This window comes from Nicotiana attenuata, chromosome 1, assembly GCF_001879085.1.
Source record: "Nicotiana attenuata strain UT chromosome 1, NIATTr2, whole genome shotgun sequence".
Taxonomy (NCBI): Eukaryota; Viridiplantae; Streptophyta; class Magnoliopsida; order Solanales; family Solanaceae; genus Nicotiana; species Nicotiana attenuata.
The window spans coordinates 26466804-26520844 of record NC_031989.1 but is presented as its reverse complement, the minus strand read 5'-3'; the positions used below and the strand labels follow the sequence as shown (position 1 = coordinate 26520844).

The 54041-nt window shown below is 40.1% G+C and overlaps 2 protein-coding genes across 5 annotated transcripts; both read right to left on the bottom strand.

Annotated features, from left to right (window-relative positions):
* LOC109223047 (bZIP transcription factor 53-like) lies at positions 30709–32085 on the bottom strand. Its single transcript, XM_019387314.1, has one exon. It carries the CDS (start codon positions 31384–31386, stop codon positions 30970–30972), a length of 417 nt encoding a protein of 138 aa, XP_019242859.1. The 5' UTR covers positions 31387–32085; the 3' UTR covers positions 30709–30969.
* On the bottom strand, positions 40211–44078 carry LOC109223020 (pentatricopeptide repeat-containing protein At1g09820). Of its 4 annotated transcripts, none has more exons than XM_019387298.1 (3): positions 42006–44078; positions 41782–41894; positions 40211–40977 (listed from the first exon to the last, which is right to left on the bottom strand). In XM_019387298.1, the coding sequence occupies exon 1, from the start codon at positions 44001–44003 to the stop codon at positions 42171–42173; it is 1833 nt and encodes a 610-aa protein (XP_019242843.1). In that variant the 5' UTR covers positions 44004–44078; the 3' UTR covers positions 40211–40977; positions 41782–41894; positions 42006–42170. The 4 variants fall into 4 exon arrangements, with proteins under 4 accessions (XP_019242843.1, XP_019242849.1, XP_019242835.1 ...); XM_019387304.1 differs by having other exon boundaries at positions 40211–40706; XM_019387290.1 differs by having other exon boundaries at positions 40211–40563.

Here is a 54041-nt window from a genome sequence, read left to right as displayed (position 1 = left end):
TTCAAATTTGACCATTGATGCAAAGTAGACGGTACTGCCTTTGCAGCATGAATCCAGGGCCGTCCCAATAAAAGAATGTAGGAAACACTAACATCGAGCACTTGAAATTCCATAGTGAATTCCACAGGTCCTATTGTTAGCTCCAGCACAATATCTCCCACTGTGTCTTTCCCTCCGCCATCAAATCCCCGTACACAGATGCTATTTTTATGAATTCTTTCACTGTCAACTTTCAACTTTTCTAGAGTGGAGAGGGGGCAAATGTTTGCACTAGACCCATTATCAATTAACACCCGACTCACCACGGAATCTTCACATTTTACTGTGATGTAAAGGGCTCTATTATGTTCGGTTCCTTCCAATGGCAACTCATCATTAGAAAATGTTACCCTGTTAACCTCGAAAATTTTGTTTGCAATCTTCTCAAGATGATTCACAGTGATTTTATCTGGCACATGGGCTTCGTTTAGAATCTTCATCAACGCCCGGCGGTGTTCATCCGAATGGATCAATAAAGACAATAATGAGATCTGCGCCGGGGTTTTCCTCAATTGTTCCACGATCGAATAGTCTTCTGCCTTCATCTTTTTCAAAAACTCTTCAGCTTCTTCTTCAGTAATAGCCCTCTTTACCGGTGCCGGATTGTCTTTAGCTTCTTTAACCTTTCTCAATTGTTCAGGGGCAAAGCACCTCCCTGATCTAGTCAACCCTTGAGTTTCACACACTTCTTCTTTAACTTCCTTTCCTTGGTACATCACAGTCACCCTGTCATAATTCCACGGGACAGCTTTTTCACTAACCACAGGCAATTGGGTCACTGGTTTAATGATAACTGGTTCTGTTCGAGCGCCTTTTACAACCAACACAGGCTTAACAACTGCTCCTGGTATTGTCACCTTAACAGGTTCTGGTTTTACTATCGTCACTGGTTCACTGACTGTCCGTTCCACTGCGGCCAATGCTTTCCCGCCAATCAATTTCTCATTTGCTTTATTTTCACTTGCCCTAATCATCATCACAGTTTGCGACGGCTTCTTGTACTCTCCCTTCTGCACTAACTCGATCATGTGAGTCTCATGATGAATTGGTAATGGATTCTGCGTGATATTAGGAGTCTCCAGAGCCTGCACTTCAATTCTCCGTGTATCAATAAGTTCCTGAATGGCAGTCTTCAGATGCCAACATTTCTCTGTGTCATGTCCTGGCGCTCCTGAGCAATACTCACAGTTTACCGAAAAGTCCAGGTTCCTTAGGGGAGGGTTTGGCAGTTTGGGTTCGATCGGGTTCAACATGCCCAACTGTCTTAGTCTGTGGTACAAGCTAGTGTAAGATTCACCCAAGGGAGTAAAACTCTTCTTCTTTTGCAACCTATCATTCTTAAATGCGGAACTGGGTCGGAAACCGTTTCCAGCAGAATTTTTGTTGGTTCTTGGGGGTGGGTAGGCGTTTTGAGATGAGTAAGTATTTTGGGGAGTGGGTGCGCGCCATTGTGCATGGGTAGGAGGTTGGGGGTATGTCTGGGCATGGTGGACAGAGAAATGGGGAGCGGGAGGTGGGTAGTAATGCTGCGGTGGGCCATATGGGGTATGTGGGTAAGTTTGGGGGTGAGGGCGAGGTTGGTGATAATATGGTGACGGACCCCTGGATCAAGCTCTTGATTCCACTACTGCCACCTCTTCTTTCTTCTTCTTTCCCAATACACCTCTGGTGCCGCTTTGAATAGCCTGAGTAGTTGCTTTGAGTGCTGAATAGCTCCTAATCTTGTTAGACTTGAGACCCTCTTCCACCATACTTCCCATTTTCACGACCTCATTGAAAGTTTTCCCCACTGCGGACACCAAATGACCATAATAGGTTGGCTCCAAAGCCTGAAGGAAATAATCAACCATCTCATTCTCTTTCATTGGAGGATCGACTCTTGCTGCCTGTTCTCTCTACCGGAAACCATACTCTCTAAAGCTTTCTCCGGGCTTCTTCTCGATTTTAGTCAGTGACAGACGGTCTGGGACAATTTCGAGATTGTACTGAAAATGACATGCAAATGCTTGAGCCAGGTCGTCCCAGGTGTACCATCGGGCATGGTCCTGTCGTGTGTACCACTCCAACGCTGCTCCACTTAGACTTTGACTAAAGTAAGCCATTAATAACTCATCTTTTCCCCCAGCTCCTCTCATCTTGCTGTAGAATCCCCTTAAGTGGGCCACCGGATCACCATGGCCATCATATAAGTCAAACTTGGATAACTTGAATCCTGCTGGCAACTGGACGTCAGGAAACAGGCACAGGTCCTTGTAGGCTACACTCACTTGTCCTCCGAGTCCCTGCATATTTCGGAATGACTGTTCTAGGCTCTTGACCTTCCGGATCATTTCATCTTGCTCAGGGTTTTTGGGAGGCTTTTCTTCTTCAGCTGAGAGATCAAGGCGGGGAGTGTAAGGGTATGGTTCTGGGGGTTTGAAAGTGGCTTCGGGTGGGTAGTACTGGTTATCATGAGTTTGGAACACAGGTTCGCTAGATGACCTGTGTAGCGTGGCAGGTGGGGGAGCCACGAACACTGGAGCGATTGGTGGTGGAGGACATGGAATTTGTTTGGGTGGTGGGGGGGTGGTGTTTGAGAGGTGGTTCCGTAGTACTGCTGGTAAGTAGGGAAGGCAGGAGATGAGTTTACTGTGGGAGGATCTTGAGGCTGAGCCAGTGGTGGGAGGTAAGTGGGGTTAGATGGATAGGCTGGTGGTGGATGTCCCTTCGACCAGGCCTGGTACATCTCGGCCATTTGTTGCTTCAGTTTATACATCTCCTCCCTCATTGCATTAACGTCCACTACTTCCTCCTCCCTAGATGGGTCGACAATGCTTGCTTCCAAATCCTGATTGACCATGTTTGACTTGTCCTTAGAGCGGGTGTTGTAAGGATGGGTTGCCAGAATGCCAGTCAACTTAACCACTTGCCTGAACTCATCAACAACAACTTTGTTAGCGGTTAGGGCATTAACAGATAGATAACCGCACATTGATGGGTGAATGCACCTAAGCAGTTAACCATTTCTATTATGCCTTTGCTCAGTCACATGCGTCATCCCGGCTTTCCATTTCCTTTTCTTGCTAATGGCAAACTTTTCTTTTCCTTTTTTCCAAAATTAATTTTCCACTCTTTTCTTCCCTTTTCACTTTGTTTTGCTTTCCCTCTTTTGGTTTTCTTTCCTTTCTTGTTTTTCCCCTTTTTGTATCATTCTTTTCTGGTTTTTCCTTTTTTTTTTAATTTAGAAACGGTCGAATCCTATGGAGATTGCCTACGTATCACGACCCCGCGTGAATCAGACCAAGCGTAGTTCGTGAGAATAAATGTAACATAAGAAGCAAAAGTTGTTTTGAGATTTTCAATTTTATTGATAGCAAATACGTCTATTACAACGACGCAAAACAACTAACAGACTCTAATGCAGAAAAGAACTACAGACTCCACCATCCCTATTCCAGTTTAAACGAAAATACAGACTCAATGAACTGACTGACTTTTAATGAAAAAGAAATACAAACTCTAGTAGAAAAGAAATACAGACCCAAATGACCTAACTCTATTAGAAAAGGAAATACAGACTCAGAAGACAAACTCTAGTAGAAAAAGAAATGCAGACTCAAAAGACAATCATGAATACATTAAAGCTCCTGGTGCCCGCGCGACATCGTTCGGTCTCGCCGCGGGACTATATGCAAGTTCCCCTTGAAGTTTGTCCAAGTCAGTCATTATCTGCTTCACAAATATCATTACTGATGCAAAGAAGGTGGTACGGGTCATGTTCTCGCACATCTGGCATTTCCTGGTAATAGAATGAGCAACGATTAAGATTCTCTCTCTGATTCTGCCTTTTTCTTGAAGCAACCGCCCTATCTGTCGGGTCCTAGCTTCCAAAGTTTGCTCGGCTGCTTGGCTTTGTTCCCAGAGTTGTTGCAAGTCCATCTCTAACTATGCCAATGCCATGTAGCAATGTTCTCTTTCGACTTTGAATTCCTTTGCCTGTTTGATCATTTGGTTCTCTGTGGCAATGACCTTTTTCTTTAATCCTTTGACCTCATTGTCGTATTCTTCTTTCAACTGTTTAACCATGCGGGCCTGTTCTTCCGCATTTTTAGCCAATTGTTTCCAAACCCCAGCTAATTCCTTTTCCGCTTTGTCGAGGTCAAAACTGTAGTCATTTACTTTTTGCCTTAGATTTTCTATAATCTTTGTATCTTTGGCACTTCTGACAGGGTTGTCGGCCTCTAACTTCATCTTTTGGATTTGGGCTCATAAGGCTTCATTCTCTTTGGCCAATTGTTTTCTCTCACCTTCATCAGCCGCGGCTTGTAAGCTATTTTCAAATTGGAGGTCTTGGACCTGTTTTTCTTGCGATGATTCAGCAAATTCCTGGAGGTGAGGTATTTTGGCCGGTCTTCCGAATGCAACGTCCCTTCTATACCAAGCCTGATAATCAGGTGACACTTCTCCTTTGGCTCGATCCCGGACACAAGTATTTGCCGCCAAATATTGACATTCGCTCCAGACTTGGCGGACCATTGCTTCAGGAAACTGGCCATCGGGGCCAATCTCGACCACTTGCAAACTAAGATCATCATCCTTGGGTACTATCTGGCATCTCCCCAGCTGTCTCAACACTCGATACAGGGCGTAAGGCTGAATGCTTCTAAGCCCCATCAGAAGGAAATGTGGTCGGGCTCCCGGCATATATACGATTTCATCAACGGGTAACCATCCAAGTGTCCACTCTATTTGGCTAGCAGTGAGGGACCGATAATATGTTGTCCAACCCGTGAATCCTTCTGGCAATTTGACCCCTTTAATCCTTGTGTAAAACTCTTCTATGCATGTTTTCTCTGGAGACCCGTAGCTCAAGAACTGAGGACGATGACACAGATGCTCGATCATCCACATTTGTAACAATAGACTGCAACCCTCAAAGAAAGCTTCCCCGGCCTTGCAGGCTGTAAGAGCATGGAAGATGTCGGCCAATATCATAGGTGCAAGAGTACTTTTGGCTTGAGTAATTAACGTGCTGACGACCCCAGCTATTTTTATGTTAATGTTCCCATCCTTCCTTGGAAATACTAAAATCCCCAGGAAAACCACCATAAAAGCGAAACGTTGATGCTCCTCCCACTTCTGGCGATTTCCTTTGCTACATATCTTGCTTTCTGGGTTGTTGAACCCCCCGATATGGCCATATCGATGATATATGAAGTTTAGAGTACAAAAGCCATTTGTCAGATCTGTGTTATGGACGGTTCTGACTATCTTCAAAGAGTCTAGAAATCTGTGCACGGCTACAACTCTGGGGGCAACCAAGTATTTGTGCCTCAACGGAACCTCATCTTTCCCAATGTAGCCAGCTATTTCCTCTAATGTCGGGGTAAGCTCAAAGTCCGAAAAATGGAACACATTATGTGCTGGGTCCCAACATGTAACCAATGCTCTGATAATATCTCCCCGAGGCACAATATCTAGCAAACCGGTAAGCCCTTTCAAATGTTTCTTGACTGCATCTTGCCCTTCTCCGCCTAAATCGTTCCACCACAGACGTAACTCCAAAGGGATTTTATGCATGATTGAAAATAGTTCATTTTGAGTCGTGCTCATCCTGCACATTTATTAAGGTGATTTAATCACTTATTTTGACCTAAAAGGGAAAAAATGACACAATTTCTGTTCAAACTTCCAATTTTAAAACAAATGGCCGGTTTTGCAGTTACGGCCTTTCAGCACTTCGGGGAGAAGATTTTAAGGTTGTGCCTGCTAACCGCTGAAATTGACTCAGGGTGGCTATTCTTGCAAAAACAGCCTTCCGGCGCCCTTTTTGGGGACATTCGGCTTATTTTAAACAAGAATGGCGGCACCCGACTTATTTTGACAAAAAGTTAAAGTCTTGGTATTTTTGGCTATTTTTTAAAAGGGGAGGTTGGACCCGATGAGGTTTGCCTACGTATCTCACATCCGGTGAGAATCAAAACTGCGTAGTTCGGGCAAATAAATCTACCTATTTTGAAACCAAGACTTTTTTTGTTATATGTTGGCAGATACACTATTCTTGAAAGCTGGATTCTTTTTTCTATTTTCTTTTTCAGTGGCAAATAAAAAAAACTAAATTGAAAATAAAACTCTTTTTTTTGTTTTTCTTTTCCATTGGTAAACAAAACAAACTAAAAAAACTACTTTTCTTCTTTTACTTTCATTTTCTCAAAAATCCGGCAGCATCTCGGCACTACTTGGGCATTGGCTTTTCTAGTATAGGTACTTATCTCTCTCCAAAAAAAAAGCGTCCCGAATACTCGGAGACTGGCGCCAAAAAACTCAGAAAACGCACGACCTCAAGGTCGGAATCTCTAAAGTCGTAAGTCGTTAATGAGGCAATCCCAAGCTCACGAGTAACCGCTCTCGAGACAAAACAAACTCGATGACTCAGAGACTGTCGCCAATCGCCATTCAGCGAAAAACCCAAGGCCGTAAGACCCCGAGCGGGCAGTCGGTCTCGTAAGACTTACATAAGGCAACAACAAAAACTATAAGACCTCAAGTAAGGCATGAATCATACTTGTACCAAGTATCAACAAAAACTGTACGACCTCAAGCAAGGAAAGAATCATACTTATACCAAGTATCAACAAACTATAAGACCTCAAAGGCATGAAAATTTTGTAAGACCTTACTATAGGCATAAAATCCCAAAGTTTAGGCTATATGTCGCATTTGTACGATTCCTAAAAAGGCATACCCTCGATATAGACACCTAAACTACTACACTCAGGACAAAAAATGGCTCTGGCCAGACACAAATGACTACGCTCATACGGCTGTACCAGCCAAACTAACGTGACTCGGGGACGTCCGATTGTCGCTACAAAATCATAGGCCATTACTTTGAATCTACTTGAAAAAGAACCGGTTAAACAGGCTACCCTCAACAGGAAATAAAGCTTCGACCATGTCAGCTCCAAATCACGAGGCTTCGAGCTACTCAGCCTACAAGCCAAACCTTACGAGATGCTCGAACATCACCGCAAACGACTTGAAATCGAGGTTCTCCCGAACCGACGGCAGGTTAGGAAAAATCATTACAAAAGTCCTTAACGAGAGAAAAATAAAGCCTAACGAGACTCAGGGCCACACACATGCCTAAGGGCAAAGCGTAAGAGCCATTTTCGCCAGCCTAACGAGCCTCAGGTCCACACACATGCCTAAGGGCAAAGCGTAAGAGCATGNTTTTATTGATAGGAACTATTTGATTACAAAGACTCAAAACTTACGAATTAAACAACATAGCAGACTCTGATAAAAGAAAAAACTACAGACTCCAACGTCCACTATTCTATTTCAAAGAAAATACAGACTCCACAACTGACTGACTCTTAGCGAAAAGAAAATACAGACTCAGACACTGACAGACTCTTAGCGAAAAGAATATACCGACTCAAACACTGATATACTATATAAGGAAATATGACAATCATGAATACATTAAAGCTCCTGGTGCCCGCGGGACATCGTTCGGTCTCGCCACGGGCCTATATGCAAGTTCCCCTTGAAGTCTGTCCAGGTCACTCATTATCTGCTTCACAAATATCATCACTGATGCGAAGAAGGTGGTACGGGTCATGTTCTCGCACATTTGGCATTTCCTGGTAATAGAATGAGCAACGGTTAAGATTCTCTCTCTGATTCTGCCTTTTTCTTGAAGCAACCGCCCTATCTGTTGGGTCCTAGCCTCCAAAGTTTGCTCAGCCGCCTGGCTTTGTTCCCGGAGTTGTTGCAAGTCCATTTCTAATTGTGCCAATGCCATGTAACAATGCTCCCTTTCAACTTTGAATTCTTTTGCCTGTTTGATCATTCGGTTCTCTGTGGCAATGACCTTTTTCTTTAATCCTGTGACCTCATTGTCGTATTCTTCTTTCAACTGTTTAACCATGCGGGCCCGTTCTTCCGTGTTTTTAGCCAATTGTTTCCGAACCCCAGCTAATTCCTTTTCCGCTTTGTTGAGGTCGAAACTGTAGTCATTCACTTTTCGCCTTAGATTTTCTATAAGCTTTGTATCTTTGGCGCTTCTGACAGGGTTGTCGGCCTCTAACTTCATCTTTTGGATTTGGGCTCGTAAGGCTTCATTCTCTTTGGCCAATTGTTTTCTCTCACCTTCGTCAGCCGCGGCTTGCAAGCTATTTTCAAATCGGAGGTCTTGGACCTGTTTTTCCAATGCTCCTATGCGGTCCCTGTACTCATTTTCTTTATCTAACCAGGCCCACTGTTCTTGCGACAATTCAGCAAATTCCTGGAGGTGAGGTCTTTTGGCCGGTCTTCCGAATGCAACGTCCCTTCTATACCAAGCCTGATAATCAGGTGACACTTCTCCTTTGGCTCGATCCCGGACACAAGTATTTGCCGCCAAATATTGACATTCGCTCCAGACTTGGCGGACCATCGCTTCAGGAAACTGGCCATCGGGGCCAATCTCAACCACTTGCGAACTAAGATCATCATCCTTGGGTACTATCTGGCATCTCCCCAGCTGTCTCAACACTCGATACGGGGCATAAGGCTGAATGCTTCTAAGCCCCATCAGAAGGAAATATGGTCGGGCTGCCGGCATATATACGATTTCATCAACGGGTAACCATCCAAGTGTCCACTCTATTTGGCTAGCAGTGAGGGACCGAAAATATGTTGTCCAACCCGTGAATCCTTCTGGCAATTTGACCCCTTTAATCCTTGTGTAAAACTCTTCTATGCATGTTTTCTCTGGAGACCCGTAGCTCAAGAACTGAGGACGATGACACAGATGCTCGATCATCCACATTTGTAACAATAGACTGCACCCCTCGAAGAAAGCTTCCCCGGCCTTGCAGGCTGTAAGGGCACGAAAGATGTCGGCCAATATCATAGGTGCAAGAGTACTTTTGGCTTGAGTAATTAACGTGCTGACGACCCCAGCTATTTTTATGTCAATGTTCCCGTCCTTCCTTGGAAATACTAAAAGCCCCAGGAAAACCACCATAAAAGCGAAACGTCGATGCTCCTCCCACTTCTGGCGATTTCCATTGCTACATATCTTGCTTTCTGGTTTGTTGAACCCCCCGATGTGGCCATATCGATGATACATGAAGTTTAGAGTACAAAAGCCATTTGTCAGATCTGTGTTATGGACGGTTCTGACTATCTTCAAAGAGTCTAGAAATCTGTGCACGGCTACAACTCTGGGGGCAACCAAGTATTTGTGCCTCAAAGGAACCTCATCTTTCCCAATGTAGCCAGCTATTTCCTCTAATGTCGGGGTAAGCTCAAAGTCCGAAAATGGAACACGTTATGTGCTGGGTCCCAACATGTAACCAATGCTCTGATAATATCTCCCCGAGGCACAATATCTAGCAAAGCGGTAAGCCCTTTCAAATGTTTCTTGACTGCATCTTGCCCTTCTCCGCCTAAATCGTTCCACCACAGACGTAACTCCAAAGGAATTTTATGCATGATTGAAAATAGTTCATTTTGAGTCGTGCTCATCCTGCACATTAAGGTGAATTAATCACTTATTTATGACCTAAAGGAAAAGACACTATTTTCTATTCTAATTTCCAAAAATAAAGCCCAGCTCTGCCAATACGGCCTTTCAACACTTCAAGGAGAAGACTTTAAGACCCGCTAACCGTTGGGAAATGACTCAAGATGGCCGTTTTTGCACAAACAGCCTTCCGGCGCCCTTTTGGGGACATTCGGCTATTTTGACAAAACGGCATCACCTGATTTATTTATGACAAAAAAAAATAAAAATTGATATTTTTTGGCTATTTTTGCAAAAGGGGTGGTTGGACCCGTCGAGGGTTGCCTACGTATCTCACATCCGGTGAGAATCAAACCAGCGTAGTTCGGGCAGATTAGGAAATAATCAAATGTAATTTTTGAACAGCAATTTTTCATTTTCAAATATTTTCTTTTTCCATTTTTTCTCAAAAATCCGGCAGCATTTTGGTACTATTTGGGCATTGGTTTTTCTCAAATGGTCACCCTCACTTAGTCCTAATACTGCTATTTTTCTCAATTTTCTCTCATTATATACAAGCCGGTCAACATGCAAAGCCGAGCAAATAAATGCGCAAGTAGCACATAAGATGCATCAGGATGGTCAATTCATTTCAGGTCACCTGTCCTAGACGGACCCAACCCCTATGTTGAGTCCCCTAAGTACAATGCACATGATGCAAACAAACGTCCTACTAGGGATCAGGCATGAGGTCGAGTTATTCTAGGTTCAAAACCTGAGTATATGTTCTAGGCTGTGTACCCGAGCGGACAACTCGAGTCGAGGAGGGGGCTACGTACCGGGAACCAAAAGGCCATCCGGCTTAGTAACTTGTCCGGCCCCTTTCTTATTTTAAGGTATTGACACTAACAGAATAGAGAGTCTCAACCAGTGAGCACATCCCCGGAGATGAGAAGAGAATGGTTTCGTAACAATTTTATATATAATTCAGATAATATCAAAGCGGTAAAGCACTTAGCACATTCAGCATGAAACATGTAGGAAAAATCAGATAAAGCCAAATATAACAATTATACTAAGCTCGAATTCTTGAACCCTGAATCGAAATTCTGGGTTCGTGTCCCCAGCAGAGTCGCCAGAGCTGTCACACCTCCTTTTACACACCTACCCCGAAGGATAAGGTATAAGGGAGTTTTTCCATTTGAAGTGACATTATCCGAAATGGGATTATTTATTTGTTTTTAGAGTCGCCACTTGGGAAAGGATTGGCTTTTGGTGTCCCAAGTCACCAATTTAATTTAAATCCCAAATCGAGGAAAAATTCGACTTCCTAATTGGAGTCTGCGAATCAGAAATTCTGAATAAGGAATTCTGTTGACCCGAGGGAAGGTGTTAGGCACCCCCGGATCTCGTGGTTCTAGCACGGTAGCTTAAATTTTTATAATTAGCTAAAAATCTGATTTTAATACATGTTTTAATTTATGTGCTTTTTTTTTTTTAAATTTAAACCGCTTTTGTTATTATTTTTTAAAGAGAATTGTAACGTCGTGAAAACGCGTCTCGAACCACGTCACATAAATGCACCCGCGGTTTTTGACACATTTCGACTTCGTTGAGATTTGGATTTGGGTCACATAAATGTGCACCCGTATTTGAGAAGGTAATATTATTAAATGTCGGGCCTAAAGCAGCTAACGTATTATTAACTTTGCGGGAGGCCATGAGATTCGCTAAATGGCACGTCCCGAATTCTAAGGATTTTAATAAAGCATTTAATGAGGGCCCCGCAATGTTATGGGTTTTGTTTGGCGAGGCTCGTCTCATTTTTCATTAGAGGTCAACCTAAAACAACTATGATTTTATTATTATTTGTCTCTAAAAGGCCGATTAATTCACATTTATAAATTCGGGCCTCGAATTCAAGTCCGAATTCAAACAAAAGGGAAGACCCTTTTAGCTTGAGCCCGCTACCTAATTCGAAACCCAATTTTATATTTATGAATTAATTTCCTCTATTCTAAGGTAAATTTTGTGAACTTACTTGAGCCTAATTGGCCAAATATTTCATCAAGAGGCAAATAGGCAATTATTGAGCAGATTGTTATATAACTGGGCCCAAGTAACATTTGTTTGATTATTTGGGCCTGGTCGTTGAGCCCAGTAGCTCAAGCCTTTATTAAATTAATAGTAGATGGACCTGGCATGGGCCCAAACTGAACAAATGACGCCTGGGGATGGTCAGGGGGTCGAATCCCCATGGCTGGCGTGCCATGCTCATATTTGCCAAAAGTAACAGATTTAAACCACAGATTTCACTACGGTCAGTGTGTTCAATATTTGACAGCAAGCTAAACATTGTATTTCTTATTCTAGTTGACACAATTTGAATCACAAATTTAAATTCATAGTTTGTATCTAATTATCCAATGACTAACTAAATCAGATCAGACAATTACTGAGATTACATGCTAAATTCAGATGACTCATAAATACCAAATACTAAAGGCTAACGCCTGTTCTGAAGTAATGAACTTAAGGAAATACTAATTTTGACATGGAAACTTACTATACTGATATTAGCTATTGCATCTACTTAGGAAAACATGAACTCACCAATTTCAATCTAATAGTAAGTCAAACTGACCCAAATTTTAAATTCTTAACCATAGATGTGCTAACATGAAATGAGTACTAACTAAGCTGATAATCAGATAACAGTAAAATGGACTTGATTGAACCTTAATTTGAATCCAAGCACACACAATCAACGCAATCTCACAACTTCAACTACCAAATGCTGAATTTAGAGAGATCAAATTGACGACTAGTTTCCAATTAGATTAACAGTGCCAATGGGACAACAATTTTTGGTTTTTTATAGATTTTCTACTGTTTTTGGTTTTTTGAATGTTTGAAAAAATCAGATTTGGAGAATGTAGCAGGAGTCTTGGAGGGATTTTTTAGACGCTGAAACTTCTGGGAATTTTTCAAGGGCTCCAAAACTTCTTATGCAAGGCAAATGAATGCCAATTTATAGGCAAACTTAGGGTATAATTTCAGGTTTTCATTTTACTCTTTAGTCCCTATTTTATTTCTATTTTTACCCCTTATTTTCTGACTTGTTACACAAGTAACTACACCTATTTTGTGAATTTTCAGTTCAAAACCCCTTCTAGAAAGTCCTAGGGGGTTCTATTCTGATTTTTCATGATTGAAATTCCTAAACTACCCCTACCTCATTTCAATATTTACTAAATCTGATTAAACTACCATTTCCCATGCCTATACTACCCCTGAAACCCTCTGAAATTACTACCCACAATTAACTGACCCAAACCCCTTTAACCATGGTTAGCAACCATAATTAATCAACCAAATTTAACTAGTATACTAACAATCAGATTACTTGATTAAGCTAAACTTCAGTTATTCCAAACATTGATCACACTGACAATCCTAACGACTCTGTTATTCAAAATACTGATTAAACAAGGCTACTTAAAAACAAAAATTAAATCTATACTAGCAGGAACAAAGCTGAATTGAACAAAACACATATTACAACCAGACGAATATCCTATTACTATCAGAAGAGAACAAACACAGAGAAACCAATTATTAACAATTAATCACTTGAATTAATTTACTGTCATTTAAAAGTAAAGCAAAAATCATGTCAGGATTGAACTAAACTAAAGATTAAAACAGGAATTGATGCGAGACTAATTGTCACCAAGAACAGAGTCGAATCGAACACTCATGAGATGAAGAAATAACAAAATTACGAGTAGAACTTACTGATTAGAATAGCCTGAATGCCTACTCGAATTAGGGTTTGTAGGATTCTGCTGGCTTATTACTTCAAACAAATAAACAACCTCGGCGAGATTTGAGCACCATCAACACTGGATTCACCATAGGAGGGAGGAGGAGACCACGTGGTATGAATTTGAAGCCGATTGGGTGAACTAGGATTTTGAGGGGAATCTTTCATTTGAAATTCGAAGACTCCGACGAGGATTTTAAAAAAAGGTCTAAGGATTTAAGTAGAGGAGGGTGAGGAGGTTATACGGTGTCAACTTGGGCCGGTTCGGACAAGGTTGTGTTTTGGCCGGAAATTTCGATCTAATATTCGAAACGATTGGTTACGATTCGAGGGGGATGGTTATGGGGGTTGGAAAGAGGAGAGGAGGATGAGTTTGTGGTGAAATTTTGGGGCCATTTGGAGCTTCGCCGCCGCCGGCCGCGATTTCCGGCCGGCGGCGGAGTTAGGGGTTTTCCGGTAAGGTCTGAGAGAGATGAAGGGTAGGGGGTCCTGAGGGGGGTAGGGGTTGTTTGGACATATTTATATTAGGTGATGTAGGCTTCAGGACCGTTGGATTAGATTAACCTCGACGGTCCTGATTGATTTGGCCTAAAACGCCGCCGTTTGATTTATTTAGGGGCTGGACCAGGTTGGGGGTTTGGGTTTGGACCAGGTTGAATGGTATCAGGGTTTGGGCTGGTATGGGGCCTGTTTGGACGGGTTCAGGGGTGTTCATTGTTTGGGCATGGGTGATTTGGCCCAATTCTTGGCAGCCATTTCTTTTCTTTATTCTTTTAATTAAACTATTTAACTCCTAAAATTACTTAAAACTCTATTTAAAGATAAAATGCAACGATTAACAATTAAAAGGGCAAAGAAACTATTTTTGCAATTTTCTTTAAATTTTGTTCTAAAACTAATCAATAACTAATTAATCCTAAAATTGTGAAATTAAATCCCTAAATGCAAATGCATATTTTTGTATTTTTATATGAATAAAATGCAACCAATTAACACAGAGATTTAACAAAAAATTCACAAAAGTTGTAAAATAATAAAGAAATCAATTATTTGAAACTTTTGGAATAATTTACTTAGGGCAAAAATCACGTGCTCACAAATGTAGATGCTGAGATCCCCGACGACGGGAGGGGTGGTAGCACCCAGACATGAGGGTTGGAGATAACAAGGATCCCAGTGGTGTGGCAACAACGATGAAAAAGCCTACCACAAGTTTCGGGAATGGTGGCCTCAGAGGTCACTCACACATGAGAGGGTCTTCATTGAGCGGGATCTGCTACCGCACAATCCAAATATCAAGAGGCAATTCAATGAGAGAGTGAGGTGGCAGTTCTTCACCAGCAACCTACCTGATGCCAATGAACACTTGGTCAAGGCGTTTTACGCTAATATCGCCCATATTTAAAAGGGCACATTTTTTACCAAAGTCCGGAACAAGAAAATCAAGTTTGATGGCAAAACCTTGAACGATTATGCTGGGTTCAATGACGAGGATGAGTCCTTGTATCTGGAGAAGGTGGCTATAGATGAGTTAGCCCGCCCCTGGCTGGCATCAGTGATTGCTCTCCCGGGGACTACTCCAGCTTGGCTGACACCTGGGGTCCCAATCTACAGGAACACTTTGAGCTTCAAGGCTAAGGGTTGGGAGACTTTTGTTTGCAGCCGGTTAGACCCCACTACTCATGACAGTGATATGCCGGTCTCCCGAGCTATTAATGTGGGGGCCATCATGGCGGGGTACCCGATCAACATCGGAAATATTATGTCCAGGGTGATCACCAGAGTGGTTAACAAGAATGAGAGCTCCTACCCTTTCCCGAACTTCCTCACCATGTACCTGGAGGATCAGGAAGTCGAAGGAAGGGACTTTGATACCAAGGTGAAACCGAAGAGACCATTCTCCTGGTACAGCCTTTAGGCTTCAGACAACCCTAAGTCCAAGGGCAAAGCCTCCACTTCCACTGGCCAGTCTGAAGAGCCAGGGGTGGTGGCCACTAGTTCAAAGCCTCCCATTGCCATACCACACCCTCCCTTCGGACCATCTACTTCAATGCCCTCTTTGGTGCCTTCGTCATCAGCATACCCTCTGACTGCACTGAAGGTTAACCAGACTTTGTCCAGCATCAACAATGGGATGTAGGCAACTACATCAAAGCTGTCTGTCCTATCCAGCATGGTGGCAGCTCAGTCAGCTCCGACATAGCCTTAGGTGCCTGCTTCAGTAGAGGAATCACTCAAGGAGCCTCCTGGACAACCAGAAGAAGCTCATAGACAACCAGAAGCTGATTATGGCCACTTTGGAGGCACAGGGAAAGGCAATCACGGACCTGAGCAAACAAATAAAGAAAATGAAGAAGACTCGGGCTTCCAAGGAGTCGGTAAAGCTGCTGAGGAAGGAGGTGGAAAAGATTAGATCAGCCGGCGACATCCCATTGGACCTACTATTGGAGGATCCAACTCCAGCAGCTCAGGCAGCACAGGCACCAGAGCAGGAACCTGACAGAGAGCCCATGAGGAGAGGGGTGATTCCCCATACCGATGACTTGGAGATTGAGCTGGAGTACCCCGAGGGAGGTGACTCAGTCCAGCCACAGGACCCAGCCAGTGACCCCATGCAAACAGAGGAACCATAGGGAGTTTTCTTTACTCTCTAACCTCTCTTTGATCTTATTTTTGCTTTTATCATTGAGGGCAATGCTAGTTTTTATTTGGGGGGGTGGTCCTATTTTGATTTGATGACTGGAATGTAATTATGATACTTATTTTTCGTTATTATTATTTTCCACTTTTGGTATATATATAACTTTACCATTTATTCTTCACTTTTCGTTATTTTTCAATTCGGTATGTATATAAAGTTACCTTTCCATGTATATATTCATTCCCCTTTTATGTATATTCGTCTCAATCCCCTATTGTACATATTCAGTTTACTTTCCGTATTTTACTTTATAACTCCTTTTGAAATTTTCCTTAATAGCATAGCTTCTTATTTCATTCAGCAGCTTCTTTTTCAATTTGTAGCTTCTTACTTTTACATGTGTTCGTGATCAATAATCCTTTGGTTTTCCTAATGCCACGGTTCTTTCCAAAGGTAGAATTTGTGTGAAACGGGTGGCTCTTCCCGATGATGGATGGCATGACAACCTTCTTAAGGCTTTGAGTCCGTTTTTCTATATGTTTTTATGTAAATAGTATAAATGAATAAAAGTGACTCAGGCAAAGCTTCACTTGGGCCTAGCACATTTACCTTTGACCTTATGGTTAGAAACAAATTGATTTGCAAGGAATGGTGCTAGTTGCGACCTTTAGACTCTTGTGTTGACTAAACAATCATTGAGTGGCTTCTTGGAGCCATTTGTGTTTCTCAATCTTAGCTAGGGTTGTTGTGAGCCCTTGACTCTATCTCTTTAACAATCCAACAGCTTGTGGGGTGAGGTATTGATTTGCAAAGTCCAAGTCTCGTGCCAATAAGTCTAGAACTTACCCTCAATGTGTGTCTAGGCAAAATTCTAAGTGTAGCTCGACTTGAGAGATGATTATAGGCTCTCCTTGATCCAAATTGAAACTTGAAAGCATCCATGGCCCACCAAATATGATATCCCTAGTCAACCCCGTTGAGCCGAAGCACTTGTTCTTTCAATCACCACGGTACAAGCCTTTATCCGTTCTAAAATGACCCTCTCTTGGCACCCAATCTTTCCTTAGCACAATTGCCAAAAGCATAAGTTTGGGGGGAGAGACGGGGAATGCAAAAGTGATAAAAGGCAAAAAATGAAGAAAAGGGAAGGCAAAAAGAAAAAGAAAGAAAAGCCAAAAAGTCAAAAAGAAAGTGAATAACATAGAAAAAATGAAGGGATTCAATAAAAAGCAATGATGAAAGGCCCGGAATGATTAGAAAGGAGAAAAAGGATTGACATGAATAAGAAAGAGTAACAGTGTGTCTCTCTAGTCCCCTAAGGAAGAAGAAAATGACTCAAAGAGTCAAGAATGTGTGAGCCGAAATGAGAAAATGAAGTGCTTAAGGTAAGATGAAACCTTCATAGACTAATATATCCTACCTTGAAACAAAAGCCTTCATTACATTCCCACAAAAGTCCTATATGATGTCGAGTTGAGTGAGCTTATATTAGTGGTGATTCACATAAGGGGCAAGCTTATGGTACTTAGAGCCGGACTTGTGACCTTTCTTTGAGAGAGAGGAGAGTTCTTTTCCACAATCCTTGTTCCGAGTGCTACAATCTAAAGTGAGGTTTGCCTATGGAGAGTAGAGGAGCATGAGTTTGGGTTCCACAATGACCTATGTAGTAGAAAGAGTTTCCTTGATGAGTTAAGTCAACTCTTGATGCTTTTGTGTCGCACTAGGGCTATCGTACTAAAAAGGTTGCGTGTCTGTTAATAATGCATTTGAGTTAAAGGTAATTGTTAGTCCCAATTGATGTTTGATGAAGTCACCTTAGGACAACTGAAATTTTCCTTTCTTTTACCTTGTGGAGGTGGGAATTACTTTGTTTGCTTGAGGACAAGCAAAAGCTTAAGTTTGGGGGAGTTGATAACTACGGATTCTAGCCTATCTTATGCTCTCTTTTGCTTAGGTTTTGGATCAAAAATGTGTAAAAGTATTCCCGAAAACTAACTTATTGTACTTGTATGCAGGGTTTGGTCAAAATGAAGCAAGAGAGTCATGACCAACTCATAAAGGAGTTAAACCTGCACAAGTTCAAAGCTGAGATAAAAGCGCTGATAGCGAAGGAAAAGAGCGGCCGCGGAAGGTCCACCGCTGAGGCGGTCATAATTACACTAATAGCGGAATTGAGGTTTAGAGAAGGTGTTTTGGATGCAGACAGGGACCGCTGACCGCGATGAAATAGTGCGGCCGCAGTGCAAATTCTGCTGAGGGCGAAATAGAGATTCAGAGGCCTGGAAATTTGAGCTCAAATAAAAAGCGGGGTCCGCGAACATATTACGCGGCCGCAGTTGAAGACAACGCTGAGGCGGTCTCTTTTACACTCCTAGAGAAATCAAGCCCAGTCCCAGTCTAAAATGGAAGAAACGCGGTCCGCACTTGCTTTTGCGTGGCCGCGAAAGCTCAAGCGCTGAGGCGCTCAGTATTGCGCTGACGGCGGAACCTCCGTAGGGGTATTTTTGTCTAGTAATTTCAGCTGTGTATAAATAGATCTTTTTCATATTTTTAGGTCATCTTTTGTATTAAGGAGCTCGTGCACAGCCGTACTTTACCACTTTGAGTAATTTTAGAGTAGCTTTAGCTTATATTCTTAGATTTTATTCTTGTAATCAACTTTTATGGCTTATATTTCATCTCCATCTTTGATTTCTACCTTGATTATAAGTAGTTAAACCCATTAACTAGGGTTGTGACCCAACCCTAGTGTGGGTATTTAATGGGTCTTCAATTTTAGGGCTTAATTGTTAATGGGTTAATGATATTTAGCTTGAATCATGCTTTAATTGTTGAATTGGTGGTTGCAAGCACTGATTCGTGCCTATATGACTTAGACTCTTCTTGAGAAAGAGAGATTCAGTCTAGGAAATTCAGATTAATAAGGAATTGGGGTGCATTCAAGAGATTGATAGACCCAATTAAAGGGTTAAACCTAGAGATAGTAATACTCGACTTGAGCTAATTTTGCTTGCTTTGTTTGAACACCCATTGGGCTTGAGAAAGTCAGTTAGGGCAAAGTCACTCAAATTACCGAGAGGTATAGAGTGAGTAATTATGTGCAAAGGTTATATCATGATCCCAAATATAACACTCATGTCCTAACTTTTAGACCCCATTAGATACTCGCCTAGGTGTAAGTCACTTCCCTAGTGCTTTTTATCAATTGAGAAAAACCCTTCAAAAATATTATACTTAGATTATTTCCAGCAATTAGTAGCATTAATAGTAGAATAGAGCAAATCCAAACATGTTTAGAAGTGCAATTAAGAGCAACACACATAGCTAGATTGGATAGAAACCCAACTCCCAACCAATATTAGCTCCTTGTGGATATCGATCCCGACCTTTCGGGCAAAAGCTGCATCGACCACTCTTGCCATTTTATAGTGGTATAGGGTTGGAGCCGATCAGCAAGTTGTGATACCAAATCATAGATCCTTTTGACAATGTTTCTCCAAACTTTTTTAATAATACTGATTCGATCTCATTGCCGTTCAAGTCATTTCCTTTGATCCGGAAGTGTATGAAGTAATATGCTCGTTAGGGTCGGTTGTCCCGTTATACTTGGGTATATCGGGCATGCAAAACTTTTTTGGGATGGGCATCGGAGCCGCGCACTAAGGGAATGGTTTTTGTATGAACTTTCTTGCATCTAAACCTTTCAAAAATGGAGGTGCCCCCGATTTTTGGTCAACACGGGAGTTATAAGTCTCCACCTTCTTATCAATGTCCTCAATATTCTCGAACTTGATCCTCTTGGTGAGCTCTTCGATCATCCTCATAATGGTGGGGTCGGTCCCCGGGTTATTTCTGTTCGACCTCTCTGGCGCTGGTTCAGCACGTCGAGTGTTTTCTGGTTTAGCTATACTCGGAGTTTTATTCTGACTTTGCAGTTGAGCGATGGTGATGTGCTGAGCTTGTAGCATCTCGAATAACACTTGGAGGCTGACCTCCCCATCTCCTATACCTGGTGTTCATTGGCCCCCAGATGGGGCTTCTCTGCGTACACTCCCTCCGGGGTCTGCGCCTAAATCAGCATCCAAAGCGTAAAAGTAACGTGTGTAATGAGAATTAGTAAAGAATAATCACTATTATCTTTAGCCCCACGGTGCGCGCCAAAATGTTTACCTCGAAAATACGAGTAACAATTAAATTTGATTTGTGGTTTTAAAGATATGTGATTTAGTTCAATACCAATTAATAATCATGAAATGTGAGGTATAAATGAAAGAAAGAAGTGAAAAAAACCAGTGTTACTCAAGCAGTTTTGATCTCGAGCTTAGTGACCTCGAGATGAACCAAGAATAATAAAGTAAGAACAGTAGAGAGAAAGACAAGTCTGATTTGCCACTAATTAGATGATGTTACAAATGATTAGGGTGCCCTTTATATAATAGGGAAACCCTAAATAAGGTACATTTTTATTTACAGTAAGGAATATTATTGGTATAGCTGTCTAACCGCCTAGTACAAAATCGTACAATTCTATTCCGGAATTTCCGCCATGAGTTTGGGGACGTGGCAGGAATCTCCCTCATTCTGTTAGAAATTCATAACGGCACTATTTCGGGGTCAAGTGCACTCGGCTTCGGTGTTCATCATACTTCAATCTTCGGGACTTGCACTCTGTCTTCGAGCTCGAGTCTGATCCTTCGGGATCGAACACGATCTTACCTGAACTCGGGCTTAAGGCGATCCCTCAAGCCTGGGGAAATTGGGCATCCCCGATTTCGACCGTATACAATCTTGAATGGAGGAATTTCGGTAAAATTGCATTAGGGTTTGAACTCATATGGAGAGAATATTTTCTTCTCTGTGTATATTGAAAAAGAGGCAAAAACATCTGATGGATCTTTCTAGATCCATTAATGTATATTTATACAATAGGCCACAACAAATCCGGGTGCCCAATACCAAATGGACTAACTAACAGACTAACTAAAGAGGCTAAGTATTATTACAAAAATAGCCAGAAAAAAATAAATACAATAAGCTATTACACGGCTAGCCACTAGTGTCACTACTTTTACGTTTGGGACTAAAAGCTAAATACTCCATCATGCCAACCCCCCCCCCCCTCAAGTTGGAGTGGGAGACCACCTGCAACTTGGAAAGGAAATGATGATGTAGAGTGCCTGTCAGTGGCTTAGTGAGCAAATCAGCCAACTGGTTGGAAGTAGTTACATGAGACAATTATATCAAACCATCACTCAGCTTGGTTCGTCTGAAGTGGCAGTCAACTTCAATGTGCTTCATTCGTTCCTCGAAGACTGGATTCTTAGCTATACGGAGGGCTGCCTGATTGCCACAAAAAATAGAAAATGGAAGTATAACAGGCACAACAAAATCAGCCAGCAACCTAGAAAACCAAGTTAATTCAGCAACCACTTTGCTCAATGGGTTGCTTCTTGGACTTCCAACTAACTAGACTGTCCCCCAGAAAAATACGGAAACCAGTGACAGACCTCCTGGTGTCAGGGCAAGCTGCCCAGTCGCTGTTTGAGAATGCAGTAATAGAGAAATCATAGGAATCTGAATAAAACAAACCCAGATCCATAGTGCCTTTGAGATATCTCAATACATGTAAGGCAGCAGTCATGTAAGGGACCCTTAGGGACTTCAAAAACTGACTTAAATACTGAACAGCAAAGCAAACATCAGGTCTGGTATGAGTGAGGAAGAGCAATTTGCCTACCAGGCTTCTATAAGACTCAGGAGCAAGTAGTAAATCACCAGAATCAGCATGCAATTTGTGTTCAAATCCAAGGGACAGACCACATGAGTGACTGCAGTGCAGGCAAACTGCTGAAGAAGATTTGAAGTAAATTTCTTTTGATTGAGAATAACCCCACCAGAAACAGAACACACCTCAATACCCAAGAAGTAATGCAACGACCCCAGATCTTTGATCTTGAATTGTGAATCCAAGAACTGCTTCAAAGAAGTGATTTCAACACTATCATCCCTAGTTATAATAATGTCATCAACATAAACTACCAAAAGAACCATATGTCCAGGACTGCCTTTGACAAACAAAGAATACTCATTAGGGGAATGAGAGTAACCCCTAGAATATAACGCCTGAGAAAGTTTGGCATATCACTGCCTAGAAGCCTGTCTAAGACCATAAAGAGGTTTCTTCAACTTACAAACAAGAGGGACAGAAATAGAAGAAGAAGAAGAAGAAGAAATGGACAGCCCCTAGAGTAATTTCATATAAACCTCCTCATCAAGATCCCTATGAAGGAAACCATTGTTGACATCAAGTTGAAAAAGAGGCCAACGTTTCTTAACAACTACAGCCACTCGACATTTGACAGTAGACATTTTAACTACAGTAGAAAAGGTTTCTGTAAAGTCAACCCCTTCAAATTGAGTATCACCCCTTATGATAAGTCTAGCTTTGTATCTCTCAACACTACCATCAGCCATATACTTGATTTTCTACACCCATTTGCAACCTATAGGCTTCTTGCCAACAGGGAGAGGGATAACATCCCAAGTCTGATTGGAATCCAAGGCTTCAAACTCCTTCCCCATGGCATCCTGTCAAGCTGGGATTAAGGCAGCATGAGAGTAACTAGGTTCATACTCTAAGGGTTGGAAGAAGAATGAGATGCAGAGAAAGAAGGCAATTTAGAGACATAATCCTAGAGGTAGGAGGGAGCATTACGTTGCCTAGAAGATTTCCTAATCGAAGGAGAAGGAGAAGAGGTGGGAGGAGAAGGAATATCAGGATTAAAAGGTACAGGAGAAGCATGATGAGCAGAAGGAGAAGGACTGGAAGAAGAAGTAGAGAGAGGTGAGGCAGATGGAGGATCAGGAGAGGTAGGAGCAGCAACAGAAGTGGAAGGAGGAGAAAAAGTTAATGGAATATCATTGGGAGGAGGAATTATGACAGTAGAAGGTGGAATGTCAAAACAATAAGGAGAAGTTGCAAAAGGAAAACAATGTTCATGGAAAATAACATCCCTTGATATAAAACATTTCTTGGTATGTAGATTGTAAAGTTTATATCCCTTGGCAAAAGGATAGCCTAAGTAAAAACAAGGAATAGCCCTGGGTTGTAGCTTGTCCTTGTGAGGAATTGGAATAGTTGAATAAGCTAAACAACCAAACCCCTCAAATGTGAATAGGTAGGTGGCTTCCCATACAGAATTTCATATGGAGATCTATTTTGAAGTACTCTAGATGGAATTCTGTTGATCAAACAAGTAGTAGTTAACAGACAGTCCCCCCAAAAACTGATAGGAAGTTTGGACTGAAATAATAAAGCCCTACATGTTTCTAGGAGGGTTCTATGTTTTCTTTCAACCACACAATTTTGTTGAGGTGTGTGAGAACAAGTTATTTGGTGAATTATTCCAAGTTCAGCAAAGTAAGAAGAGTTAGCTTGACTGGACCCCAAATCCAAAGCATTATCACTCCTAATGGTTTGTACTGACACCTCAAATTGGGTGTGAACCATGGCTAAGAAGGCTTTGATTAAGGAGAAAGCATTACTCTTGGATACTAATAGGTGAGTCCAAGTAGCTCTAGAGAAATCATCAACAATTGTGAGAAAGTACTTGGATCCAGAAGATGTGGGTGTGTGATAAGGCCCCCATGTATCAATATGTATCAATTGGTTGGGTCTAGTGGTACTAATAGAACTGTCACGAAAGGGAAGTCTAGTTTGTCTAGCCATAGGGAAAATAGAACAAGGAAAAGATTGCCTAGGTGGCAAAGAAGTTGATAAGACAGATATATTTTTCATACAGTAAAAGGAATATGCACTAATCTTTGATGCCAAATGTAATCCAAATCATTCAGAACAATATCAGTACATGGCAATGTTTTATTAGTGGAAACAGTACTGCCAGAATTACATGGAGAGACACTACTAGAATCAATGCTAGAATTACAGGAAGAGATATTATTGCATGAGATAGAAACAGAATTAGAAGAAAATGGCACTGAGTCTGCTGGTCTTTTCTAAGCAAGCTTGTATAAGCTAGCTTCCTCTTTACCAAGTTCCAGAGGCATCTTCAGAGAAGTGGCCTGTAGCATATACAACAGACAAGAAGTAGAAGTAAACAAAACTATACAGTGCGGATGTAATATCACTTATGAACAGAAATTAAGTTGTGTTGAAAGGAAGGAATGAATAAAACATTGTGTAGCGTGATAAAAGGAGTCAAAGCAAAGGATCCTGTTGAAGTTACTTTTACTTTGTATCATTAGGAAGAGTGATAAGATATGCTATTATCAGGGGGACAATACTAGTAAACAAATCTTTGTTAGAAGTCAGATGATTAGTTGCCCCTGAATCTATTATCCAGGAGACAGAATTAATGTGAGTGAGCATGCAAAGTGTAGAATTAGAAACAGGACTCTTAGTCAACATAGTACCAGCAAAATTTGCAGAACACATAAGGTTAGATGAAGAGCGGGTGAATTCTCCCAAGTTGGAATGTTGTAGCTTATCAACTGTGCATATTGTTGCTTGGTCAACCCTAGAATGACTGAATTTTGAGTTTCAATAACTGAGGTAATAGAAGCTGAACCCTTATTGAAGTTAGGAGCAGAATCAGAATTGTTGAACTTAGGATTACCATGCTCAGAACCAGCAGCACTATGGGCGGCACTTCTTTTACCCTTGAACACCTTAGAATTTTGTGGAAACCCATGAAGTTTGAAGCATTTATCAGTTAAATGTCCAGACTTCTTGCAGCACTTACAGAACAAAGTCACCTTGTTCTGTTCAAAATTTATCCTTTGAGGATACTGCCTGGGAGGATGAGCACTCTGATTGAAGGCTGGGACAGGACCAACACCAGGATGGAAACCCATTTTTGCATTAGTGTTCACATTGAAGGACATTGAGTCAAGGTTGAACTGGGAATTAGATGGAACTTGTCTTTGTTTTTCGTCATTGAGCAAAATGTTATAAGCACTATCAAGAGTCGGAGGAGGCCGCATCATAAGCAAGTTGTTGACACCCACATATACCTCATTTAAATCCATTAAGAATTGGAAAAGCTTGTTCTCCTCATCCTCCTGTTGAATACCAGGTTTAGCAGCACAAATGCACTTTTGTGCATGATTGGTTCAAATTACCCCTAATTCATCTCATAGTTTCTTCAGTTTATTAAAATAGGAGGCTATGTCTAAAGCACCTTGAGATGTATAGGCTAATTCACGCTTGAGTTCAAAAATCTTTGCCCTATTTGCAGTACCATACCTAGTTTGGAGTTGAGTCCAAATACTTTGAGCAGTATCAGAGTATTGCACACTCTCTGCTATTTCAGGGGAAAGGGAACTGATTAACCAGGAAATTACCATATTATTGCATTTGTCCCATATTTTCTGTTGAGGTCCACTAGTAGTTGGTCTGGTGCATGTACCATCTACAAAGGCTATTTTATTCTTAGCAGAGAGGGCAACTATCATCTTCCTCTTCCAACCCCCAAATCCATTTCCCAAAAAAGGAACAGGAACTAGAGAGATTCCGGGAATGTCAAAGGAGTGAACAAACAAAGGGCTAGAGGGATCAGGAGAAAAATTCTCAGGTGTTCCCATTACACCGTTCGTCTAATACCTAACTAGTGAACTTAGACAATGTTGTAATCAAACAATTTTAGGAAGAAAAGAATGAAATTACCAGCCTTCTTCGATACCGGAGAAGAACGGCCTTCAAAATCGGATTTTATCTGCCAAACAAAGTCGAGCAAACCCTAATTTCTTCACCGCCCAGATTGAGACCAAATTGAAGAACACACGTCGGAAAATTGACCCAAACGTTGAGAAAAAAATCTATACGCCGATGGAAGCTAGCTAGAAACGAAGAATCAAACCAAATTTCAAAGGAAAACTCGAATCTAAAAAAAGAAAAAAAACGATGACCAGAAAAACCCCATACGTTGATTACACGAATGCGGGGTAAGATCGGACGTTGAGGATCCATAAGAGAAGTCAGAAACACCCGCTCTGATACCATAAAAACATCTAGAATGGAGGAATTTTGGTAAAATTGCATTAGGGTTTGAACTCATGTAGAGAGAACATTTTCTTCTCTGTGTATATCGAAAAAGAGGCAAAAACATCTGATAGATCTTTCTAGATCCATTAGTGTATATTTATATAATGGTCCACAACAAATCCAGGTGCCCAATACCAAATGGACCAACTAACAGACTAACTAAAGAGGCTAAGAACTATTACAAAAATAGCCAGAACAAAAAATACAACAAGCTATTACACGGCTAGCCACTAGCCACTAGTGTCACTTTTTTTATGTTTGGGGCTAGAAGCAAAATACTCCATCATGCCAACAAGAAATGAACTTGAACCTTTAGAATACAAACCATGTTTAAGTTGTCACTTTATTCTCTGCCAAATTAATTTACTAGTAATTTATTTGAAAGTTAGGCCACTAATTTTTCTCCAATGAAGGTTCTCTTTAGATACATCCAAGAAAGAAAAAGAAGTGTTGAGGGAGAGATTCCATGTGCCACTTTTCCAAACCTGTTAATTATTGGATCGACCTTCTCAAGGGTTTTAGTTTAGAGACAATTTTCAAATATTTATAGGCTTTCACTTCTTTTGCCTCACCTTAGGCGCACAACGTGCCATTGACAATGATTCTACTACGGTGCCACAAATTCGCTGACAATAAATTTACTCCTGTAATTACTCTTTTGTGTCATATTTGCTCTTTGTTTCCAGCTCAACAAATAGAATTCTCGTTAGTTTTTATTATTGTCCATGTAAGCTTGACACGTGTATATGCATGATAAGTTTTCTATGTAACATCAAGAAATAATCTGTGTAAATAACAAGCCGGTCCAGGTGGAAGCATAGTTTCCTCCAGATAATGATCCTCTAGAAAAATGGCAATAATGCCAAAGCAGATTAACCAGAACTACTTCAGAACTACAGTACATGTTTGGGCCAAAGAAAAGCTACGAAAAATGAACAGAAAAGGCTTAGGACTTCACAGGTTTTGCTGGAGAACCAAACAAAATAAAACACACAATCCTGGGATGTGAGTAAAGGAGGAAAACATTCTACAATGACAAGAAATGTCTGAATCCAAGTCAAAGAATTTGAATACAAACACTATCCAAAATCCTAACTTCAGTAGAAGACCTCCACCATTTTCACAAGGTAGCATTAGAAAACTTCAATGCAATCACAATGTAGTAATCCTGAAGGGCTACATCATGCAGTAAAGAGGAGGAGGACAAGAATAGAGAAATTATCCCCAATTATTGAACTTATCAAAGGCAACAGAGATGTATGGTCTTCAGAGGCAGAGCCAGGATTTGAAGCTTTTAAGTTACTAGGTTCATATTTAATGTTTTGTGCATATTCAATAAATTTCTTAAGACAAATATAAGATTTGGACCAAAGCTATTGGGTTCGGCTGAAGGGCCGGCTCTGCCCCTGATGGTCCTAGTTCCCAAGTATTACATCTGATGTAAGTTACAATGCAGATGAAGATATGGAATGTATCTGTCGAGCCCCACAGAGAAAAGGGAAAAGGGTCAAATTTATCCCTTTATTTTTAAATATTGTCTAAGTTTAACCCTTGTTATACTTTTGGAACATACATACCCCTACCGTTAGCAAAGTATTTAAATCTACCCTTATTTTTAACCATGCTCCAATGTGGCAGTGGACTGAACAATTAAAATCCACGTGGCTTGACATTTGGTAAAGTGGACAATATATGGCATGCCACTTCACCACCCTAAACCTAGTTCACACCTTCTCTTCCTCATAAACTTGGTTATAACTTTCTTCCTCAAGAACAGCCTTTGAGATCTACGATGTTTGGGTGCCAGAGAGCTTGTTCATTATTTCAGTTTCAAGCTTGACATTCCACATCCTCCTGCGTCGCCTATCTATTTTAGCAAATAATTTGCAGTTCAACACCTCTCCAGTGAACTTGTCAGAGCATTCCTGATTATCCCAAATAACCCCAAAGTCCAGTTGTTCTCCAAGAATGTAACGATCATGCAGATTAGCAGTATGATTTGCATCCAAAATGGTCTCAAACAAGTTTGGAACTTCGTAGCAGCTACATGAATATAGTGATGATTCAGTGTTGTTGTTGCTCTTGGCAACCGCCATTCAATAATTGAACCCGATATAACCAGGACACCAATCAAGATCTCAATTCTTGTTTTTCCATTCTTGAAATTATGGACTACCTTGTAGAAGTGACCCTTTCCAGCAAGTAGGAAAGCCAATTGTAATTGATTTTAGTTCACATAAAAATGGACCAAATCACTCAGAGAAGCTTCCTACAGCAATATGATTCAACTAATCTTGTCATTTTGCCCAATTATAACCTTATCACTATGTAATATCAAACTCTAGGCTGCAAATTCGTCTATTCTTATAAATCAGCTGGTCTTGAAAAGTCAAAGAGCTTACATAAAATCAATTTTAAGTTCGCACACTGGAAATGGTAGTTCTTTCTCTTTAGAATACACAATAGGTATGGGGGAGGGGGTGATATATGGTTAGAGTGGTGAGGTGGCATGCCACATGGCGTCCACCTCACCCAAATGTTTGGCCACATGGATTTTAATTGCTAGGTCCACTGCCATGTTGGAGCACCGTTAAAAGTAAGGGTAGATTTGAATACTTTGGTGACGGTAGGGATATATATGTCCCAAAAGTATAACGGAGGTTAAATGTAAACAATATCTGAAAGTAGAGGGATAAATGTGGCCCTTTTCCCCAAAGAAAATGAACTAGAGTTTTCCAAAGAGCATAGATTCAAATGTTGCTGAGACTTCCTCTTTCTTTTTACATATTTGCTCTGGGCCAATCATCAAACTGTGACCAGCTTTTTCCTCTTAAGATTCAACTTTCTGGAATTCCAAGAAAAGGAATTTCATTATTTAAGATTAAGAACTCACTATCACGGTTACAGTTTCCACTAATACCCAAACATCCTATGAACATGAGGGATAAATTGTTGTCTTAACATCATTCGTATAAGAACACGCTTAATGCTGTCATAAGAACTAAATTGGGCGAGTACCTAAATGTTGGGATGACATGATCGGTTACTGACATATCCACCTGACCCGGCTACACAACCGATCAGCAAAGATAACAATGAATCTTGCAGAATTTGTACTAGTCCCTTATATATACTTCATGCAAACCCTAGTGAAGGTAAACATTCATCAGATACTCCCCTCTCTTTTCTTCCCCATGAAACACCTTACTGCCTGCAAAAAACTAAGGCATCAGAGTTATCTCACCAGGGTTTCCAAGAGGGTACTTCAGCCATTCATCGTTTTGTTCTCATGGGCTGGGTGACCAGTATCCATTGTGGAGTTCGGTTCCAAGCTAAATGCTATCACTTTGACCTGTGAAATTTCAAGTCTAAGGGTTCTGTCACCAACGACTGTATCTCTATGTAAGTAGCACAAGAACTCAAAACACAGTTACTCCTACTTTGAGGCCAAAACTTGGCAAGGAAAAGTTCCTTTAGTTCAATTTAGAAACCATAGAGCTTGATTATAATAAAAACATATGATCAGGCCTCATTATCAGCAAGCTGAAGAGCTGAAGTTTACTCCACTAGAAGCAAGATATTACGAACTAAAAACATTATATATACAGTTTTTACCTTTGACAGCATTTTGACATATAGTGATGCAATCCAATCTAAGAAATCGGTTTAAAACATCAATACAGATTCAATGGTGCCCAGCAAATAAATAACTCTATTTTGAAAGGCAACACCATGACTTCTATCAGAAACCTCACCACTAAGAGAGAGAAAGGAAGGCCTCACTGTAGCTATATAACATTGGGCGGACGGATTGCTATATTCCAATCTAGGTGGAGTAAATTGAAGGAAAAAAAGGATAATTTTATATAACTATCTTCTTAATAAAATATTGTGTACCATGAAATCATCCGACATATTTTGGATGTTGCGCCATCAGTTATCTAGCTATATTCTATTACCAATTGACACCATTTTGGATGCAGCTCTCCTGAAAAAGAGTGAAATTCCATCCGCCCCCTCCCCTTCTTGGAACTTATGCATGCTTGGGTGCACTTATTGAGCCTAAGGAAGACCCAAATACCTAAAGGCATTGGACAAACTGAGGCAAGCGAGATAATCATGTGTGCTGAGAAGGACATCAGTAGCCAGGGGCGGATTTAGGGGGGCAGAAGACCCCTTCGCCGAACAATTACACTGTATATATAAGGCAAAATCTGATTTTTACCTCTATATATTATGTTTTGAATCCCCTTGACACAACCCAAAAGCATAGCTTAGTCGTCAAGGGGATTCAAAACCTTTGTAAGGTCATTAGTTCAATTCTCACTAGCTACAATCTTTTTTAACTTTTTTTGTTTTTGAACCCCCTTAGCGGAAATCCTACCTCCGCCACTCTCGGTAGCATTGACAATACAACAATAATAACTACTACTGCTCCTCAAGCCCAAACTAGTTGCCTCCTCAAGAATGGATGAAGAAGGAGGATCGGGTGGCCAGTGCAATACTAGTCAATAAATAGCTTACACTATGATCCCTGAATTCTCAATATCAGTTACCGCTCCTAAGAATGGATAAAGAAGGAGGACTGAGTGGCTAGTGTAATACTAGTTAAATCATGATAGCTTTCACTATGATCATCCCCTGATTCTCAATATCAGCCATGACAGGACAAATCCGTTATCCCTTATTGTTAATATCATCATAAACAAAAGACCAGCAAGCAAGATAGAAACATGTGATTCAACAACTCCCAGATAATTCCAGGTATATACATGGTTCAAAGAGTAAGCAGACACAGCATACACTAAAGCATAACCACCAAAGACATAACTAACATGACATTACCATTAAAGAAACCACTACTAATATATGGACTAATGGAAGCAAAGGTATCCAACTAGCCATTAAAGACAACCAAATCGACGTCAAAATTTAAACAAGCCTGAAGAAGCAATGGGCTGCATGGAACAAGGAATCTGCAATGGCTTCAGCAAAGGATCAGCAGCATCCACAGCCAAACCAGTGTCATTAATAACATCATTTAAATACCTCAGCCTATCATCCAATTCCCTTGCCTGTGCCCTCAGCACATTATTCTGTGCAGTACAAACTGTATATCTCTCTGTGGTCTCTTCAATTTTAGCCACAATGTTCTTGTTAGCAGCCTGTAATCTGCTCACTTCCCCAGTCAAATCTTGCAGAAGCTTTTGCTTCTTCATCCTCGAGCGCCTCGCGGATTCCCTGTTAGAAATCATCCTTTTCCTCTTCTTTTCATCCATTCCTGCATACCTTTGATCATCTTCTGATGCAGATGAACTAGCACTCTGCCTTAAAGCTGACATATTTCTTCAATATTGTGGCTATAAATTCAATAGCACCTCAATTCTGTGATCTCAGAAATGCCAATATGTACTTTTGGGACAATCAAATAGGATGTTTTGTTCTTCAATAAAAGAAAGCTTCTATTCAGACGGTGTTTCCAAAAGTGTCTTCATGAAAAAACATAGAAGTGATAGAGGAACAATACAGAGAAAGATTGAAGAAGACAAATGCCTAAAAGAGTGGTGGAAATAACAGATATCATAGATTGATTCCTAACTAGAGAAACCTCAAATTCATTGTCGAAAGTAAAATCAGCAACAAACCCAAAAAAACCCACCTTGGAATCTCCTAAAAGAATACAAACAACAACGTTAGAAATGTGATTTCAAGATATGGGTTTGTCACAAAAAAGCAAAATCTTTCTTTGAGACAATGATCAAAGGTTGTCAATACCAGAGCAGATTGAGATATAGGGAAACAGGAGGAAAAAAGAAGCAGAAATCAGTAAGCCAAAAATAGGAAAGAAGATAATAAAGGACAAAGACAAAAATGGTAGGTGGAGATAATTAAGGAAGAGATTAATAAGGAGAAACCAGAAAGTTATTTTGGGAGGAGGAGAAGAGGATTACGTTACTCAACCTTTGAAAGGTGATTTTGAACTGGTACAGGATAGTTTGAAGGCGAGAAGAATGTTCGCGATGCCAATTGTAATGCACAGCTGTGGAATACTATATGAGTATCTCCCTTTTAAGAAAATTATATTAATGTTTATCCTTTTTAAGTTTTAAGTCTTTATATCAGAAATTCCTAACTAGTCTTTGACTGCAAAAAAAAAAAAGAAGACAGCCCGGTGCACTAAGCTCCCTCTATGCAGGAGGTCCAGAGGAAAGTCGGACCACAAAGGTCTATCATACACACTTTTACCCAATATTTTTACAAGAGGCTGTTTCCACGGCTCGAACTCGTGATCAACCTTACCCTACATTTCTGTAAGAGGCTATTTCACAGCTCGAACCTGTGACCAGCCTTACCCTGTATTTCTGTAAGAACTGTTTTCACGGCTCAAACCCATGACCTCCTGATCACGTATCAGCAACTTTACCGGTTACGCCAAAATTTCCCTTCCGGTAGCAAAACTTATTAATAATATAATTAAAATGCTCATTTGTATTTGCACTTAGTGCTTTTATACTTAGAATCCAAATTCTAAAGCAGAGTAAGAGAATTTGAAACATGAATCAAATGGAAATTTAAAGAGTCATCAATTTTGGCATAATTTTCATTGCAAGAGAGGAAAAATAATTTATAGGAAATAGATTTTTTGGCACTTCTAAAATTTTGCTCAAGTTGACTAAACTCGTAAATTCTGAATGATAGAGGGTTTTCTTGTAAGATTGTAGAGTAAAGATGGAATTGCAGCCTAACTGATTGCAACTCTAATTACAAATCATTCAGTTAGATATTCAAAATAATATCTAATCGAATAGTAATCATTTTAATATTTAAATAATGTCAAAGTTTGTTGAATTGGATAAGGGTAGCAACGGATGGCGCGAAAAAGATAGATTAGGATAGGAGTTAGGACTGGACTTTATTATTTGTTCTGGATGTAGGGATTATTAAATGCTTAAAGCGTGGATTAGATTAGATGAATGAGGTAAATAATTCTTTCTCTTTTTTTCTCATACAATTTGGAGATTTGATTTAAAAAGGAGGGGTTTGTTTGTAATTTCAAGAAGAACATTCGGTTTAAGAGTACATTAGAACTTCTTCTAATAGGCCCTCATTACCAGAATGGGTTTGTTGTTTTATCTACCCATAAAGAGGTAAAAATAACACGGGCTAGCCAGTTTTCGGACCGATCATTCAAAAATAACCAGCGTTCGCAAAATCATTGAAAAATAACCACTATTTTGCTGCAACACGAAAAGTTCCAGCATAATATACTGGAGATCCGTGCACCTGTGTATGAATTTCCAGCATATTATGCTGGAACTCCAATACACGGAAAGTTTCAGTATAATATACTGGAGATTGGAGCACATGTACTCCAATCTCCAATATATTATGCTGGATCGGTATATTAAACTGGAACTCCGATATAATATACTGGAGTTCCAGTATACTTATGAAAGAACTCCAGTATATTATACGGAAGTATTTTTCCAGATTTTGAACACTATTTTCATCTAGATTTATCTTTACATGAAAAGTGACTAAATTTCGATTACTTTTGAAACTGTGGCTATTTTTGAATGACCACTTGTAAATTTTAACTATTTTCTAGATATCTCGACTAAAAAATAAGTAAAAGCTTCTAGAGACAATATTTTGGTCAAAAGCATGTCGCAAATAACAATTGTTCGACATATATTAAATTGAATGAGTAATAATTTTGTGAAGTTCTGTTGATAAATACAACAGTTCTACAATCAAACGATGTGAGAACTTATCATGAACAAGGTCAAAGCATAATGGAAATTAGATTTTAAAATGATACTCTATCTTTTGTAATCTTCTAGGTTACGCCCGCCAAAACTTTACCAAGAAGCAAACAACACACATGACCTTTTTTGGGGGATGGGAATTAGTGCGCTCTCTATTTCAGTCTATATGAAAAATAGTAAATACAACAACAACAAAAACAAAAAATCCAATTTAATCCCATACATGATGTATGGGGAGGATAGTGTGTACGCAGCCTTACCCCTATCCTATAAAGGCAGAGAGGCTATTTCCAAAATAGCCTCAGCTAAAGAAACGGAAAGAATAAAGCAACAAGCAATAACAACAGTGCAATGGAAGCGAGTAACATAACAAAGTAATAAAGAACTACGGAGGGAACACAAGCAATGGGGATTTCAGAACTTGGTTGGATAGTTCTTTCATGCATTTTTACAGTACCAAATAGATTAGTAGGGGTAAAAGAAAAGAAAAAGAAGAGGATTCCATTCCTGGTGATTCCACGAAAGAAGCATCAGGTTAGAATAAGCAGATTTGAGAAATTATATACCAATTTTCCACCAGAAAAACATCAACGCTTCCCTTCTTCGCTCCTGCATTTTCTCTTGAAAAAGTAACAAAGAGTGCCTCCTACTTCAGTCGCACAATTCTCTTCAACAATACTCTTTATTATCTTTCTCTAACTTTCTCATCGAGATCTCGATACATAGTATTGTTCCAAAAACCTGATCAAATCAAAATGTCTTGCCATGTAGATTGATGAGACTCAACCCTAGCCAGACAAAAGTTACCTTGGCATGTCGCTCACCATAAATCACATTGTGGAACGTGGTCATCAACAAGTCAAGGATCCAGGAAAAATATTCAATCACGGGTAGGGGTGTTCATAAAAACCCGAAAAACCGAACCAAACCGAAAACCAAACCAAACCGACCAAAAAAAACCGATACTTTTTGGTTTGGTTTGGTTTTGGTTTTGAATTTTAAAAACCGATCAAATTTGGTTTGGTTTATGGTTTTAATCAGAAAAAAACCGAAAAAAAACCGAACCAAACCGACTATAGGAATAGCTATTTCAAATTCATTATTACACCTATATATATGTATATTTTTATACAAAGTTTCAAAAATTTTATGGTAAATGTTAATAGTTTGTACTTTTAGTATAGTTCTTTACCTTTACATTCTAATTTGATTGGTAGTTTTCTTTTGTTATGTGTAAGAATCCATTTCGTGTTAAAAATAATATATTTTTAATGGAGTCCTTAAATTATTCATCACTATTTAATTCAATTATCATCAATATATCTTGATAAATAATAGATTTCTAAAAGGGCAATTGATTTGATAGTGTTACGTTGAAAATGTGGTCGCCGAAATATGTGTTTGGTAGTGTATGTCGTATATTTAAGAAAACCGACAAATAACCGAAAAAACCGAAAAACCGACATAAACCGAATCGAGAAAAAACCGACTTAATTGGTTTGGTTTGGTTCTAATATTTGAAAAACCGACTTACTTGGTTTGGTTTCTTTTTCGGGGAAAACCGATCCAAACCGAACCATGAACACCCCTAATCACGGGCCTCTAGCACGCTTCAAATTTTGCAAACTACACCACAAAATCATATTTCTTGAAATGCCCGAGGAATGCCAAATCATCACTGTAACTGTCAGCCTAAAATGTTATTCCAGGCACTGAACCCAAAAAGGAAAGACCCAACTACTTACATAGGTCAATAAGACCTTGATGAGGATTCATCCAAGCATAATTTATTGGTTAACATAATAGCAACAGTAACATACTATGATTTCCAATGGGCAAGCTAGAATACAGTGAAGACCAATCTGACATTAGATCAGGCCATCAGGGACAGATAATAATTCAAAAAATTTAACAGGGGTCCATTATAATTCTTAATTTTATTTTGAGGAAATGAAATAAATAGATAAGAACAAGAATTTTCAATCAGAAATCCAAGACATTAGTGTATGGGCGAAAAACTTCACGTAATATATTTGACCAGGTCAACGGAGATAAAGCCTTTGAAGGCCATGAGGTGTCGACCTGACCCTAAAAGGTCGAGGTCACGTAAGGAAGGCAAATTGACATCGAGGACTAGGTGGCTCGACAGAAGACGAAGACGAGTACCCGACCTCAGTACGCGGTAACGGCTAGTTTAAGGATTTAGATTTCCTAAGAGATTATTCCTCTTTGTTGTACTATTTAGGGTTTTATGGCCCATATACCCTTATAAATAGGAAGAGATGTAGTTCTAGAAAAGCGATCGAACATTTCTGTAAAGAACAACATTGACATTCTCTATGAAGATTCTCTCTTTATTGAATACTTACAAAGTTTACCTTTATACTCCTTTTCTTCTATCTTTTCTCCCGATCCAAGAAGAATCGGAATATTTAATTGCTTATCATCCTCCATCATTGTCAGAAAGCTCAGTGGAAAATCTCACCCTTGTCGGGTGAACCTTGTTCTATTTATTACTTAAATGTCATTTATTACTATCTTTCACGTTCTTAAGCCATTATTGCTCTAAGACACTCTTATCTTACAACACACATCTATACTCTCCATAAAAATACTAGATATGCTACTTGAATATTAATATTGACTTGGATTAATCCTTTTCTCTATAAATCTAATTGCATTTAAACCTAGATCTATATTATTGGGTTATACAGTTTGGCGCCGTGTGTGGGGATTTGTTAGTCAAATTTTTAGTTTCCATTCAGAAGAACAACTTTCCTGACTTGTTAACCTAACGTGCTGTAAAGTTATCCTTTCTCTCCGCGAAGCCGCAGGGTCGACCATAGAGGACCTCGATCCCGTCCTGCTAGACCACAGCGACCCCAGCAAAAATGCCTACATCGGCTGAAAACTCCAAAACCCAGGTAAATTTAGCCAATTCTTAATAGTTAACGCATATTTGTTTGCCTTTAGCCATGCAGATAGGCCCGGTATTCCCAAAGAGATAGCCACGCACAAGCTAAATGTCGACCCTTACTACCCCAGTAAGGCAGGTCCGGCGAAAGTTCAACCCCACCATCAACGAAGCCGTCCACGAGGAGGTAGAGAAATGATTGGCCAATGGCTCTATTAGGGAGTCTAAGTACCCCAAGTGGATTGCCAATGTGGTAATGGTCAAAAAGAAGAACGAAAACTGGAGGATGTGCATGGACTTCACCGATCCGAACAAAGCCTGCCCAAAAGATTCATTCTCATTGTCACAGATCGACCAGCTCATCGACGTGACAACAAGACATGAGTTGCTAAGTTTCCTAGACGCTTACTCAGGCTACAACCAGATACTCATGGAGGAAGATGCCCAAGAGAAAACTACGTTCATCACTCACAGGGGAACGTACTGCTACAGGGTCATGCCATTCGGGTTGAAGAACGCGGGAGCTACCTATCAAAGGCTAGTCACGAAAATGTTCAAAAACGGGCATATCTGCTTGGCTAAAGGCAAACAAATCTGCATTAGCTATTAAGAATTGACTAAATTTACCTGGATTTTGGAGCCTGCAGCCGATGTAGGCCTTTTTGCTGGGGTCGATGTAGTCTAGTAGGACGGGATCGAGGTCCTCTATGGTCGACCCTACGGCTTTAACCGTCTCTGGGTCCATAACGGTATCTTTAGCTTCGACCTGCAGGGACCTCGACCCTGCTGATTGCTATGCTTCTTTTTCCTTTTTTTTCTTTTGTTGGGTCGACGTACCGTCCAGGGCGATCCAATAGCATTCCGGAGAAGTGTGTTATTTCCGTCGTATACTGAATATTTCCCAGGGGGTCAGGAACTTGATCACAAACTGGAGGGGACTACCCTCATGGGATGTATCCATGGCCGACCTATGATGGCGTTGTATGCGGTAACCTGATCCATGATATGGAATGTGGTCTCCAGCGTCACCCCACCGGCAAGGACGGGGAGTATGATGTTGCCGGAAGTTCGTTCAACTGCATTGTTAAAACCGGTTAGTGTAATACAGCACGACACTATATTATCCTCAAGTCGCATCAATACGAGGAGTCGAGGATGGATGATGCACGCTCCACTTCCGTCGTCTACCATAATTCTCCTAGCATCAGTATCAAGCATTCGTAAAGTAATGACAAGTGCATTATTGTGAGGGAAAGTCAAACTGCCGGCATCTGACTCGTCGAAGATGATACTTTCTTCGACGCTGTCATACCATTCATGGGCGATTGATCTCTTGAGTTTGGGGGTGGCGGTGAACTTGATGCCGTTGATGGAGGCGTCGTCACTGCCACCAATAATCATGTTGATGGTACGAGCGAGCGAGGGCCGCTTTGGTGGGCCTGGGCGTTCTCGACCCCTTGCTAAGGTGTTCCTGCCTTTGTCGCCGAGTAATTCTTTGAGGTGTCCTTGCTGCAGCAGGTTCGCTACTTCTAATCTTAGAGCGTGGCAATTTTCCGTTTTGTGTCCACGTTCTTGGTGGAACTCACAGAAGGCGTCAGACTTCCTGGTGCTTGGGTCGGACCTCATCTTTGGTGGCCACTTCACCTTTGTTCCGAGCTTCTCGAGTGTGTAGACCACCTCTGTAGGTGACACACAAAAGTTATGAGAAGATAGTAAGGGGCGCATACCTTGATCGTTTTTGTGAATGTCTGATCTCGTCCTAGAAGTGTCGTCTTCGTCGGCGGAAGTTGGGGACAGGTGCCTTGATGTAAGGTTGATGCCGATCTCTGTCCGATCTCTATACCGGAGGGTCTCTCCTCGCGTTGTCCATGCGTTCCCTCCGGGGTTCGGATTGTACTGAGGTGAGTTGTTGGGTTGGCCCATTGAGGTCTTCGTCATCTGCCCTGACCTCGGCACAGCAAGCATTGATCTCGTCGCAGGTAGCCGGAGGGTACTTCATCAATCGACTCAGTAACTTTCTGGTCGCCTTTGAGCCTTCTCTGTTCAGCTCGTTTGGGAAGGCTACTACGGCATTCCTTCAGAGAGGTTTGGTAAAGTCATCCTAACCCTGTGGAATCGGGCTAGGAAGTCCAGTAGTCTCTCTCCCGGGGATTGTCTGATGGCGAAGATATCATTCACCCTCGTTTCAGCTTTCTTGGCCCTAGCATGTGCCGTCACGTACTTGTCTTCCATCTCCTCGAATGTTTCTATGGAATAGACCGGCAGTTGCGAATACCACGTCAACGCCCCTCCTGTGAGGGTTTCACCTAAATTTTTCAACAAGATGGAGGACACTTGTTCTTCGGTGAGGTCGTTGCCTTTTATGGCGGTGACATAGTGAGTCACATGGTCTTCGAGAGCAGTCGTTCCGCCGTAGATTCGGAGGCACGGAGGCATCTTGAAAGTTTTTGGTATGGCATGAGGAGTCTCTTCCTCCCTATATGGCTGTTCCACAAACCTGTCGGCGTCTCTTTTTGGTAGCAGTTTGGGGGCACTTTGTCTACCCGTTCCTGGTGCTCCTTTATTTGTTCCTTGAGCGCCTTGTTCTTGTTTTCAATTTCCTCCATTCTCTTTAGCACGGCGGCGAGGATGCTGTAACCTGCACTGTCAAACAATTGTATGAGTGTTACCTGAAGTAGGAGGGTCGGGTAGCTCATCTTGTTCGTTCTTACGTTGTGCTGCATGGGTCCTAGTGGTCTCCGTGGTCGTGCATGGGGCTTGCTTGCTTATTACGCTGACCAGAGTGTCGGTCAGCAAGCTTCGAGGAGCTTTTTCATGGCAGGTGCCGCTCCCTCTCCCGCGGACATGGAAGCCCCCTTCCCATTCGGTTTAGTGGTGCTGCAGAAGGGTGTACGCGACTTCCCTAATCTGGGGGAGGCCGTAGGGGTTACCTCCTCATCTTGGGTGTCATACCCTTCGTCGATGGCACTCATAAGGTTGAGCAGGACATTGTCCGTTGCTTTGCTCTGTTTCCTTGGTTACTTGCCATGGAATCCTTGTATACGCAAAGAGAAAGGATAACTTTACAGCACGTTAGGTTAACAAGTCACGAAAGTTGTAGATCTAAATGGAAACTAAAAATTTGACTAAGAAATTCCCACACAAGGCGCCGAACTGTATAACCCAAAATTTAGATCTAGGTTTAAATACAATTAGATTTATAGAGAAACGGGTTAATCCAAGTCAATATTAATATCCGAGTAGCAAATCTAGTATTTTTATGGAGAGTATCATATGTGTGTTGTAAGATAAGAGTGTCTTAGAGCAATAATGGCTTAAGAACGAGAAAGATAGTAATAAATGGCATTTAAGTAATAAATAGAACAAGGTTCACCCGACAAGGGTGAGATTTTCCACTGAGCTTCCTGACAATGATGGATGATGATAAGCAATTAAATATTCCGATTATTCTTGGATCGGGAGAGAAAGATAGAAGAAAAGGAGTATAAAGGTAAACTTTGTATGTATTCAATAAAGAGAGAATCTTCACAGAGAATGTCAATGTTGTTCTTTACAGAAATGTCCGATCCCCTTTCTAGAACTTCATCTCTTCCTATTTATAAGGGTACATGGGCCATAAAACCTTAGATAGTACAACAGAGAGGAATATTCACTAGAATATTCCTTTAGGAAATCAAAATCCTTAAATTAGCCATTACTGCGTACTGAGGTCGGGTACTCGTCCTTGTCCTCGTCTTCTGTCGAGCCACCTCGTCCTCGACGACAATTTGCCTTCCTAATCTGACCTCGACCTTTGGGTTAGATCGACACGTCATGGACCTTCAAAGGCTTTATCTCTGTTGACCATGTCAAATATATGACGTGAAGTTTTTCGCCCATACAATTAGTAAACAAACAAAAACTAAATTAGAAGTCATATTCCGACAATGCTATGCAGCTTCATTCCAACTCCCACCACCATAAGCCCCGAAAACATTACCTACTCTTGAATTAAAGAGAAAGAATGAGTAGGGAATACCAGTTTCATCTAAATCAAATCATTTACAAACTGGAATTCCTAGTAGCAAAATGAAGATAGTAACACGCTTCCTATTAGATCAATAGTGTTCAATGTTTACGGTGTTATTCATTTCTGTTGCATTTATATGCAGTGGCTGAAAATGTACAAGTAGTCCTGGATGTCTCCTACTATGAGTGAAAGAAGCTCATAAGGTCCGGATGTTTCCTATGTCCTGCACAATGGTCCTCCTCTTACACCAAAAATGTAAATTTTGTAAGCATCTAAATATTGTAAGCATGACAGTACACATGACTTGCAAATCATTTATTGTATAAACCTTTTTTCCACGAGAATAAAATAAGAATATGGAAGAACAATTCAAACTCTTTCAGATATTTTTTCTTTGAACAGGTAAGTAATGATTATATTGATAAAAAAAGACAGTCTCAAACTATTGCAGGTAAGTTTCTAGGACAATATCAGCAACCTCAGTTATCTGCATACTTTATCTTTTGGATCTTTATACTTACAGTTCATCATTTAAATGATTCAATTAACTCAGAGCTAGCATCATGTCTAAACGACCATCTATCTAAGGTTCTTATAAAGTTGAACCTTCCTACAAGGGCAAACAATCTCCCCAAGAGCTCAAATTACCATTTTATTTTGACATTCATGCATGGCTCCTCACAACAACTCTATTTCTTCCATGCATTTGAGCAGTATTTCAGTTTAATCTTGTATTGAGTCAAGAACATTAATCTATCCATCACAGACCCCTCGCAAAACTAATTCAACTGTTACATGATACTCAGGGACCTGAGTACATTAATATGTTGTGTATCATATTATACATCAGTTGACAGATTTTAGTGGTAAAGACTCAACAGCGAAATTAACATCACCAAATATTGGATGAAATCAACCATCATTTCTCGGAAATAACAGCTCATCCATTGACACCATTATGACGTATATCTCACTATAATCACATAGAAGGATTGCACGAAGAAAATGAAAAAACAAGAACTAAAGAACTGTTATCTAATTTCACCTTTTGCATCAGTTGCGACTATGTCTGAGCACAGAAGATTGTTTTTTGTGGCGCAAAAGAGAAGCAGACACATCCTCCATTGAGTTGCACCCATTCAATATGACTAACCAATCCTTGATGTACACAAAAAAAGTTATGAAGATGAGATAATCTCCATATAACTAGTATCTTTAACTACTCTAACCAAAAGAGAGAAAGAGTGTCAAGAGGAGAAAAGCACACACCTGCATTGCTCTGGAACCAAGAGCCACAAAAGTTTTCGCTCCCTCTCGAAGAGCAGAGTACTCAAAAAAGTAGTTTAAGTGTGAAATAACAATGACAGAATACGGGGTACCAAAAGCAATGACGGAATGAGTCTATTAGACCACTATCAAAATTCTCGGCCATAATTAACAATTGACAACATCATTATAGAGGTGTCCATCTATGTCCGGGACAAATCCCTTCTCTATCATTTCTTCTCTGATAATGTCATAGGTAGTTCTATTGGGTACCAATCCTTTTTCCAACATCTCATTCAAAAAAGCATTTGCTTCTCCCAACTTATCTTTTTGACAGAAACCTTTAATCAAGACGTTGTAAGTGACGACATTTGGTTGCTTTCCTTCCTTCTCCATTCTTTTCCTAATAGTAACAGCTCCCTTGGGGTTTCCTTCTTGGCAATAGCCAGCCATCAAAGTGTTGTAAGTCACATGACTTGGGATCAGCCCTTTCTCAGACATCTCATCCAGAAGTCTAACTGACTTTCTTGATTCTCCCCTTTTGCACATTGCATCTATTCGAATATTGTAAGTTACTACATCAGCCTTCACACTCTTCTCCTCCATTTCCTCCAGTAGCTTTTTTGCTGCTTCAATATTTCCCTCTCGATAATAACCACCCAATAAGCAATTATATGTCGAAATGTTAGGACAAATCAGTTTGTTCGACATCAACTCACGAAGTGCGACTGCTTCTTCCATTTTGCTAGCCTTACAATGAGCATCAATAACTGTATTAAAAGTAAGTACATTAAAATTTAACCCTTGCTTCATAACATCATCAAACAACTCTTTAGCCTCTCTGAACATCTTCATTTTTGAAAACCCATTTATCAGTACATTATAAGTCCGAATATTAGGCTCCAACCCCAAACGTACCATTCCTGCACGTAAACCAAGAGCCTCATCAACTTTCCCATCACCAAAGAGCCCATTAATTAACGAGTTAAACGTCACAATGTCCGGTCTCATCCCTTGAAACCGCATTTCTTTAAAGAGCTTCATAGCTGCCCCGACATTGTCATCCTTACAAAACCCATCAATAAGAGTATTATAAGTTCTCTCATTTGGACTCACCCCCTGCTCCGACATTTCTCTCAAAAATGCATCAGCTTTATACATCTTCCCATCCCCACCCCTCTTGCAATACCCATCAATCAACGTATTGTAAGTAACCACATTCGGAATAATCCCCCGAACCTTCATATCTTCCATCACATCCCTAGCCTTATTCAACTTCCCCGCCTTACACAACCCATTAATTACAATATTAAACGTGTACACGTCAACCTCAATTCTCCTCCTAATCATCTCCTTATACAAAAGCTCTACTAGCTCAAATTTCCCCTCATTCACCACCCCTTTAAGCATCGGTTTACACGAAAACACAGATAACTTAAATTCATAATCTCCAGCTCTATTAAAAGCCTCCAGAGCTAAATCCAGCTTAGCATTATTAACACAAGCTAATACCAACATGTCAACAATAATAGAATTAGCACAAACATTATCACTACAAGTCAAGAGTGTATGAAAAACAGAAGAAACCGTATGGGTTTTCCCATACTTAACAAAATCATGCAATAAAGATCGAACCTTTGGGTATCTTTTATCATTGACTAACAAAATAAGCAGTTTGAATAAATGGTCAAGAGGGTGGTAAACCTGATAACCATGTTGAGACCACCTGAAGAATGGCAAAATGGAGGCAGAATCAAACCCAGAATCAAAAAGTTGTTGAAGAAAAGAAGTTGGGTTAATGGGTTTAATTAGGTCCTTGAGTTGAGACCAGTGCTGCTTTGAAATCAGTTCTGAAACTCTAGATTTGAAAAGTGCGTCTGAAACCAAATTGGGTGTTGAAGTTGAGGTTGAGGTTGGCTCTGAATTAGCTGAAGATTCTGTGAAAAGGCAGCGAAGGGGTATACGGGTGTGTAGACAACGCCGAAGGTATGATACCGACATGGATACAGGCGATGAAACTACAGCAGAAATTTTGATTAGCAACAGGGATTCGTGCGGAACATTGAGAAACACGAGCAGACTACTAAAATAGGACTAAAATAGTCCAATCCCTATAAATTAAGGACCATTTTGATCTTTTTCTCGCTTGTGGTTTTGAACACAACTATTCATTATAAAAACAGAGTTTTTTTCAGAACTGATTTTTTAAGTTATATTTTACCTCTCTATAATAATTTTTTGTCTATAACAACAATAACCATATTTATAGTAGAATATTATTGTAAAATTACCCCTGGATGACAGCCATATAAAATTATTAAGATTACAAATAATAGTTTTAAAAATATGCACACAATATTTTCCATTAAATAAAGTTTCTATCCTGTATAAGATATAAGATTTGAAGATTTGCACGTGATATCTTTTTCATGGGACAAATCCCAAAAGATATTTAGATAAAAAATGTAGCTCTTAGATTGTCTTCAAGGGAAAGCCATTGGATACCTTTTTGCTGAAAAATCGGGTACAAATCTTCGCCAATTCAAATTTTATATCGCTAGTAAGAGAATAAATCTACAAAACAAGCTACAATTTCAAAGTTCTTCTATCAATCTTGAAAGAATTTATTTTTCTAGGTAGCTTTAAAATGTTTGCCTTAGAGTTTAAATCTTTATACGTTTAGTTATGAATTTATTAATAATGTATTAGCTTTCTTCAATATTTAACTAGTGAAATATGCATATTGTCACGCCCCAAACTCGGGGAGCGCGGCCGACGCTCAATCGAGTGAACCCGGTCAAGCAAGCTGATAATTATGGATTTTAACCTATTAGGTGCTATCTTTTGCTTATGTTTTGGGTCGAAAATGCGTAAAGGTATTCTCGAAAACTGACTTAGTGTGCTTTCTTGCAGGTTTTGGTCAAAATGAGGCAAAGAAGCCATAATCAACTCATGAAGGAGTTAAACTTGCACAAATCCAAAGCTGGGAACTGGAGCGTGGAGAGTGGACAAAATACGCGGCCGCGTGAGGACCGCCGCTAAGACGTCCACAAATACGCGACCCGCGACAGTAAAGTTCAGAGAGGCTAATTTGAGCACAAGTTCTACCGCTGACCGTGATGGAAAAGCGCGGCCGCGGAATATCTAACTATGAAAATATATACATTTTCATAGTCTAAAGTGGAACAGTGATTCAAAACATAAACATGAATTGTTTGTCTTTCCCCAACACCGATATACGACCCATACTATATCTACGGAGCCTCTAATAATTATAAGGAGTACAATAGTAGTGGCGGCAACAAGGCTCCGGCTATACCTCAAAACATGATAAGAAAATGAACAAAAGATACATGATCCCGAGATGAAGCGCGGCCGCGGAATATCTGACTATGAAAATATATACATTTTCATAGTCTAAAGTGGAACAGTGATTAAAAACATAACATGAATTGTTTGTCTTTCCCCAACACCAATATACGACACATACTATATCTACGGAGCCTCTAATAATTATAAGGAGTACAATAGTAGTGGCGGCAACAAGACTCCGGCTATACCTCAAAACATGATAAGAAAATGAACAAAAGATACATGATCCCGGGATGAAGTGGGGCTCACCGAGTCTGCTGGGAAGAGGATGCACGACTATCGCTGATCAACAACACCTGCTATGGAACCACCTGCATCCATTTAAAGATGCAGGGCCGCCGGCAAAAGGGACTTTAGTACTGTCGAATAGTACTAGTATATATGACTAAGCACCTCTCAAAAGAACGAACAATAATGCAAGTAAGGACAATCATAATAATCAGTTAAAGCTTTGAACAATTACCAAATATCAAATTAGGAACGAGATAAGTTTTCAATTAAATTCCCATATTTTTAAGTTGGGGAAGTCTTTAGTACCGATATGCCACTATTCACCATTTTGATTTCAATTCCCAATACAGTCACCACCATGTGTACGGCATGGCGTCCGATCACGACCCAATCGGCTAGGCCATCTCATATGAGACATCTACCACAATTACAATTTTTCCGATACAGTCACCACCATGTATGCGGCATGGCGTCCGATCACGATCCAATCGGCTAGACCATCTCATGCGAGACATCAACCACAATTACAAATTCAATTAATATCTCCAACACAGTCACCACCATGTATACGGCTTGGCGTCCGATCACGACCCGATCAACTAGGCCATCTCATATGAGACATCAACCACAATTATATTATTTCACTTGGCACGTTTGGCCGTGTTTCATGTTCCACACATTCACCTCTTTTATTTTCAAGGATCATTATCAAATATCAACATATAGAATATTTCGGAAATCATAAACCTCAAATTCTTTAGTAATGGAAACTTTAAACACAAACATGCTTCCCAAAGAATGGGGCACACCGACCAACAAGAGAAATACACATCAAAATTATAAACAAGCAATACACCATTTATTCTTAAAAATACTCTTTCCCAAAAACGACAATGTACAATTTCAACGCCTGAGTATGTAAGAACTCGAATCACGTTGGATATTTTTATAGCATTAGTTAAAACAGCCACTTATGGGCATGAATTGAGTACAAAAGCTTTTAGACAATTTTATTTTCGAAGTCATTTTAAAACAGTTGAGTCGAGGCTCATTTCATACTCTTTATCGCATACTCTCATTTCATTGGCACCACTAGCCACAACTATAACTTAAATTCCTGGCTCATTGGCCACACTCTACTTCCTCAATTCACTTATTTTATTTTCAAGCATCTTTAAAGATTATCAATAGCAAGACATTCCCAATCAAGAATTTAGGTCCACATATGAGCTATTAGGAGTCTTAAGCACATCGAGTTTTTCTCACCCAATTGGTATACTAGTTTTCGTTTAAAACATGACTCAAAGCCATAACATTTAAATACGCAAACCATACTGTGAACATCTATCTTTCGACAGAAGGCCCATTCGGAATAATCAAGTTTATAGGGAATAACCCGGAATTTAGAAATTAGGAACTCTTGAGCCAACCATACTTGAACTTACGATAACATTATGGAATTCGATTATAAGAGAGAAAGTTTAGCCAACATACCTTGTTTGAGCTTTCCTTAAGTTACTACAATGCACCAACACTTCTAGCAATAATAATCTATAGGAAGATAGTGAAAATTGGTTAATACTTAGAAGGATTCCCATTGTGTGACTCTCTCAGGAATTTTGTTAAACACCTAACATGTGAAATAGACTACAAGGCTCTATATTGGAAATCCTTCTTCTCCCAACCAATTTCAATAAGAAACTACCCAAAATAGTTCATTAATCCCACAGACTACAACATAGTGCCACATGCATGACTTATTTCCAACCCCACAATATATTTGGACTTATAACCTCTTGCATGAAAGCTTAGGAGTAGGGCTTACCCGGATAGATGATAGTCTAGTGAATAGCTTCCTTGATTCTTGAGGATTGGTGAAAGATTGGATGATTAGAATGTTAGGTTTTTTCCTTCTCTCTCTAAAATTCTCTTGCCTCTCTCTAAAATCCTCAGAAAATCGCCCCAAAATAAGCCACAAAGGCTATTTATCAAAATGGGGTCGGGTTATGAAAATAGGAAAATGAACCTTCCGAACTCTGGTCTGCGGTCGCATAATGGACCGAGAACGGGTATGCGATCGCACAACGGACCGCAAAACTGATGCCCAGAACTGGGTTGCACTGGACAGGCCTGCGACCATTTTGCGGTTTGCACAATTGTTTTGCGGTCGCACAATTGTCCGCAGAATTGCATTTGCCATCTTTCGGCAACTTGGTCATAACTTTTTGTATGCGTGTCTGAATGACGAACGGTTTGAAGAGTTAGAACCTAGACTCGAGATCTTTCATTTGATAGGTTCTTCGTCACATAACTCCTTATATATATGTAGATATGCTCCTTCAAAGTTTGGTCTTGTGCGTACTCATTTGGAACTTTAGTCTATCATGTAATTTTCCAACTTGACTTAGACTTAGGCCTCTCCTTAGACCCCACATCACTTATAATATGCCTTGTACACTTATTACCATATCCATTTGATATCCATCATATTAATAGTCCTCGTCTGCACATAAAGTAATATAATTAACCTATCTTGGCACCACGAAATCTTAAATTACTTGCGAAATTTTCCGGGACTTACATTCTCCCCCGCTTGGGATTATTCGTCCTCGAATGAGAAGTAGAGTCCGCCCCAAACACTTAACATAATATATCTCTTTTCTCACATACCTCAAGTCCCTAAATTTTGACTAACTCTAAATTTTTTCAGAAATTTCGGCAGAGTCTCCTTTGTAATTGGGCCTATCCACCTGCTAGAGAATTACCAAAACCATTCTAACAACACATCCACAACTCGACAAAGCATCACAATGTATATCAACAACACTGATCTCAATATTACAGGCATTATATTATCAAGGGTGATATCTGAACATGAGCTGCACATATTTAAATCATAACACATAGAAAGTACCTTTCAAATCTCAACCACTTTCTATCCAACCAAGCGAAAATATTTTCTTTCTACAATACTTTCGGCCTTCAAGGCGACCTTCTCGACTCACAGAACTCGCCCTAACCCATTAACGGCAGTCTCATCTCCCAGACTTATCTAATAGGGATGACAACTAGGTACCTCTCATAGGCCAATTATCCAATAACATCACCTTCACTAGCTTTAACGGAACATAGACAAAGGATTTCCAGCTACCTCCTTAGACATAGACGCATGAAACACCGGGTACACGAAGGACAATAATAGGGAAAATATCATACTTATAGTTTGGCTTATTTCCTTCGAGATTTCATAAGGCCTAATGTGACTACACATACTTTACCTTCCTCAACAATCCACCCAATATATTCATAGAGAAGATCTTGAGAATAACCTGTTCACTTTCTTCAACTCTAAATCCCTACGCTGAACACCCTAAACTAAACCTTTGGTGGCTGCCAACAATTACTCTAAGATATGCTAGTTTGAATATTACCATAAAACTTCCTATCCAATATATTTGTTCACGGGATGATGCTTCTTCTTTGACATGTTTGAACTTTCAACCCCCATATATTACTACAAGAAGGAACAACTAGGTTCGAGATTGGGCTAGAATTATTCATGAATCTATCAATGTACTGAGCAGAGTATTTCGTGAGGCTATATATCCTAAGAGACATGAAGCTTACTACTGATGACACTGACATGATTATTCATTGTGATGACATCATTGATTTGATAAATGAGGCATAGAGTTTCCTAGTATGCATTGATAATGTAGGGACCATGTACATGATCTTAAGATGTAAAAGAAGTGAGCCATTTTAGGCATGTGATATATGGGAGGCATGATCGGGAGGATAAAGACATTAGCGTTAGTTATTCTTGGAAGACTATAAGTCATGAAAAAGGACAAAAACAATTGTTTCATTCCATATGTGCCTTATTCGGCAATAGTAGGCCTCAAAGAGAAATAGCCAAGTACGTGACACCAGTCATTTCATGGAATGTAGGGAAAAACAGTTTAACTCGAAATGAGATTATTCTGGCACCCTGGATATGATATGTGTTTCAAAATACATGAAGTTGCATTACACTCTTAACAGTATTTGACACAAGAAATATATGCCACAAACTCATGAGGTAGAAAAAGAAGTTGAACACTTGTGAGACTATTATCATTCTGACAGCTTAACTCTTGCCAATAGTTGATCCTACATGAGAGGACTAGAGATAAGACGAACTTGTCTTATAAATCAATATGCTTTCATATTACTAGACGGTGAAAAGGATTCATTATAATATACACAAAGAAGTAAATTGACTGTTCAAACCATACGAGTCACATACATCAGAGAGAGAAAAAGAGTGGCTCAAGAAGGATGTCAACACTGGGCTACTTTACATTGAACTTGACACCGCATAGGTAAACTTTACAATGCTTGCATAAGCCCAAGTGAGCAGATGTTATCCATTTGCATCAAAAGGATTTGTAAGAAATTCATCAGGTATAGTCCCTTGTTGAGAATATAGGGAAGCAAGCATGAAGTAGTAGCCTAGGGTTATAACTCAATTTAGAGAAGTCATTATAGAACTCAATGCCTCAAGAGGTTGTAAGTAGGATAATTATGATAAAGAGGCTCCACAAATGATACGTTTCGTTTAAAGAAAAATGGATACAAAAAATGACTCATAAAGTCGCTCCGGTTCTATCCGAAAATACCATAGCAACTAAAGGAGCGATATATGACAAAGTGGAACCGGGATCAACAAGAGCCTACACATCATGAGATTGAAAGTCAATATACCTGTAACTGCACCTGGAGAAGCTTCCGACTTTTGACACCTCATCATATCATAAAACACGTTGGGCCCTCCCGAGCTCTGAATACCACCCCTAGCTGCTCCACGCCCTGTAGGCGTTATAGTGTATCGGGTTGGGGGAGGCAATATGGATGTAGTAGCTGTAGAACTGGCTGTATGTGCAACACCCATGCCCATGCTTTGGCGAGACAAATAACAATCTCTTTGAAGGTGACCCGCCATACCACACTTGTAGCATACATTAGTGCCATAGTGACATATTCCAGGATGATATCTCCCACACTTCACACAACGGGGGTGAGGTCCACTAAACTGACTTACCTCACTGACTTGGTATTTACCCTTTTTGCATATATCATAGGCATCCCCCTTATCCTTCCTCCAAGCTTCTAATGCGCTAGTAACAATTCCAGTATCGGTCTGTTTTGTGGGCCCTTCGAATTGCCCATATCTACCACTCTTGACACGCTACTGAGCATACTCACAACACGAGGCCAAATGTTCCTTCCTTCCTTTCGGGTAGACCGGGATTGGTGTACCCAACCTAAGGCATTTGTTCTTCTTGTGCCCCCTCTTTTCACAACTGTAACATATTTCAAGAGTCATCCAACATCTCCCAAGTGACGCTTCTTGCAAAACAAATAATCCGGCTCATTAGCACCAACAACCCTCTTTTGTTTCTTAAATGCTCTCACGACATGATCCGGCAGTGCGGTGACATTAGTAGGAACAAGACATTTCCCCTAGAAACAAGTTCTTCCAACCCCTCCACGGCTTGACGCATTCTCCCAACAAACTCTTGTGCAATCTTCCCCAAATTCAGTGGCGGGGTCATTACCTCCTCGATGATTCGAACTCGTGGATTATTCATCTGGAAAATGAGACATGATGAGGAAATTAGTTCCCTATCTTGAGCTCTATCGCATGATCTCAAATATCAAAGAAGGGTGAAGTTCCTAAATGTCCAGGTAGCCTCCTCATTATAGATGTGGTCGACAACACACCGATAAGAAGGACTCTACTAGACACGGTTCCGAGACATCCTAGGACACTTTAAAATATTAGGCTCTGATACCAAGTTTGTCAGGCCCCATACTCGGGGAGCGCGACCGGCGCTCAACCGAGTGAAACCGGTAAAGCAAGCCTGCTAGATACATTCTACCCAACTCACCCATGATCAAGAGAAGACATATTTTCATTAATTAGACAGTAGGGAGATCTTGTATACAATACCGAGTCATTTTATTAGTTACTTCTTTTCAAAGTCTCAAATACATACATTTCCATAGTCTAAAGTGGAGCAGTGATTCAAAACATAATATGAATTGTTTGGCTTTCCCTAACACCGACATACGACCCACACTATATCTACGAAGCCTCTAATAATTACAAGGAGTACAATAGTAGTGCCGGCAATAAGGATCCGGCAATACCTCAAAACATGATAAGAAAATAAACAAAAGATACATGACCCCGGGATGAAGTGGGGCTCACCAAGTCCGTTGGGAAAAGGATGCACGACTATCGTTGATCGTTACCGCCTGCTATGGAACACCTGCATCCATTTAAAGATGCACCGGCCCAACAAAAGGGACGTTAGTACTGTCGAATAGTACTAGTATATATGACTAAGCACCCTCTCAAAAGAACGAACAATAATGCAAGTAAGGACAACCATAATAATCAGTTAAAGCCTTGAACAATTACCAAATATCAAATTAGGGACAAGATTAGTTTTCAGTTAAATTCCCATATTTTTAAGTTGGGGAAGTCTTTAGTACCGATATGACACTATTCACCATTTCAATTTCAATTCCCAATACAATCACCACATGTGTACGGCATGGTGTCCGATCACGACCCGATCGGCTAGTCCATCTCATATGAGACATCAACCACAATTACAATTTATATTATAATTTTTCCAATACAGTCACCACCATATGTACGACATGGCGTCCGATCACGACCCGATCGGCTAGGCCATCTCATGCGAGACATCAACCACAATTACAATTTCAATTAATATCTCCAACACAGTCACTACCATGTATATGGCATGACGTCCGATCACGACCCGATTAGCTAGGCCATCTCATATGAGACATCAACCACAATTATATTATTTCACTTGGCACGTTGGCCGTGTTTCATGTTCCACGCTTTCACCTCTTTTATTTTCAAGGATCGTTATCAAATATCAACATATAGAATATTTCGAAAATCATAAACCTCAAATTCATTAGTAATGGAAGCTTTAAACACAAACATGTTTCTTCCCAAAGAATGGGGCACACCGACCAACAAGAGAAACACACATCAAAATCATAAACAAGCAATACACGTTTTATTCTTAAAAGTACTCTTTCTCAAAAATGGCAATGTACAATTTCAACACCGGAGTACGTAAGAACTCGAATCACGTTGGATATATTTACATCATTAGTTAAAACAGCCACTTATAGGCATGAATTGAGTACAAAAGCTTTTAGACAATTCTATTTTCGAAGTCATTTTAAAACAGTTGAGTCGAGGCTCATTTCTCTTTATCACATACTCTCGTGTTATTGGCACCACTAGCCACAACTATAACTTAAATTCTTGGCACGTTGGCCACACTCTACTTCCTCAATTCACTTATTTTATTTTCAAGCATCTTTATAGATTATCAATAACAAGACATTCCCAATCAAGCATTTAGGTCCATATATGAGCAATTATGAGTCTTAAGCATATCGAGTTTTTCTCACCCAATTGTGATACTAGTTTTCATTTAAAACACGACTCAAAGCCATAACATTTTAATATGCAAACCATACTTTGAACATCTATCTTACGACATAAGCCTCATTCGGAATAATCAAGTTTATAGGGAATAAACCGAAATTTAGAAATTAGGAAATCTTGAGCCAACCATACTTGAACTTACGGTAACATTAGAGAGAAAGTTTAGCAATTTTGTCAAGATGTAACTCTCTTAGGAATTTTGTCAAACACCTAACATGTGAAATAGACTACAATGCTCTATAATGGAAATCCCTTCTTTCCCCAACCAATTTCAACAAGAAACTACCCAAAATAGTTCATTAGTCACACATACTACAACCTAGTGCCACATGCGTGACCTATTTCCAACCTCACAATATATTTGGACATATAGCCTATTCCATGAAAGCTTAGGAGTAGGGCTTACCCGGATAGATAATAATCTAGTGATTAGCTTTCTTGATTCTTGAGGATTGGTGCAAGATTGGATGATTGGAATGTTAGGTTTCCTCCTTCTCTCTCTAAAATGCTCTTGCCTCTCTCTAAAATCCTCAGAAAATCGACCCAAAATAAGCCCCAAAGGCTATTATCAAAATGGGGCCGGGTTATGAAAATAGGAAAATGAACTCCCCGAAATCGGGTCTAAGGTCACATAATGGACCGCAGAACAGGTATGCGGTCGCACAATTGGCCGCAGAATCGCATTTTGCCAGCTTTCGGTAATTTTGTCATAACTTTTTGTAGGAGTGTCTAAATGACGAACGGTTTGAAGCATTAGAAACTAGACTCGAAGCTATTTCATTTGATAGGTTGTGCATCACATAAAACATTTATATATATATATATATATATATATATATATATATATATATATATATATATATATATATATATATATATATATATGC

Coding starts and splice junctions, on each gene's coding strand:
- LOC109223047 (XM_019387314.1), bottom strand. CDS start 31,386: ATGTCAGCTTTAAGGCAGAGTGCTAGTTCATCTGCATCAGAAGATGAT.
- LOC109223020 (XM_019387285.1), bottom strand. CDS start 44,003: ATGTCGGTATCATACCTTCGGCGTTGTCTACACACCCGTATACCCCTT.